This window comes from Camarhynchus parvulus, chromosome 4 (genome assembly GCF_901933205.1).
Source record: "Camarhynchus parvulus chromosome 4, STF_HiC, whole genome shotgun sequence".
NCBI lineage: Eukaryota > Metazoa > Chordata > Aves > Passeriformes > Thraupidae > Camarhynchus > Camarhynchus parvulus.
The window spans coordinates 67,935,804-68,007,892 of record NC_044574.1 but is presented as its reverse complement, the minus strand read 5'-3'; the positions used below and the strand labels follow the sequence as shown (position 1 = coordinate 68,007,892).

The following is a 72,089-nucleotide window of genomic DNA, read 5'->3' as shown; positions in this document are numbered from 1 at the left end:
GACAGAACAAGTGACTTAATGTGAATTTCTGGATTAGACACACAGATGAGTTATAAGGATTAAGGTCAAAGGATAGATAAAGGGCATAAATCTGCTCAACATTCATTAAGATGCAGATGTTTTATTTAAAGACACTCCTAATTCAGACTAACATTAATAGAAAAAAAATCTGTTAAGATCAGCACTGCCAGATATCTACTAAAAAAAGTTATTTCTAAATCTTTGCATGTGACTTAAGCTAGTGACTCTAAAATGCAATTAGATAATTAGATAGACTTTCTTTTTGATGAAGTGCTTAAATCCCATTTCAAGGTAGTATGGAAGTGTGGAAAACACAGTGTACTACTACAAGTACCATGTCAATCCTTTGTAGTTAAAATTGCTTTTTTTCCAAGAAAATCCTCTTACCTCACATAGGCTATCAGCTAATTATGAAATATCCACATATCCAGTTAAAGGTCTATGAGCACACTGCACCAGCACAAGAAAGAACAAATTGTGAGGTTGAGTGTATTTGGAAAACAACAGCAACACATGGAACTCAACCACTTGTTCCAGCAGTGTCCTGCTTATGCCAGGAGGCCTTTGTGGCCATTAGATATTAGAAGGTTTTTATTTTAATCTTACACAAAACACTCTGCTTGCATTTCTGCTGGTTTAAGCGCTGCACATATCTCTACAAGCCACAAAGTACAGAGTATTTGATTTTATAAAACCTTTTCAACATGTTGACTTATGCAGGGTTTTAATATGCAATGATCAGCATGCATTCCTTTGGAGGGTTTTTTTTTTTTTGGTTCTGTTTATTTCATTTAATCTTCTATGTCAGCACTTTAGAATGCACCCCATATTATTTTTGCTGCCATTCCAGAAAAAGTCACCATTGACTTTCTTACATAACTTTTTGTGCTGGACTTCCAGTTAGGAGAGGTCAATCTCATTTTATGGGCTAGCTGTTTGGCAATGTTTTAGTTTTACTAAAAACACTGTGTCATCAAATAAATACAGATAATACAAAGCAGAAAATTAAGAAAGTATAAAGACTGCCAAAGGCAGGAACTGGGACAAAATTATGAGAGATATTTTCACATCCTATTCTTGTTCAAACAAGAAACACTTAAAGATAAAACAATACGTATGAGTGGCACCTCAAAAACCTGCTATAGATTTAAATGTCTGTTCAAATTTCCATGGTAAGTCCTGCTTTGTGCAACTAAAGACATGTCAAAGTTAATTTCCATCAATATGAAGTCTGGCACAACAGTCTGTAATTTATGTGCATCTCCTCTCTTCTAATTTTGTGAAGAAGAGTTGATGCAAATTGTTCCAGACCTTTCCAATATTATGAGAAATTCATAACTTTATTGCTTTTCTAACCAAGGAAAAAAAGCCAAGTAACAAAGAACTGATGTAATCAGTTGAATGGTTCTTATATTTTTGGTTTTTAGGAGTAAAAGGAGTCTCTTTGAACTACATTAGAAAAGCTTCTTAACAAAGCCTACACACACTATATTCCAAAATTGCAGTGTCAAATATGCAGAATCAAAAGGGCACACCATTTAAATAAAAACATATAAATGTCCACTATAGCATCTCTTACTTGGGTAAATCTGCTTTTAATTTCAGCCTAGACAGTTTCAATATGAAGCCCCTGGTCACTCCATGTCAATAGAAGCTTTGTAATGGACAATTCCTCTTACAGTGAGCCAGTTTTCATTGATCTTTAGGTAAGGTGTGTAGTAGGACTTCAGTGTCAGGTTTGTGAAAAAAATCCTCACCCCACTTTGGGTGCAGAGAGTCTGAGTCATGCTTTTGCACACACCAGAAGAAGAGATCCATGAGGAAACAGAGTTATTGAAAAATTCCTCAAAGCTCCTCCACAGTCACAGAACACGCTGAGCTGGAAAGGACCCAGAAGGCTCCTCTAACTCTGAAGTTAGACAAGGATCAACCCCACAATTTTGGCATTATTAGCACCATTCTCTGATTAGAGCTAATCCCAGTGTCAATCTGTCCTGCCTTGCCAAAGACTGAAGCAGACCTTTAACAATATCCATCAGAACCCCAGGCATTTCAACATTTAGGGACCAGCAGATTGGAAACCCTCTTTAAAAAGCTTTCAAACACATATTTTTACTGTACTTCAGTTTGGGCTCCTTTTGGGGCAAGCTAAATCAAAGCACCCCTTTTATACTCCTGTCAAGCAGATAGCCAGCCCATGGAATCAGATTAAAATGAAACCAAAAATAAACAAGAAAGGACAAAAAGCACATTGATATGCTTCAAGCATGCACATGAGGTCCTCAGCTCCTCCCAGTTTGTTCTGTACATCCCTCCCTGTTGGTTCACATCGCTTCACACAGTCAGAGCAGCCAAGAGGAGAAAACCCTGCCCTGTGTAGGAAACCTCATTCATTTTCTGGACAGTGGCAGTGCCCATTTAAATCTAGCCAAAGCTTTACAAGATGTACAAGATCTCTTCCTGTCTGTATTTTAATATCCACACAGGAAGAGATTATGTTAACCACAGCAACCAGGCTATGGGAGCAGAGCCCTCAGAGCCATTCACTCACACTCTCACTGCCTTGCCAACATTGCTATTTCACAGCTGAATCTGAACACCTGACCCAGTTATCAGCAGAAAACATCTTAGAGCAAATCCACAAAATGTACATAAAGGACAAATGACAGACAGCCACTCAGCTGTTCATCCAAATGGTCCTAAGGGAATCTGAGTACAGCGATGCTGAACAACTGCATCCTGTAACTTGTCACCTGCACAGCACATACAGAAGAGGAGTTGTGTCTGTTTGCCATGTAACAATCTTTAAAACTGGTTTCAGGAGAGCAGTAAATTTTAATCCATCCCTTGTGTGCAAAGTAAAAAGGAAAACCCACTTATTAAAAAAAAACATAATTATGAGCAGACATGAACACAAACCAAGGAAAGAGGACTGATGAGTTTGGGATAAGAAATCACTTCTCAGTTCGAGCTGAAGCCCTTCAAAGGGGTCATGGAACACAGGGATAATCTTGTCAATAAAGTACACTCATGTTTCCTAGAGGCTTTTGTCACAAATCCTCATTAAAGGCTCCTAAAGAAACCGAGTTGTAATTAGACGAGAGAAGATCCCACCCTTCATTTCCTATCTTTTGATCACTTATTAATGAAAAAAGTAAATTGCCCTTTCAAAGCAGTTGCTAAGTCAGTCCTTGAAATATATATGGTTCTTCACTGCTCAGTGCACTCAAGTGATCAAGATGGGGCAGAGAGAAGATGATGCACAAGGAGAAAGGACAAGAGGCTATAGAGTTCATAGTTTAAGAGCTGAGGATTACTGTGACAGGTGGAGAGTACCTTAAACAGATGAACAAAGATGGAGATGAATGCAAAAATGTACATTAAGGGGGAAAAAATATTTCTGCCTCACAAAAAAAAAAATAAGGAGAGAGTTATCACTTTAAAAAATACCGGAATTAGCTCATTATTCAAAAGCAGGCAAATAAAAAGGTTTGAGATTGTTAGGAAAGGAACAGTAAACCAAAAAACAGCAAGCCATTCTGTCACAGACATCTTTTATGAAAAATCCTTTCCTTAGGATTTTTCCTCCTGAGAGGCCTCAGCAACAAAATGTAAACATTGATTATCTGCTGCTGTGGAATGCAACAGGTGCATCTGTGATTGGCCCATGTTGGTTGTTTCTAATTAATGGCCAGTCACAGTCAGCTGGCTCAGACATAGAGCTGAGCCACAAACCTTTGTTATCATTCTTTCCTATTCTATTCTTAGCTAGCCTTCTGATGAAATCCTTTCTTTTAGTATAGTTTTAATGTAATATATATCATAAAATAATAAATCAAGCCTTCTGAAACATGGAGTCAGATCCTCATCTCTTCCCTCAACCTGAGACCCCCGTGAACACCATCATACCATTCCTCCTACAGACCACACAGACATTTATGAACCCATAGTGCAGACAATCCTATTAATCCCATTTCAGAAAGATCGAAAAAAGTAGAAAATATGCAAAATGTCATTGTGAGGATAATCAAAGATACGGGAAAATCTTCTTTGGAAGAGGATTAAGTAGATTAGTTTGCTATCTGAAAACTAGTGGGGAGAGAGAGAGAGAGTAGCAACCTGCAAAATTGCACACAACATAAAGAAGCTGAAGAGATGTACCCATGGCAAAGGGGAAGAAATAGGTACCCCCCAGCAGAATCATCATGAGCCAGGTGCGCCCAGGTGGCCATGAAGGCCAGTGGTGATCTGGCTGGGATCAAAAATGGTCTGGCCAGCAGAAGCAAGGCCCTCACTGGAAGAAAGAAATTGAGGTGCTGGAGCCTGTCCAGAGAGAGTAACGGAGCTGGTGAAGGGCATAGAGGGAAAGTGCCGTGAGGAGCAGCTGAGCTTAATGAGTGGTTTAACCTGGAGAAAAGGAGGCTCAGGGGAGACCTTATTGCTCCCTACAACCCCCTGAGAGGGGGTTGTTGTAACGTGGGGGTCAGTCTCTTCTCCCTGGTAACAAACAACAGGACAAGAGGAAACGGCCTCAAGCTGCACCAGGGGAGGTTCAGGTTGGATATCAGGAGGAATTTCTTCATGGCAAGGGTGGTTAAGCATTGGAATGGGCTGCTCAGAAAGTAAAATCGCCACCCCTGGAAGTGCTCAAGAAACAGCTGGATGTTGCACTCAGTGCTGTGGTGTAGCTGACAAGGGGGTGTTTGATCAAAGGTTGGGCTCCATGATCTTGGAGGTCTTTTCCAACCCCAATGGTTCTAAAAGCTGGCCTAGAAGCACTTCCACTTGGCCAGTTCTTGTGCAACACAGAATTCCACAGCCTACACAATGTTCCAGGAGGGTTGGTGGAAGAGTTTTTTTTTTCCTATTCCATTCCAACTTTCCATAAAACATTCATTAAAACTAACGTTAGCATAAGACTTATTTGATTACTGTAAACGTTAAAGTTTCAGGAAAAAAAAAACCCAACAACTGGTCATTGCCAGATATTTCATTATTTGCACCTAGAGAACAGTTCTTTATTTTCTACACATTTTAGTCTTTGTGTTCACAACTACTGTCAGTCTCTGCTGCTCTCATGAGAGGCACAAGGAAAAGCAGAAGTGTCAACTTCAGTATCTCTCACCCACAGACCCCATTCCCTGTGCATCAAGTCCACCCTCCAGGGAACAACTCAACTTCCATAGAAACCACCAAGACAAATACTTGGATACCTAGATATATATATATGTGCATCTGTTTTCCTGTGTGACACAAAATTTCACCTCATTTTGATCCTATGCCAGCTAAAAAAGGGTAGATGCAAATAGCCTAAAAAAATTCAGAATGTGTTCTGCCCACCTCAGAACCTAAATGCTGAAACTAATCAAACATCTGTCTGAAGAAAGCCTGCAATTTTACATAAATGCTGGACTATGGAAATAATAAAAAATTTAATAATAGAATCAACTAAGAAAAAAACCACCAGAAAAAACACCCAAAAGAAAACCACCCCCCCAAAAAAACCAAAACAACCAACCAAAAAAAAAACCACCAACCAACCAAAAAAAAAACCACCAACCAACCAAAAAAAAAACCACCAACCAACCAAAAAAAAAACCACCAACCAACAAAAAAAAACAACCAACCAACCAAAAAAAAAACAAAAAAAACAACCAACCAAAAACCAATCAGAAAAAAAAAAAACCCAACCAAAAAACTACCAGCAACTGTTAGACAGATTTTTTAGAAAAGGCCTAGCCATGGACTTACTTGGAGTAGTTATAAATCAGTGTGCCATGTTCACAAACAGCTGGCCAGTCAGGAGTCTGTACACCCATTAATCCATAAGTTATTGTAATAAAATTGCTGAGGTTTATTCTGGAATTCATGAGCCCAGTAGTCTGGTCTTTCTTTCCATCCAAAGATTGGTTGGTGCCATTTTGAGCAATTATTTTGGAAGTAATGCATCAATTTATTTAAAACATTGATCTCTTTCACAATTTTTTTCCTTTTTTACACTAACAGGAAGGTACTGAAAAGATTAAAGATCAAGGAACATCCATTTAGTACTAAAGGATTCCCTCTTCAAAAATCAATTTGACAAGGATTAAGAAAATATAAAAACATTCCACACACTGTTCTGGTTAAACTGAACCCCTCCTACAGCTCCCTAAGAAAGCAGAACAGAGAGGCATAACTTTCATCCCAGGAAAAAAAATAGTATATGAAGACCAAGCTCCAGCTTGACCTTTATCTTCCTAAGTGATAACTCTCCAAAGTGACCAAAAGGTTAACTAAACTCTAAAAAGGTCATCTGTCTTTAATCTGGCTATATAGATCCCTTTCTGATGTTCAATAGTACACAGCTACTGTTCATTAAATATCACCCGTCCATTCTGTGCTTTCACCTCCTCTTTCCAGCAGCAGCAGCTAGATTTTTGTTCTGTCATATTAAATAGCTTGCAGCTTCTCCCAGTCCAGCACATTTTCCGGGATAGGAAGTGTTTTATGATTATGTAAATAAATTCCCAGCAGTTCCCCTCCTATAACAATTCTGTAATGCCAGATATATACATATTTGCTGAGTACATTAGTGCCTCCTTTGCTCCACTATGTGTCCCTCATACTTTCCAGAGATAACAGTCACCTCTTTTGCTCCTCACAAGTGATGCAGCTCAAACCATTTTCAGCTAAGTCTTATTTCAAAGCAATTATATAATCCAAAGTTATACCAGAAATTAATGACTGAACTTCAAATTCAATATACAAAGTAATGTTATACAGGATCAGGTTCTTCAGATGTCCACAGAGTTCAGAATGAACCGTGGATAAGAATTGTTTTTTTCTTAAAAAATTGTATTGTTATATGTGTAAACACATTCTGAAAGTTTAGATGATCCTTTTGAATAGTACAGGTTATTCTTGTTGCTTTCTTCTCTTTCCTGTTTGCTATTTTGCAAGTACTCTAGTTAGTAACTGCTAGAGTTACTAACTACTACTAAATACTCTAGTTATTCTAGTAAGGGTCAAAAGTGCAAGGAAATGAAGCTTACCACTTTTTTTAATTCTTTAAAGAACAGCAGCAGGTCTACTTCCCTCCACTCCTCACTAACTATAATCCAGTTGATAAAGTATCAGAAAAAGTAGTTATCTTCTAATTTTTCATCAGGTATGTAATGAAAGCCATGAAAAAGACTCTAGCACTCCTCTGCTCTGCTTTTATGCTTTCTGTACATCTCCCTTCAAGTCAGTCTGGAATACTCACAGTGAAGAACTTTTTGTTTAAAAAAAATTATATATTTTATCATTGTAAACAGAATCTTACAAGAGTATGTAGCATTAAAAAAATAATTTAAAATTAACTCTTCAAACTACCACCATCCACCTAAGCAGAAGCAATGTATCAGGTCACTCAGAAACATCTTGTTGCTGGATGGGCTTCTGCAGTCCTTCTTGCTCCTGGAATTAAAGAATATAAGTGACACACAGGCAGGTGGGTCACTTATATTCTTTATATAATATATATTCTCTAAATGCTAATTATTACATATAAGTATATATATTATATATATACTTATATAAATACAGTATAAATAATATATATAATATAAATAATATATAATATAAATTATATATATACTTAAGTATATAAAATTTATATTCTCTAAATGCTACTTATTCTCTTCACTAAGAGCAATACAGGAAGAAACAGAATACACTTCCCCATCTAGACTAACAATCTTCTCCCTGTAACTCTCACCTGCAAAGGGATGTAAATTCTTTCACGTGATTATTTCCCAGGCTCTGAATCCCTAATTGTCACAGCTTGTCTCCTGAGACAGCAAAATCAACAGAACTGATTGATCCCAATATAGAAGAAGGTGCAGCTAAGCAAGCTGCAGGCATCCCCAAAATATAAATACAAAGTAGTCTCAAAATGTAAATGTAAAGTAGTCTCAGCAATGAAAAGGGTGGATAAGGCCTGCAACAATTAAATCACTTTTTGAATCTTCCAATGGCAGGCTTGTTTACCTACACCTGAGCTCCCAGGTGTAGTGAAAGAAGACAGATATTAAGCAAGAAGTGGGCACTAAGGAAAATAGCTTTCTGCCCAGCAATATTTAAGGCATTTTCACAGAAAAAGACTTGTAAGAAGTAGTTTTATTGTGTGCAACAACAATAACGAGATGCCTTATAGACAGCAGTATGAAATGCAATTTCTTTCAAATTAAGTGAGGTTATTTCCATCAGAAAAGTTCAGATACCTTACCCTTCATGAATAAAAAAAGAAATCTGTAAGCAATTTAGAAGTAGTCTTTTTCTTAAATAAAGAAAACCAAGATTTTTATGCATCAAAAGACACAGAACAGCCTACATAACAAAAATTTAAATGGTTATGTATCTGTAACTTAAATTTCCAAGAAAGCATCTTTGCTATTGAAAGAGATAATCTCCAACTCCTTGAATCAAATTTCTTCTCCATGTTAAAAGAAAAAGACCAGGTTGAAATAAAATCCATGATCATACTGAGATTTGAGCTCAACAAAACTTGGAAGGGTGGCTGCCTAATCCTTTTGTGCCTCTTCCAAGAGAACAGGCTCACAGACTCCAACAGCATTGTCTCAAAATGCACCCAGATACCCTTTTGCAAAGCAACACATAAGCAGAAAAAAATTAACCAGAATAAAAAAGTGAAACATTTCTCTCCCTCAGATCTCTGAAATAAGGCTAGGGGTCCCTCAGAGTCCTGATTAGTAACCCTACAGCTTTCAGCACGTTCTCAAGTTGAGCAGCCATCAGACAAACCTCTCTTAGGTCTTTAAAGTCTGTGTCCCCCTGGGCTTGGCCAGCAGCTCCCTGCTGAAAGCAGAATCTCCATTTTCTTCCTTTCTCATTAACTCACCACTTCACTCTGTCCTCCAGAGCCTTCCTCAGCCTGAGAACACCAGGAAGGAGCAATTTCCCCTCCTTCTTTGCCACGGAAAGTAAAATACATCCAAGAGTGCAGCAGCTCCTAGGATATCAAACAAAATTTCCCTTCCCTGTGCAGCCATGACTTAATATTACATACATTTAACATTACATTCAGCTTGCCTGATCAGCAATAGATTTGTCATGCACCCTGATTGCACTACTCCAGATGCTAAGCAACAAACCTATTCCTTGAAATTCCACCTGAACTCGCTGCTAGTTTGCATGGTAATTGTCTAAATCATAACCTTGCTTTCCTGTGTAATGAATAAATTAAAAAAAAAAAAAAACACCAAAACAATAAGCACTGGTATCCTCTTTTCAGTCAGCATTCCCTGCCAGTTGAGTGGAGAGGTCTGCTGTTCAGGAATTCTACTCTGGAATCCAGTTTTTAACAAGCTCTACGTACTACAAAAAGGCTGTGCAGTGAATAAGACTTTTGCTTATTGCACTAAGCAGAAGCTGCCAGGAGCCACACAGTCTGCAGGCATCAGTCTGTACAAATCAGCTGAAAGGTCTCAAGGAGGGCCATAAAAGAGTCAGCACAGTGCACTGCCCTGCAAAAACACCAGTTCAGGTCCCAGAAGTAAAACAGCACTGGTTTGCATCTATTTTGGGGAGCAAGGAAGGAAACTGCTCACTGAGGGAAGGATTTCATGCCGGAGACAGCTGAGCTGGGCTCAAGGATCCCTGCACTGTGTTAGAGGGGACATGCAGTGTTTTCCCTTCTCATTTCAGCCCCCTAAAGCCCACCCTGACCACACCAGCTGGGTTTTGTGAGGTTATAGAACCAATGAGCTGCTGGACGTGGAAATACTCCTTTTTAATTACTCATCTCTCATTGGATAGAGTGAGTGAAGCTACTACACACCTGCTGGGAGCAAGGATTCACTTCCATAATGAAAACACACAACCTATTTCCTTCTTATTTCCATGAGGATTTTCTAAAGTGTTAATCCAAGGAAAACTTAAAAAAAAAATTAAATTCCTTGACTAAAAGCAAGAAGACAAACCAAGTAATTCCAAAAAACAAGATCTTACCAGAAAAATCATACTTCTCACTAAGCTCCCTCTCTCTTTCCCAGTGCCAGAAATGTGTTGGTTACAGGGAAGAAGATGTATTGTTCATACTGGTCTTCTTGTAACTTTTTTCACTGCAAAAGAACAGCTAGAAGCAGGGAAAAGAAATAGCATCTAAAAACGAAAGCAGAACCTATGCCTGAACTTCAGTACACCAACTTGTGTCCAGTTTCCCTGAAATTAATGGGTCTTGATCTCAAGATCCCTTCAAAAAACTTCAAATATGCAAGGTTTCAGCTATGGCTGCAATCTAAAAACTTCATTAAAACTCGTCTTGCCTTTCAGAATTCTAGAAGCAGTTGCAAGATCATAGCAAAGGGCGGAACTAGGTTCATTGAGTAATTCCAAGAAAAATTCCCTTCTCACTGCCAGTGAATTTGAATTAAGATATTTACGACCACACAAAGATGATAATCTAGTGAAGAATTTGAATACAGAGAAAGAGGGGAAGGACATGAGCATGTTAGAAATAGGACCATGAACTGCACAGTCATAAAAGCAATTCAAACTGTGCCATTGCTTGTTTCTACCACACTGAGAGTTAGTTGTTTTACTTGCTCAACTATAAAGATGCTCTAAGTCAGTGGCCCCCAAAGTGGGGTGTATGCACCCCAGGGACTGTGCAAGACAATCTGCTGATGTCCAGAAAAATACTTTTGTACACCTAATTAAAAAAAAATCTTTTTAAACAAGATTGTTTCTTCTTTGCCTCATATTTTGCCCTTTCTATTTTTGTGTATGTTTTATGATGTCCATAACAGCGCAGTAGTGCATTTGTATAATTTACAATACACACATTTTTCCCTTTTACAGACATGTAGTCAAAACATTTGGAGAGCTGCTCTAAATGGTTCATCCACCCAAGAGTAACATTCTTAATACCTTTAGGCTATTTACACTATTCTCAAACATCCAGAACTACCACAATTTTCTATTCCATCTCCAAGCCATTGCAAACCACAAACAATTCAATATTAGTACCATTTAAACACATATAGCTATAGCACAACTCAATCCTAGCTCATGTTCAGTCTTCTCACTGTTTCTTTATAACCTCTGAACTGAGATAATCCATTTTCAAGTACTTGAGGAAAATGAAGCTTTCTGTTACAGTCTTCAAACTGGCTAGATCAAGGCAGTGGCTTTCTGTGGATATTGAGTGAAAAAAGGGGGATATTTCTAAAGCTTCTGCACAACCACCACCACTCAACCACGGCAGAGAAAGTTTCTTAAATTCTTAGACTTCAGCCTAAGTCTTCAGTCTTTAGCTGAAGCAAATCTCCTACTCCTTCACCCTCAAAAAAAAAAAAAGGTTTTATCAATGTGCATAGAGAACTTAAAGATTCTGAAAATATTACCTCTAGAGCAGTTGTTTCCTGCTCAGCTTCATTTCATCATTTATTATGCCTTGATTTCTTTAGCATTTTTATAATACTAAAAATAAGCAGAGAACAGAGGCTGGCTTTTGTCAACCAAAAAAATAACAGTATCCCAGTTTTGAGGTTCAATGTTTGGTGCTGATTTGAAGGGAAATGCATCCACAGTAATGCTCCAAAATACCATCCTACAGTGCTCCAAGCCTACACCAGCACCCTTGAGGCATCTTGGTAGGGTTTTGGTAGGGTTTTGGGGGTTTTAAGGCTTGTGTAAGGACAGGAAGCCTTTGCAGTGCATGAGCACGATGCCCTGGTAACAAAAGAATTCACTAGACAAAGTTGCTCTAAGCCCCATCCAGCTTGAGGCTGAAACTTCCAGGGATGGGACATCCACAGCTTCTCTGGGCAACCTGATCCAGTGTCTCATCATCCTCACAGTGAAAAATTACTTCCTAATAGTTAGTCTAAATCTTCCCTCTTTCAGTGTAAAGCCGTTCCCCCTTGTCCTGTCACATAGATTTTTTTACAAGGCTATCTCCCCTTCACTCCTTTAGGTACTGGAAGGTCTCCCCAGAGCCTTCCCTTCTCCAGGTGGAAAAGTTCCATCTGTCTCAGCCTGTCATGAATAGAAGGAAAAAAAAAAAAAACAACTTCTACCTTAACGAGAGCTTATAGGGCAAGAGGAAACTACCTGCAGTTGCTCCAGGAGAGGTTTAGATTGGATATTAGGACAAAGTTCTTCACTGAAATGGTGGTCAGGTATTTGAACAGTCTGCCCAGGTAAGTGGTGGAAGCACCATCCGTAGAAGTGATCAAAAAATATATGTGTGCATATGTGGTGCTTTGGGACACGTGAATTAGTGGTGGATTGCAGATTCCCTGGAGCTCTCCTTCTCCGGCCTTACTCAGCCCCTGCTCACCTTTTGATATTAAAAAAGGAAAATATAAGTTGATAAGCTGTCCCCAGGCAGTGTTCCTGTGCCACCCAAGTTTTCCCCTGTGGCTGCAGAGATCCTTCTGTAAGTTTCCAAGAGGTGGTGTGGCTGTGTAAATAGCTACTCATCCCTGCATCTTATTTAAGTTGGACATACATGCCACTTTCATTTCCTTCAGCTCAACTTACCATTTGTCCTTTCATGTTCTCCTTTAAGCCACTGGGAATTCAAAGCTATTTCAAAGCATAATTATAGCAATCCGCATATAAAAGGCTGTATGTCCTACAGAGGGTTCAGTTGCATTAAAAAAAAAACAACCTCTTCGATTGAAGAAAAAAACCAGGAGTTAATCCCACAAGTAAGATTCAGGAAAGTTACTATATTTTTCACCTGATGTGAACAGCCTGTGGAATCATAAAGCCACCAGAAAATTGTCTAAGCCTCTGCATTAAGTCAGTCTGAGTGCATAAAGGAATTGTAGCTGCTACAAGGGAGCCATGGCTGTCGCAGACATCTTTTATGAAAAATCCTTTCCTTAGGATTTTTCCTCCTGAGAAGCTGAGAGGCCTCAGGAACAAAATGTAAACATTGATTATCTGCTGCTGTGGAATGCAACAGGTGCATCTGTGATTGGCTCATGTTGGTTGCTTCTAATTAATGGCAAATCGCAGCCCAGCTGGCTCAGAGTCTGAGATGAAACCTTTATTATCATTCTTTCCCATTCTATTCTTCACTAGCCTTCTGATGAAATCCTTTCTTCTATTCTTCCAGTATAGCTTTAATGTAATATATATCATAAAATAATAAATCAAGCCTTCTGAAACATGGAGTCAGATCCTCATCTCTTCCCTCATCCTTGGACCCCTGTGAACATGGTCACACATGGCTGTAAAGCTTGCTGCAGGCTTGGGTGCTCAGGCAGGGTCCCAGGTAAAACCCAGTAATGAATGGCCTGACTGTATCGTATCACATTATTAATTTAACAAAATTGAGATACAGGAATTATAGCCACATGCTGCATCACAGAAATCACTTTTTTCATAATATTCCTTACACTGAAGATGCAGAGTTAACCTCAAAAACACTGAAAGTCATTCAGGTGTTTTTTATTCACCTTACTCCATTTGCCAACTCATCTTAAAATCTCTTTGACAGTTAAAATATTTATTATTTTAAGTTTAAAGTTGAGCTGCAAAGGGTCATAGGACATGAGGAACATGATCACCAATTAAAAGTGAAATATTTTCCACATGAGTGCTGGTAGTACCAATTTTCTGGGGTTATTTTCTAGAGGCGGCTTACCTACCACATAGCTTACCCTTCTAACTTTCGCTAACTTTTCTGGGGTTATGCTTTTTGGGAATTATGTCTCTGGGATTATGTTTCTGAGGTGTTTTCCTACCACATAGCTTTTTCTTCTGACTAATTTTCCAGTCTCCTTCCCCACCACTGAACTGCCATCAAGCTCTCCTTCATGCCAGTCACTTTTCAGCTCTCCTTAGGATCACACTCCATCACCTTCTCTCTTCTTCGTAAGTTTGGACAGTCCGTAGAGACGTTTGCAGAAGAGAGTAAAGGCAGTGGGAAGGTGTTACCATATATATTGTAAGAGTTCTATTGTAATGACATTGCAAGGGTTCCATATTGCCAGAGTTTCATACCTCCTTGATGGTTCTTGTAGGCAGCTCCTCTAGGGACTGACTCTTCCTCATCCCCACAGCAGCCAACTGACTCCAGGTACCACCAATCCACTCTTTTATAACACTCTTCTGATTGGCTACAGGTGTGGCCTGTTAACATCAGGCCTGCTCCTAATCTTTAGTAATTGCTCCAGCTGCAACTCGTTAGGGGATAAAATTACATTCTACACCACCTTCATTTACCCATACTGTATCCCCCTACGGGAAGGCAGCTCCAGCAGAGCTGCTTTTTGTCTCTCCCACTGCTTTCTGCCAAAGCAGCCAGCCAGGCCACCCTCCCCAAGGGACACACTGCAGGCAAAGCCTTTCTCTTTTTCTAGGAAGAGCCTGGGAATCAATGTTTGGCTGAGGAAAGCATCACAAGTTAAAACCAGTATTATGAATTATACCAGAGATTCAAGGACTTGTGTCCTGGATATGTAGAAGTGTGGAGATTTATGACTTTTCTATAAAGTTTTGCTGTGAAGAGACTGGAACACAAGATTTCATTTTAAAAATGGAGAAGATATCATAACAACTTAGGGAAATCAGTAAAAAAACCCCAAAACAAATAGGAACAGTAAAACCAACATTTCTGTATTTATAGCTTCTTAGAAATAAAAGGCATGCCCATTCATCAATTCTCATTTTTCTGTTCTTTGAGAAAGATATTGCATTGATTTCTCAAATTTAAGTAAGACTTTTTCAGTACAGTTTCAGCTCTGATTAATTTTTTTCTAGGCCAAACAGCAGTAGTGAAATTAATAACAGTGCTGCTTTACTTACAAACAAACTTTAAAACATGCCTCTGATCTTAGGCAGTTCCAATGTGAGCATGTATTGATAAATTTGTGTAGTGGGCTGACCCTGCCTCAATGCCAGGAACCCTCCAGAGCTACTCCACCATTCCTCTCTGCAAATGGACAGAGGAGAAAAAGTGTATGAGTGTTCATGGCTTGAGACAGACTGGGAGAGATCACACACCAAATATTGTCCCAGGGAAAACAGACTCACATTTGGAATATTAATTGAATTTATTAAAAAAACAAAATCAGAGCAGCATAAGGAAAAAGTAAAATATTAAAAACACTTTCCCATTATCCCTCCCTCCTTCTCCACCCTACCTCCTCCCCAGGGTGCTGTCCTTCAGGCATGGCCTTCTCCAGAGTGGATTCCCCACAGGGTCTCAAGTCCTACCAAGAAACCTGCTCCATCATGGGTCATCAGGGGTCTCCAGAGGCTGCAGGTGGATCTCTGCATCCCTATGGATCTCCATGGGCTGCAGGGGCACAGCTTCCTCACCATGGTCACCATCATGGGCTGCAGGGGAACCCCAGCTCTGGTGCCTGCAGCACCTCCTGCACTGACCATGGTGTCTGCAGAGCTGCTCCTCTCATATCTTTTCACCCTTCTCTTTTCTGCCACAATTACAACTGCACAATAACTTTTTCTTTCTTTTCCCTTTCTTCTCAAATCTATTATCACAGAGGTATTACCACCATTTTAATTGGCCCAGCTCTGACTAGAGGCACGTCCATATTGGAGCCACCTGGCAACATCTTTCTCAAAGAACAGAAAAATGAGAATTGATGAATGGACATGCCTTTTATTTGTAAGAAGCTATAAATACAGAAATGTTCGTTTTACTGTTCCTATTTGTTTTGGGGTTTTTTTACTGGTTTCCCTAAGTTGTTATGATATCTTCTCCATTTTTAAAATGAAATCTTGCGTTCCAGTCTCTTCACAGCAAAGCTTTATAGAAAAGTCATAAATTGGCTCTGCTGGTCGTGGAGGAAGCTTCCAGCAGCTTCTCACAGAAGCCACCCCTGTAGTGTCCCCTCTTCCCCCTACCCCTCTACCAAAACCTGGCCACAGTAACCCAATACAACCCAATACAACCCAATACAACATGTACTACAAAAAATGAAATGCTGGTAAAGTGATTACAAGTAGGAGGAGAGGATTTCTCAGAAGATTATGACAGGCAGCATGCAGTCCTGATTAAAACTGTTTTCTTGCTTTTTATTTGCAAATGCCATAATTTCCCTTTATTTTAGAATCCCATATAGTAAAAAAAAAAAAAAAAAAAAACGTCAGGCTTTTAGCACAGAGACATTGAAGCATATGGTAATCCCAGTCCCAAACACTAAAATGTGCCTGTCTGTGCCAAGTCTTAATTACCAGCTCATTAACACTCAGGTGTCAATTGCTGATGGCAAAGGCAGTACTCAGTTGGCCTGGTTTCTGTCATGCACAATGTAATTAAATTGACCTCGGCAAAAGGAGCCCTGTAGTTGCCTGATACCACTTGGACACCCATTGCCTCACTAATCACAATCGTGTAATTTAGTGAATCACAGAGTGTAATGAGGGAAAGGCTCTGGAGAGTACCAAATTGTACTTGCATATGTAATAATGACTTTAAGGACAATTAGGGAAATAGTGGCTGCTCTGTTTTCTTCCAAGCTAATAATGAACTGCAGTAACTCCTTGAGTTTCTATCGTTGATTTAAAACTTTAGCTGCTATTTTCTGTTTTAAAATAATGTTTAGAAGTAACTAAAATGTTAAAAAAAAAAGAAATTAAATTTTCTGCTGATTTTGGTGAAGGTAGAGGTAATTTTCTTCATTGTAGTTGTGTTTTTGGATTTCTGCTGTGAACAGTGTTGATAATTCAGTGATGCTTTTGTTATTGCTGAGCAATGCTTACAGAGATGGACATGTAAATTCTGCTGGCAAGGGCTCCAACTGTGGCACCAGCATCTGCACGTGACTTCACCTTGAAGTCCAGTTTTGGGCACCACAACATAAGAAATATAAAAGGCTTTGTCCTTAATTTTTTGCAGAGTCCGGGAGGGGCCATGGCTAGGACCCTGAGTTTATTTATTCTGTTATTTCATTCTGCACAGGGGGTGGGGAGGAGGAGGAAAAGGGTCCCTTTCAGTTGTGCCAGTGGTGAAAAAAGCGGCAAGGGAAGCCCTGGGTTCTGCATGGTGAAAAATCACATGTGAGTATTCACCTCTCTTCTACCCTCTGGTATCATTATTGTTTTTTTATGTTTGGTTTTATTTCATTGCAGTTTCCAGCAATTGCTCTCATTTCAACCATGATCTTTGCCTTTTCTGTCTCCACTTATTATCCCCATCCCTCCACATGCATCTTCTTGGGACACTCTGGAAGTCTGGTGGCATCAAGGGGAATGGGGGCTTGTGTCCATGTCTGTGTGTCCAGATGTGCCTGGAAAAAGCTTCTGTACTGTCACTGTCATATTTTCTGGAAAATTCCCTTCGCCAGGATTCTTCTCCTGGGAAGCTGAGAAGCCTCAGAGAAAAAGAAAACCAATATTATCTCATTTGCTTCTCCTGTGTTTTGCTGCTTTGGAATGTGGTTTGGAGATTGTTTATCCAACAGGTGAATTGTTTTTACTTAATGACCAATCACCATCCAGCTTTGTCGAGACTCTGGAGAGAGTCATGAGTTTTTCATTATCTTTTAGTCTTCTGTCTGTATCCTTTCTCTATTCTTTAGTATAGTTTAGTATAGCATTCTTTTAGTGTAATATAATACTATAAAATAATAAATTAGCCTTCTAAGAACATGGAGTCAGATTCATCATTTCCTTCCTGCCATGAGGGACCCTGAAAATACAACACTGAACAAAGGTCCTGAGTAAACTTTCTGAGTTTTGAGGCTGCACAGTGCTGGCTCAAGGTGTGGGAAAGAGACAGACATGTAAACACCGCTACTCTTCGGGATCTATTTCTTAATGACAGTTTCAAAACCAGCTTGTTCAAAGCCAAGTTTAGCCATAATGTCCAACAAGGACATGAGGGAACAGCATGAAGCTGTCAGGGGAGGTTTAAGCTGTTTCTTCATCCAGAGGTGGTGGGACCCTGGAAGAGACTTCCTAGGGCAATCCATGATCACAGCACCAAGCCTGACACGGTTCAAGAAGCATTTGGACAATACTCTCAGGCACATGGTGTGACTCATGGGTGTCCTGAGCAGGGCCATGAGTTGGATTTTGATAATCCTTGTACGTCACTCCCAGCTCAGGATATTCTGTGATTCTGTGACCTGATTGATTTGTAGGAACGCAATTACTCAGTTTAGCCAATATTTAAATAATGAAGCTTTCTCTGGACAACACAGAGCTTCTGAACTCTTCAGAGAACTTTCTGCCTTAGGAAGATGAGGCTTTTAAAGACTGAGTTTATTGTATTGAAGTTTTTGTGCCTAAATGAAGCCATCAGCATTTGAAGTCTATGTAATCTTGACCTGCTTCTTGGCCAGGAGCCAGGCAGCACTACCACTCATTCCAGTGCTTCTTCAATTTTAACTTTGCCTGATACAATTTTCTCTTTCCCTGTATTATTTAGCAGCTTACTGCCATATCCTAATGGGGTCATCTCATGTTGATGTCTAAACTTAAATGGGATCAATCTAGGCTACGACATGCAACAATTCAAACTTGCAAAGTTCCAAAAGGTCAGGCACACCTAAACTTGAGTATTTTGTCTTCATTAGTTCTGAAGGCTAAGGGTCCCCAGATGGATCTCTGTTCTTACACAGGTAGTGGAATGGCAGAATTTATATTTTGGTGAAGAAAAGCTCAAATTTTCTGGCTTTCTCCATCCCTGCTTACCCTCTGTCACTGGGCCATATTTCTTACACATCTTTTATGAAGTACAGCTGAACATCAGTACCACATAGACTGGGTTCCTACTTCTCATTGTTGAGTATTTTCCCTTGTGGTCCTTTTTTTTTGGTTGTCTAACTCCTGCTACTGCCTTTAATAATTAAACTGTTACAACTGGGTATCCTATGTGCTTTTTTTTTTAAATATTGGTAAACAGAAATCTGATTTTTGTTTATCCACACCCAGTATGGGTAAGAAAGGATATTTTGTGTTTGTTCATTACATGCATTTGATTAATCAGCAAATCACACAATATGAAGCAGAATTTTTATTATACGTGTGAATTTTTATTATACCTTTTTGTATCTACTACAAAATGCCAAATGTATTTTTATGGGGAAATTGAAAGGGGTCAATTTGTAACACATGCTGAAATGTAAAAATTCAAGACTCTGCTGCAAGCATTTTGCATATAATAAAATCTGCATCTTAGATCTTTCTTTTACACTGACATGAGCGGGATATCTGAGCCCTGGGCTTGTGTATGATTGATTCAGTTGTCACAGTGAGTGGTTAAAAAGCCACCACCAAAGAGTGCAAGCCATCTAATGCAGAGTTACTGAACTGGGAGAACAAAGGGAAAGTAAAAACTTTAACTCTCCAAGAGCGAAGTAAATAGATTTGCTGACAACTTCATGCAAAACACGTAGAAGGAACAAAATAATTTCTAGAGATGTTACAAAATCTAAAGAATAGATGAAAGCATTTTGTGTGATGACGTGTTTATTAAAGATTGTGAATTCTGGAGAAGTGATCCATCTAACAAAGAGAAAGCAATGCTGTGCAGAGATTAGGAACAAAAGGGAAGGATCCTTCTTGAAGAGTGGCAGGCCATCAAGGAAAGCGACTTCCCAGTGAAGTGCTAACAGATGTAACACATGAGACTCTATCAGTTGAAAGTTACACAATCTACAAACAAGTGGAATTCAACACTGTTTCATGCATAAGTTCCTACCTGCAAAAGAGTGCTCAGCATGGATTGCATAAATATGCAGCTAAGGGAGACAGAAAAATTCACCGTACCCTCCCAGCAGACATCTGTAAATGTGTCTTCTGTTTCTTGAACAAAGAAAGCTTGATGTTGAAATAAAGATGATGGAAGTGCTGCATCCTTAATTGTGGGAGAAAGGAAGTCAGGCTCTTAATGTAGCAACTTGCTTTTGAGAAACATTGGATATTCCCAGCACCCTTTGACCTGTGATTACTCAGAACTTTTTTAAATCATTGGAGACAATGTCCTGGTTCCAGCCAGGACAGGGTTAATTTCTGCAGTACCCAGGAGTGGGATATGGCCAGGACCTAGAGGATATTCTATGCCACCTGGTATCATTTTTAGGGGGAGCAGAGGAAGAGCTGCCTTACAGTTTGGGGTAGAGGGCTGTGGCTGGGTGTTGTCAGGCTCTGCATGCTACAGTGGTGAGCGTTTGCATGTGATTCTCACCCCCTCCCCTCACACTTTTGTTATTAATATTGTTGCTGTTGCTGTTTATTTCCTTATTTCGTTGCTGCTTCCAGTAAGCTGGTCTTATCTCAACACATGATCTTTTCCTTTTGTGCCTCCAGTTCTGTCCATCCTGCTGCAGGGGAACAGAGAGAGGGAGCAGAGTGAGCAGCCCATGGCTCGGAGCGGTTTCAGTGGGAAAACTAAATTGGAGGACACCACCCACAAACTGCCACAGCCATGAAGCACTTTTTGATAAAAATTCCTTCCCACAGCTGATTTCTTCTTGGCTGTGAGTTGTGAAGGATCCACTCTTCAGCCTTAGTGCAGACCAAGGGATAGTTTTGTCAGATTAAACCCTTTTCCTGACCTAGAGATGGGGCAACTGAGAGGCGTTCTAAAAACTTTCATTCCATTTTCAGTCTCATGAGAAGGGTGAGGCAATACAGATGTTATAATTCACACCATCACAATCAGAAGCCAACTATTTCCTAATTACAACACACTGTAAGTGTTTCTTGGCCTATCAGATTGAGCCACACCATGCTGTAAATGCTTTAAAGCCAATCATCAAAAATTACCCCTCGTGGGTCTTACTCCAATGCATCTTTCATAGTTCTATTTTTCCAAAGTATCTAGTCTCATTTGCAAGGCCATCCTTTGAAACTTGTTTCTAGCTCCATTTCTCTCTCAGCAATGCCTGTCCTATTCCATGGCATTTCCAAGTCAGCATTTCTTATCTCAAGGTTTGCATACAGGTGCACACTATGTGAGCCTTCTGTTGGGCTTTGAGAATTTTCTACAAATCCATTTCCCACACAGTTCCACAGCAGGGATGGCCTGCTCCCCAGTTCATTCAAAGAAAGGTAACCAAAGGCAGGCTCCATGCTGAAGTCCCAGCAAAGTGAGCTCACTGTGCAAAGAAGGGGACGGTGTTATCCCCCAAACAGGAGAGTTGGCTGCAACCTTCTGAAACTCCAAACTTCTCTTTATTGTTGTAGCTATTGCATGACATAAGCACACACAAACAAACCTAATAAGAATGCCTAATAAAATGACATTTAAAAGTGTCCTCCATTCAGTTTTTGAGAGGCAATACACTATAGTGATGCAGAGAGAAGTACTGAGATATGAACGCAGAATTTGCCCCCTATTCCTCAAACAACATTGTTAGTTACTCATTCACCACCTGTGCTGTCTACACCACTGCATTTCTACTTTGTTTTGCCTTCCCTTAAGGAAGTAAGCCCTAATTTTTTTCTGTGTATGTTTATCCCCTCCAACCCAGACTCCCACACTTTCTGATCATGACAGCTGCTGGTGATTTAACATACAAATGGCAGCCAGAGATGAGCAGGCCACAGGGTGTCATTTCTTATGCTATTTTATCTTTGATTCTGCCCATTCTCAGGGCAATAAAGAGAAAGATGGTACTGATATAATTCAGGGTGATAAGCAGATCCTCCTGACTTGAACAGGCTTCTTCTGATCTTCCATATTATTTAAGGGTTCAAAGCCTACTACGGTTTTGATCTTTTAAGAAAGACATTTTCTCCCAATTTAGCTCCTGTGTGTTCAAAAAGTGCAGGGGGAATACAACAGGGTGTTAAAACACAAGATCAGTCCAGAGAGATATTCTCACCAGCATCAGGACAGAACAGTGTCTGTTGCTCTCCTCTTTCTTCTCTGAAAGCCCTAAGGGAGCAAAAATCCTGGGAATAGGATGGGAGCAAAAAGAGATCTCTACTTCTAATACTACAATCTGGAATGATATAATCTAATGCAGTCTGGATGGCTGATGACAAAGTGACAAACTTCTAGTATAATCAGCCTATCTCAAGAATGCAGAGTGATTCATTCAGATGCTTTTTCATATTAGTAAAAATAATTCTTCTTCCCTAGATTGCGAGCTCTGTGCTACGCCTTTGAGAGGGACAACCCCATATCTCACTGTTTAATTCAGTTTGCATTCATTGATTAGTTATTATATATAAATATCAATTATAATATAATATATATTATAATACATATTATAATAATATAATATAATATAATATAATATAATATAATATAATATAATATAATATAATATAATATAATATAATATAATATAATATAATATAATATAATATAATATAATATAATATAATATAATACCATATAATATATAATATTTTAATGTTCATATATAAAATATAATATATAGAAATATACTTACATATTATATATAAATATATAATATAATATATATTATGGTGTATTATGGTATATTATAATTTTATAATTAAACTATATAAATATTCATATTTTATATAGAATATAGAATATAAAATACAACTTATAAGTTATATTTTTAATATATATATATATATAGTTATAAAATAGAAATATACCATTGTAGTTCTGCATAGATATTTAGTATTTTGATTAATGAATCAATTTGCCCTGTTTACAATGGACCTGTCAGAGCAAGATGTTGACCTGTATTGGGCTAAGAATGTACTTTTATGCTCCTTTGTTTATTTGGATAAAACAGGAATTGAAGTAGGATTTTACCTGCACAACAAGTGCACAAAATTCTTTAAATGAAATCCTTTCCATATGTCTCCCATTGTCTTATTTTTTCAAAGTACTTGGTCAGGCCAATTTAATGTCTCAGAAAGGGGGGAAATTGGGTAAAGAGGAAGACAGAGCTCTGTTACATGTCTGCAAGATTTTCCTTTGTAAGAGCAAGCCAGGACCAAGTATGTAAAGTGAAGACCTCGAGTAATATTAGTGACAACATATGCACAGGAAACATTCTTGTTTGATTTATTTGAAACAACTAGTATTTTGCAATCTAAATACTCTAGTATTTCATAATAATACAACATCAAATAAATAAAATTATCAAAACAAAGCTGCATCTTAAAATGAAATATTCTTTTTCCACCACGTTTGGGATCTCCCTTTCACAATGGAGCCGTATCATGCCTGCTTTATCACAGTCTCTAGGAATAGGTTAGGTCAACCTGTATTGGTAATGGCTTCAAAGTGCTGATCCTGCTGCAAGGAAAGAGATTTGGGAGCAATGACTGCCTCATGTCAGGGTGCTTTGGGGATGGGGCTCCCCAAGGGTGGCAGGACAAGGTAAATCCCACTGTCCCAAGCAGAGAGCAGGTGGAGACAGCCCCAACCCTGGGCCCTGAGGGGTGGGCAAATCCTCTTTTCTACCAGCAGTTCTGTGAGCCACATTCTTACTTTGTGTCTTGTCTGTGCCTTTGCAGTTTATGATGCTGGAGTGCAGGCACTTGTTCCAGGGAAACAACTCAACAGGTATGGCAATTTTGTTGTCATCAACAGGGTGACTCAGGACAGACCTTGCAGAAAATGCATTCAATTGTCCAGAATCTCTGAACTTTTCAACGCTTACTGAGTAAATACCGAGTAAGTCCCTTCCCAGCAATGCACGCTCTCAGTGTAGCATTTTTAGACTGCCCTTTGTCACAGACATCTTTTATGAAAAATCCTTTCCTTTAGGATTTTTTCCCCCTGAGAAGCTGAGAGGCCTCAGGAACAAAATGTAAACATTGGTTATCTGCTGCTGTGGAATGCAACAGGTGCATCTGTGATTGGCTCATGTTGGTTGTTTGTAATTAATGGCCAATCACAGTCAGCTGGCTCAGACAGAGAGTCTGAGACAGAGCCTTTGTTATCATTCTTTCCTATTCTATTCTTTGCTAGCCTTCTGATGAAATCCTTTCTTCTATTCTTCTAGTATAGTTTTAATGTAATATATATCATAAAATAATAAATCAAGCCTTCCGAAACATGGAGTCAGATCCTCATCTCTTCCCTCATCCTCAGACCCCTGTGAACACGGTCACAGCCCTTGCCACTGCTATGTCCAAATATTTTCTGGTAAGACATTCATCTACATGACCAGCATTTCAGGGGTGGTTTATTCTTGATCTCTCCCTTTGGAAGAACAGAAAGCTCTCTGTTATACACCTACTGCCACTCTCTGTGTCATCTACAAACAGCTACTGAGTAAAACTTCTTGCACAGTATCACACACTCACTGGAGAGCAAGAAAATGAGTCTGTGTTTAATCAGTGGTAAGCCATGGGAGGTGGCAAATGTGCAAGAGGTGTTGAAATGCTCTTGCAGACTGCAGCAGTAGAGAAGGAGAGAATCCTCTAACTTGCTGTTTAGAAATTATCCTAGGCTGGGTGTGGATGCAGAAATCACATGAGGTGGAAAGAACTGAATGCAGATTTCTCACATCCTGGTAAAATATTCCAGAAGTCAGACCATCTGCCCAGGAAACCTTAGGTGTCTAGTCTTTAACACCTTAACAAACATCTTAACAGAAACAGGATCCTGTTTATAGGTGTTTGCAGAAACAAAAGTATTGAGCAGAAAACTACCAGACAAAGAAATGCTGCCAGAGGCCCTTTTTATGCCATATGATCATAGTATTTGCTCATAATCTTGGCTGCTGAGGACAAATGCTTCTTTAATATGATGGGCTCTAAACCCAATTTCCTTTTCCCAACCCTCCCTAATCATCAAATCCAAAAGGATTTAGGCTCCGAGTGGAAAGATGAAGAGCTCTTCATTTTTCTCTTTGAAGCTGTCCCATTTTGAAAAGAATAATTATATATTCTTTTGACAGAGAGACCAAGGGCACCAAATTGCAGATTGCTCTCCAGACTGCTAGTTAGCTCATTAACCTGGATGTGGGGAGAGCTCAGCATGGTAGCACCCATGTGATTTTACATTATTTTCTTGCATAATGACTGTTGTGGTGTTTTTTTTTATCTTATTATTTTGATTTAGGAATTAGGTTTTGCTCCCACCTCTGCAGTATGAAGTTTCTCAGTTGTGCCTCAGGAAAATAAGGATAGTGATGCAGGCATCTGTCATAACACTGGGCTATATTTTGGTTACTAATAAAGGATATGAAACCAAACAGAACAGCAGCAAATAAATCTATTTTCAAAAATCTATCTTAAAAAATCTATCAATAAAAATATCCATCTTTAAAATATTTTTTTTCAATTTCCATATATTTTCCAGGGCTGAAAGTTATATTTGGGATGAGAACATAAGATGTTTTGAGTTTGTTTATTTTTTTTCCCCCTGCAGCTATAAATCTGTGAATATTAGCAACGTGTTCGGTAAAGCAGTAGATTTAAATCTGTGAATGAAGAATTAAACACCTAAAAAGTTTGCATGCAAACAGTGGTTTCCAGTTTACTCCAGATAGAAAGGAAACAGGAAAGCAATTTCCCTAGTCCAGTGAATCAAAGTGCAGACTTCAAATATTTTCTGTTACTGCATTTTATGTTCTTCTTGAACAGTGGTAGGTCTGGAAATTATTTATACAAGAAAAAAACAGCTAGCTACTTGATTTTGCCTCAATCTTTTCCTAATTAAGGGGTACTTCTTAGATCAGCCGTACTAAATAGAACAAAACTGTATTTCTTTAATAATAAAATTAAATGAATTCCCTGTGTTGTAACACAGGGAGTGACAACAGGAATCAAAGTAGCAAAATTAAACCTGGGGGCCTTCATCACAGTTTCTATATGATAAGGGCTGCTTGAACTCCATCTATAATTATAAAGGAAAATTTAAGTTAGACTGGTAAGCCTATTACTTAACTATTCCTAATGACAGGGACCCCTCAAAAATAGCTGACACAAATGGTCAAAAGCACGGTGAAGTATCATCCTTGAAAAAGTTTTATTTGAAGAAGAATATATGTTAATACATCTGGAAGTAAAGCTGTAAATTCTTGAATTTTCACCATAGGATGAGGAATGTTCCAGAATGTTCCTGTCCCCAAGGAGGTGCTGGATGCCAGGATTGCCCCCCTTCCCATCCCCTGGAAACAGGTGTAAGGAAAATATGATCCCTCCCATATATACCTCAGCCATTTTAATTCAGTTTAGCTGTGATCTAATGTAAATGTGTACCTGCAGTGCCAAGAAAGAGATTTATTTTTTGTTTTGGGGGTTTTGTTTGCTTGTTTGTTTAATTTTCAACAGATCGTTTCAGGCAGCTCAGTGAGGTTTAATGATGTTATTACAAGGTATATTGCATTTTCCCCTCAGATTATATTAATTACCTATCTTTAACTTCCAGCACAGTCTCTCTTTTCTTTCTTTGTTGACAGCCAGAATATAAATTAAACACAGCCTCTCTCAAAAACTGAATGGCTGTGAGCTCCAAGGGCATCATTTAGCCTCATCTTCAGGGGGTTGAGAATGAGAATGTTTGCTTGCACCATTCCTTTTTTTTTTTTTAATATAGCACAAGCCACAACAAATATGTTGCTTTCATGGTGAAATCCTTCTCCTTTTGTGATATTTATGTTCCTGAACAAAACACTATTTAAGTATCAATTAATGATGTCTGTGAGACTAGGAAGAGCAGAGAATGTTCTCTCTCTTTCTCTCTTTTTTTTTCCACATAGGAACAGTGCCACACCACTGCTTTTCCATCAGCATCCCAAAACATTTCAGCCTTAAATTATTCTGATACCTGGCTAGAAAAGCTGTAGTGATGGGCATGGAATTACTAGGCAATTTTGACATCAGGCTTCATCTAGGTCATTTTTCCAGATTATTCTCAACAAATGAGAATTCTCCACTGAGGTGAACGTGCAAACCATTCAGAGGGCTGCTTTTACACTCCAAGTATGTTAGACCAGCAAAGATGATAGAAAACATCCTTCAGCCAAGTCTGAAAGGAGATAATGTTCTTAGGATCTGTTACCCTCCAGAGCAAAACCTTCTGAAACATCCATGAGGTTGAGGTTGATTTTTTTTGCTTGTTTTGCTCACATTTTCAACCAACAACTAGGACAGTGTAAGAATACTCTGTTCCAATGAATTTTTAGTTGTCTGAACTTCTGCAAATTAAAAACATGAATAAGTCTTTTCAGGACTGCATTTCTGTCTTTATCTTAATAGAAAACCTAAACATTTATATCACTTCATTTATATTCTGTGTTATTTTGCTTTGAGACAAAATTATGAGAAATACCTGTTTTACATTGACACATAGCCACATCCAAAGTTTCAAATTTCCAAACTGGATTGTGCAGCTTTTTTAAAAGCAAAGCCAGTGAAGTTTCCCTTTTTCTGATGTCAAATAATTTTATTGCAGGCTGCTCTTGCTTAAAAAATGCATAAAGAAAGAAACTAAAACTTCCTTTTGCTCTCCTTCATATCACTGCAACTTGGGCCACTGCCTTTAATGGAATTAGGCTCTGATGCATATAAAATACAGCTCAGTTTTGCAGCCTGAATGTTTGGATCCAAGATTTCTGTAAATTAAGGTTGGTTTGGTTACATTCCCTTTATCACACAGTGGTAAGGCTTTGTCATACAATACATCGCTCTCCAGGGTTAGTGCAAATCAGAGTTACCCAAAATATGCTTCTATGTTGAGCATCAGATGAACTTTAGTCTTTGAAGTGCATGTATTTGAAAGCATTCACTTTTCTTAAATGTTTGATTTAACTGTTTTTTTCCATACTGTATGATATAGATCAGCATTTCAATATATATTCACCGATTTGTCTGTGTCTCTCTTCCACAGGGATGGTAAACATTATCTCAATCCTGCTTGCAATTTTTGATATCTTCTGCTTGCCTAAAGTGGTTACCATCCAGAGGACACTTTAATCAGTGCTGACACAGTGAACAAGAAAGCTTTAGCACAGCATCTTTCATCTTGACTCAGCAAGATTTCCAGCAGTTGCATTTATACAGTTTTTTGACAGGATGCTTCCTAAGTGAAGCGTTTGCCTTCTGGAGAGCTACACCCACAGAGATTTCATTTTTCTTGATGTCTGTCAATATCATGAACTTTATTAACAAATTCAAATTCAAAAACAATTTCAGTTCAAGAAATCTGTCCAAGTTAGTTCTTGCTTATTTCTTACATATGAGGATATCTACAAAAACACAGATGCTCAACAATGGATTGTAATGGCTGTGTATATTCGTTTATATATATATATATGTATCCATTTCTTAGAGACAAAATAAAATGAAGGAGCTCTTTAAGAAGAACTTGATCAATGATTGTAGGGATCAGTGCAAAGGATTTGACTCACAGTTTCAGAATTTGTCATAGCACAATATTATATTAAAGTCCTACTGGCTGTCTTTTACATTACTGCAAACAGAACAGAATAAACAACTTTCTACCCTTTATAGACATCTGATGCCAATTTTTTGCAATCAAATTGCAATACCTAAATGTACATCAAAGATGCTTATTTTGGCCCCTACACCTTTGTACAGGTTTTAATTCACAAGTCCAAATGCCATAAAACTTGAGACTAGAAGAACATGGAACAGTGGCAGGTTACGATCGGCTTTCTCCAGGTAAGACATACAAATATTTAACAGCCTTGCAAAATTGCAATTGCAATTTATCAGCCTAGGAAGACTATCTATTTATCCACCCTTTACCCTGAGGAATGATATTACTTTAAAAAAGAATGAAAAAAAAAAAACCCTTCTATGAGCAGGTAACATTTTGGAAGTAAAGAGAAAATGAGTTGTGTGCTTGATTGGGGGTATAACACATGAAGAATTTAATTCTTGAATGCAAAACTCCAGTCTACACTAAGGAACAAGTCTTGTTTTGTAGTACCCTAACATGTGTTTCTACCCTTTTGTTTACATTTACTGATAGGAGATGTAAGAAAAAAATCCCATGGTAACTTCCCAGAATTTGAACTATAGTTACACACACACACACACACACACGTATCTCCCCCACAACTATATAGAGTCTATAATGCAGGAATCTTTACAAATTGTATTTATCTGTGCATTTAATTTCACCTAATTTTGTAACAACACTAATGAAAAAAAAAACCTACTTAAATTACTACACCTTCTTCCAGTAATTTAAGGATATGTTCATGGAAATACCTTCCCTCAATAAGCATGTTAGCAAAAACTTGCTTTAAAAAATTGGAATTCAATTTCAAGTAGTGAAACGTTTTAGTATTTCTAAGTTTTGGAAGAAACTGAAGCTTGATTTTGAAGAATTTGAATAGGCAAGCTGCTTAGAAATCTATTGCTACATATCTAAATCAGGAGTTTAAAAAAGAAAAAAAAAGGATTCACAGACCTGATTCCATATTGTCATCTTTTATAAGACCCTGTCTTCTCTGCTTGAACTCTAATTTACTCCAAAGACAGCTATTCTCACAGGCAGCTTGCTCTATTATGCTCATAAATGGTAAATGGAGACATTAAATATTGCTTCCAATACCTAATTGAAGGATAGAACATTCTCATCCCTACAGCTGTGCACAGATTAACCAAAGCTCAGCATGCCCCACCAGGAACATTACAGAACAACAGGACTGAGAGCCTTCTCTGTGCTTTTTCTCTGAGGCAACTTTAAGTACACTTATATCATCCCTTACATTACAGGTGGTTTTTTTTTTTTTGTTTTTTTGCACTGTCCTTGAAAACCTACAATGAAGGAGATCCCAAAACCTTCCTCATGTCAGTTTTATGGGCATCAATCTTTCCCCTTAACACCCAACCTAAACGTTTCCTGATCACTTTCAGTTCACTCTTGGGTCCGATGTACAGATGAGAGTCCCTCAATATTTGCATCACCTGTGCTCAGAGGAGGAGGCACACACACACACACTGAGAAGAGGTCTGAAGGCATTTACAGACCTGTCCCTGCTCCCAGCAGTGTCATGGGATATTTGGGAGATGCTGAACAAGGTAATTTCAAAGGGAGGTGGCCAGCTGCCCACCAAAACAAAGGAACAGCACAAACTGAGCCTCTGCACTGCCCAGTTTGCCCTCCTCTTGGGACAGCAGCTACGTACTGGGATTTAATGTGTCCCAAGGAATGTGCCAGCAAATGTCAGTGCACCCAAACTCACAGTGAGCAAGGGGAACCAGCAGGAGCTACAGCTTCATCCCAAAAGCTCAGGCTGTACTACTTCAGTTCTTCCTTTTCCTTGTACTACTTCTTCCTTCCTTTTCCTGAGTTCATCCCAGTGAACTCAGAAAGGATTTATTTCCGTATATATGGACCAATGCCAATGGTATTTAACATTAAATTAGAATAATAAAAAAAAAAGATGAATAAATCTGTATGTATATCATACTTGATGGAAAGAGTTCAGTTTTGGAAATGAATGACAGGACATGATATGGGTAATAATTTTTGAGAAAAATGAAAAAAATTGCATGCAAGATGTGAAGAGAGTTTCATTAAATAGAAACACTTTGGCTGTCCATGAAATAGAAAGTAAAACAATTTCCTTTTCCTCCCAGAGACCAAAAAACAACCATAAATTACAATATATGTCTGTATTAAAAACTTAATTAGAAACAGGTTTCAGAATGGCAAGGGATTGCTTGCTCTAAAAGCAGAAACAAGAATCTAGCAATCTCCTTTAAATGAAATATTTGTCACAAGTTCCATTGCTTTTCTTCATAAAATAAATGAAGCCTGTAGGCAACTAAAGGGTCTGCTACCTAGAGCAGGAGGAACATTGCAGTGTTGTATGTGCTCAAATCAATAGCTATTGAAGCTGTTTGGGGGATTTTTGAATTAGGTTTTTTATAAAACACATTTTTAAAAGGATCTCACGAAACAATTTGTCGTTATACAAACGTGCTAGGTGTGCACATTAAAGTGTTTAACGAGCCTGTTATTTTGTTTGGAATATTAAATTAACAACGGCAGGGCCCAGTCCACTAGTTGTACAAAGAACTCGTGGAATTTGATCAGGAATGTTGGATTCCCTGTGTATATTTGGATCCACAGCAAGATGACTTTCATACAGGTGATTTATATATTCCTATCTAATAGAAACTGTCATTACAGAGAACAAAAAAACCCCAGAACCAGCAAACAAAGATAAGAAACCCAAATTCTGTTATGACATAGCAGTGACCTCTCACACATTCATCCCATGGCAGCATTGGTGGGGACAACAGAATTCCAAAATAATGGCATGACCCAAATCCCACTGCAACCAATGAAACATTTGCTCTCGTTTTACTTAATATTGAATCATCAGAAGGAATTGGTTTGAATTTGGCTAGGCATTGGCTGACAACAAGGTGTGCTCTCATTCGCTTTCATTATTTGATGCATTAAGGTACAGTAAGGGAAAAAAAATCACAGCACAAAAAAAAAAAAAAAGAAAAAAATTTTACTAGATTTTTACATTTAGTAAATGGTACTTAAACTCCATGGACATGAAAGTAGTTTTAAACTTTACCTTCGAAATTTTACTTTTTTCAATATTTCATAGAAAAGAATCGCTCTAAGATACTGTTTCAGACCACAGAATTATTACAGAACATAAAGATTATATGCAAGGGCTTAATCCTTTTCCCAACAAAGATGGTGGCCAACACCATTTGAACTCCCATGGGACAGGGGTCAGCTGAGAATGTGCCATGTTCCTAATTGGAAATCTCCTTTGTGATAAAAGAGTCTGGCATACGCTTTGCCTTTGTAATTTGAATTCTATCAACAACTATTCCTAGCCACAAGAGAAATATTTTTAGGCAATATATTTGTATAGTTTCACAAAACTATGTTAAAGAGAGATGTGTGGGTGTTTGTGTGTGTGTGTGTATGTATTTATGTATGTATGTATACATATTTATGAGCTTGGGATGATTTTCTTAAAATACTTCACTTACATTATATCTTACATTGCAAAATGTACAGACACCCAGTGTTCTTTTTAACAACATATACAGGTGAATTTATAGAGCCTTAGAAAAGATTTTTTGTGATTCCAAATTAAAAACCATAGAAACATAACCAAAATAATGGAGAGTGGTTTATACCTCTGATAGTACATAGCGCTCATTGGGGTAATATTGACAGCTGCATCTTTGGCATTGAAAATTCCTCACAACTTTTTAGACAAAATGTTGTTGCTTACAGCTTTGCTTTTTTTTTTTTTCTTTTTTTAAAACAAGAAAAACAGGATCGACCAAAATACGAATTTTGGGGAAGTACTATTAAAGGTTTATTTTTATTTTTGCTTTTAGCAAGGATAGCTTAGGAACCCTGAATTATCTTCTCGCTTTAGTGTATGGTGTAGACTGTATGAATCCATTTAAAAATCAACTAAGTTGTACCACGTTTTTCGGAAAATTATATATAATATAATATATATATATTTTATATTTATTTAGAAGCTTTGAAATAGTACAGTAAACACTTTGCAACACGGTGTATAAACTACAGAAATGTCTTTGATAATTTTGTGGGTCTTCAGATTAACAACATTTTTATGACCCACAGGTGAAAAGAACATGATCACAATCTCTCTTGTAAAGTTGGAATAGTTTGGGGAACACTTGATCACACAAAAATAATATAAAACAGTCAAGTTTAAAACAGTGATATTGCATTTATAATGCACATCTCTTTTATCTGTACGATTGGCTTTTTGTGGTGAATATAAACATCTAAAGGGCTCAGTGACATTTTGGAGAGAGAAAGATATATAGTGCTGTAAACAGGCACACACTGATCAGAGAGGCAAGATCAGTTGCCTCTGAAGTTTCTACAGTTCTACACATTTCAACTCATTTCTCAGGCCTGCTGAGAGCAATTAGGTCCTATAGTTGGCCAGGATGTCTCCAACAGCACACAAATCCTTCAGTTACACAGAACTGGATGGCCAAGATAATGAAGTTGAAAGCTGATGCTTTTTTGTTGGTCGACTTTCTTTTGTGCAAATCATGCTGCTTCAGGTAAGTCCTGTAGAAGTGACTAGCATATCCTTTTCCGTGCTGCAGGAGAGAAAGAAAGACACTTCTGAGAGGAACAAAAATAAAAAATTCAGTCTCCAACAGTTGTTAGGTTTAGGGTTTCTTAGGGTGCAGAGAAACAATCAAAACTTGTCACAAACTGAGGCTGGAAATTCCCATTACAGCAAACAGTTTAATGTTGATTCACTTTTCAGAGAAAGCCTCTTTTTGAGGCTTGATAGCCTGAATACCAAACTTCATAGGCTGTTTTATTATTCTGTCTAACTTGTCATGGCAAATATTCCAATGTGCCTGTACAGAATCAGTATAAGGATAAGGCAAATATTCAGACTTACAGGTGAAGTATTACTTGAATGTCACAGGCTAATTTTCCCCTAGTTCAGCTTGTTTTTTGAAGCAAGATCTAGAATGCCCCCTAAAATTCAGAAGCTAGTTTTCCTTCTCTTTCAAAGTGAACCATTATCCTCATCACTAAATGACCCTTCAGTCTGGTTTGACAGATTAAAAAAATGGTGCATTAGTGCTACAATTCAAATTTCAGCATTTACTGTCAGGCTGAAAATTAACTCATGTAACACAGATGAAGAAGGTCAATGCATTAGCAAAGCCATATCCTAATCCACCAGCTGCAGTAGCTGCATTACCTCAAGACACTGGTTAATTTAACTGTAATTGGGAGCAAAAGTAACAAGTGATTTGTACCAGCTTTCAGGAAGACCCCAGGTTAAATTCTGATCTCAGTCACACATTAAACTAACTCACTTACTCAAGTATTATAATTAGCATCAGCACCACTCTTATCTGGTAAAACTTAAGAGTGATAAAATCAGGTGTTACCTTAGCTCCAAATCAACTAAATCCCTACCTGCAATTCAGTCTGCTTCTCTGTGTGAAGTTCAACAGCTGAAACAAAAAGGAATCTTAACTTTCAAATGGATCTTTGAATCGTGCACAGGTTGATGCCACATAAACACATCCAGTCTCCGTTCCATTTAACATGAATATATACTTTAGCCATACTTATCTCCTAGATATATATTCACCAGTAAAGGTATGAAATCTGGGTGCTGTATCACAAGGAAGATTACTTACAGGAAAATGCTACTGTGCGTGTTGGATGTTTGTCTAATCTAACCTGCCTATGCTACAGGGTGCACACAGGAAAATGTGAAAAACATTTCTGCACAAGCTGTCTGTTCAACATACAGAAATTTGCCAGATGTGCTGTTAAAAATAAAGCATCTAATAGATGAGGTTTTCAATGTTTCAGTTCTGTAGCAAATTAGTTGCAGAATTAGAAAGGATTTTTAAAAGCTTCTGCAAGATGTTTTTTAAACAATGCTTTTAAGAATAATGAGATCAAAACCTTCATGATGCAGTGAATGATCAGATTAATCCAGTATCCAAATATCTTTTAAAGTATATTTTTTTAATATTACAGGAAACAATCATTCCAATAACGGTAGACAAAAATAACAAGGCTTATATTGGGTCTTTAAAACTTTTTTCCCCAAAGTTCAGTCGTAATTTCAGTTCTCTCGTGAATATTTAGGCATAGTTGTCTAGATTGGTGTCTGCCACTGGGGAACTCGTGCTGCACTACAGACACAGGAGGACTTTGCTGGGAGGAAGATAAGCACAGATGCAGCTGGGGCAATCACTGATTTTGTGCAGCACCACTGCCCCACTGCTGCCTGACACAGTGTACTGATGTGGCACCATCTTCCAGATAATGCAGAGACTGAGTTACTGGCTGTGTCTGGCCTCCTGCCAGGTAAATTGATGCATTTGGAAATTTTTAATCTCCAGTTAACATGCTTATGTTACAAAACAATCAAACCCTTTTATAGCAATAACTAAATATTATGCATTTAAGTTGCAGAACTACTGCAACTCTCCCCACCTACAAAAATTGTTGTACCAAATCTTAAAATATCCTCTGGCAACACATAAAAAGCATTGGATTTTGAAGGCAACTTTTGGCTTTTTTTCTGGTTCTGCACAGAAATTTATGTGCAAGCAAATCTCTGCATGTCTATACCAGTTTCCGTCTTTTTACAGATGGGGAATATAAATCAGAGAGGTTAAATGGAAAGGAGGGTGGACTCAACTTAAAAAAGAGAGCAATGAAAGTTCTGACATCTGTTTCCAGTTCTCTGTGTGTGCATGCATGTGTGTTCATAAATAAGCTTTTAAATAACAAACACTAAGCCTCTCTGTATCACAATTTCTCCATCTGTAAAATGGGAATAATATTGCTTACCTATCTCCTAGAGGTGCAGGAAGGTTTAAATCACTATTCTTTATAATCCACTTTGAGATCCAGAGATGGCAAGTGCTATAGAAATGGAAGTATCACAGTCAGTGTAAGAGCTGGAACAAGAACACCATCATTTCTGGTGCCTAATATCTCCTCTGAGATCACAGCTCTCTCTTGCATCCCTATTTTATCACCTGTTCCAAACTCTCAAACTAGTACACAGGGAACCTTCAAGTCTGTGTGAGTATGGGTAGTCAGAAAAAAGGCTTTAGTCACAAAAGCAGTTCTATAATTCTGATAATGTAATTTATACTAATTGTACGTATATTCTAATATTATTTGAGGTGAGCAAGATGATTAAAGTTTCACAAGCATTACAATTAAAATTCTTGGGGTACAGGATTGGTGCTGTATCGATCCTTCCCGGAACAACAAAGATTTTTGAGTGTTATAGTAAGAGTACTTAATGCATACAATTTATATGGAATAAAATAAATAAAATAAAAGAATAAAAAATAAAATAATAAATAAAATAAAATAAAATAAAATATAATAAAATAAAATAAAATAAAATAAAATAAAATAAGAACTGGCAAAAATATATTAAGACTCATTTGTTGCTCAAGACACTCTAATAAGACTTCCATCCACAGCGAGCTAATTCTGTGTAGACTGATAAGGGAAGACATGCAAAGACATCAGTGGTAGCTGAACAAAAAAAAAGAAATTAAAACTATTAACACAATAAACAGGAAAGGGAAAGTAAAGTATGCAGTAATTATTCCTAGCTTATGGATCAGCAATGAACAGAAAATAGTGTAAAGCCCTTGTCTCTTTAATAAATCTTCCTTTCACCCTGTTGCAAATCATCCAAACTCGATGTTGGATTACTACTTTGTAACTGTGAGTTCAGGCAGGAGTATTTCCTCTTATGGAAAAGCCTAGAAGGGATTGCCTGTGCTGGGAACACCTTCAAACTCTCCAAATCAAATTTTGCTGCTGCTTAGCAGCGCTAGCCAATCTAAAGGGGACAGGGAAAGGGCTCAGTGCTTCCCTCCACAGCTGGCAACCCAAGCAGCAAAAGAAAACCCATACTATAAACCCATCCTATACCTTTTATAACCATTGTCCCTTTCCCTCTGGACTGTGTTTAAGAGCTCCATAAGCTCCCACAGCATTACTCCTGCTCTCAACAGGACAACTGCTGAGTCCCCCTAGAAGTGCCAACAGCCTAAAGATCCAAAGGAACTGCTAGACAATAAAATTGTCAAAGAATAAAAAATACTATTTATTAGAAAGAATAAAACATTCTTTCTAACAAGCGTGCTGTTGCTGTTACAGATATACTCCTGATCCCCCTTCACTTAGGAGAAAGATGACATAACTCAACTCACTGTCTTCTCCTGTGGGTGCCCTGCACGAGCTGTGTGCCTCACCATGCCACACACAGATCAAGCCTTCCCCACAGAACAGAGCAAATGATGGAGGAGCACAGGATGCTGTAACTCCCTGCATTTCACTCAGGAACAGCCCACTTGCAGTGAGCGATAATTTCAAAAAGGAGTTAATCACCTCATACGCATTACGGCAAGGTGGGGTTTAAATCTGCATTGCTAATTTTAATTGTCCTTCATATTTTGATGGTTTCCCTTACAGTCTACATCTTAACTGTAGCATATGAAGCATGGCTCTTCACTAAGTCCCATCAGCTTCACCAGAACTAGAAAATGTAATTCTGGTGACCAACCAACCAACCAGACTGCAAGTTCAGCACTCCTGCTCTAAATCCACCCAAGCAAAATCCACCAAAACCTAAGCACAGTGGTAGAATGCACTCTGTCAGAAATAACCTGGCTGTCCCTGTTAGCTTGGAGCTCAGATATCAGCAAGGATGGTTTTATTTTTATTTTTTTTTGGAAAGAGATCAACAAGTGAATGGGAATGCAGAGCAAACTGCCATAGCTCCCTCACCCTTCGTAGTGGTGCATCCAGGTAAAGGGTGAGACACGCGGCTGGGGCTGGGGCTGGGGGATGGAGGATGGGGATTACTCTGCTGCCACCCATGTTCTGTGGATAAAAAAGCATTCCAGTCACTGCAAGTGTCAATTCAGTATATTTTGCAATCCATAAAGTCTTTTTTTTTCTCCTTTTAAAAGTGATCTATTACTTAAAGAAGTTTGCTAAAGCATTGCTAATAATATTTTATGAATATCCCATTAATGGCATTATAAAAAAGAGTGTCTCATCCAGGCCAATAAATTTTGGTACACAAATATAAAAATAACATTTTACTCATATATCTTTTCCTCACGAATAAGTTTAAGGGGAACTTTTTTCCTTTTCTTTCAAGGCTTTAGCGCAGAGATTTTGTTCTTCAAATCTATGTTTTCTCTAGAGAAATCTTGGATAAAACAACTCGCATTTCAGATGCCCATGTTTAATTTTACACAATTAATGTGGGTTTACTTTTTTACACAGTTATTGTGGGTTTAAGTTTTTTACACAATTCATGTGATACTTTTGAACTCTGCATGATATCAAATAGTTCGGGGGGGGGGGGAAGAAAAGAGGGAAGATGGAACATACTTATTTTTGCATTTGAAAATATAGATAAATATTTAAATAAGATCAAATCTCCCCTACTGTCAATGAGTCTGCTGGCTTTGGTGATCACTGTCTGTGTGCTTTAGGATGTGACAACACAGGCAAGGCAGGAGAAGCTCCTGCACGTGAACCTGTCATTTGCCCCAAGGTAGAATTTCCCCCCCTGATAACAATGTGGCATTCAGTATGGCTGAAACGCTCCTTCTGGCATCTGCAAAATCCTAGATATAAATATTTTTTTCTCAAATAAACCCACAGCATTGGGACTGATGGGTGCAATTACCCAGATTTCATGTGAAACAAGAAAACCAGTTGTGAGCACCGGGTCTTCAGGCTGTGAATCAATGAGAGTAGGCCAAAATGCCAAAGTTTTTATTGCTGCACTGAAAGTTTTCTGGAAACAGGCTTGATTTTAGCTAAATAAATAATCTCCACAGGCCATTAAAATCTTTCCTTCGTTTGAGAGTATCTATTTATTCTTGGAACAAATATGATTATGCAAAAAAAAACCCAAAAAAAACCAACTGTCTTTTGTTTAAAGAAAACTATGTAATCTGCTTTTCTTTCTCCTTTCATTGAGTGCATAACATTTCCATGTCTATAGTCATTTAAATCAGTTCAAGGAAGAAGGATTCTCAACCATGCCAAAATTTGACAGTGCTGGATATACTGCACTGACCACGATGCATTAAACCTGACAAGCAGTGTTACCCACTCCAGGAAAAGGGGAGAGAGGTTTGTCCTTTGCACTTCAGTACAAAACTGCCACTTTTCAAATTTGAACATCATGTTCCAGACCAACAACAGATTTTCAGTATTTTTAGAAAAAGCATTTTTGACCAAACTGCTGATTTACACATATTGCCACATCTTTTAGCTTTCAGATTGGAAAATACACAGTTAAAAAGTATTTAGGTATTTTCAATGTTTAGAACATGCAACTATTTTGTTATGGGAAGTGAGATGCCTGATACAAATGCTGACACATCATGACAGCCACTGAAATAATGTTTCTCTGCTGCTAATGGGTGATCTGAGATTTATTTGCTACCTGGACTTCGCCAATCCTCCGAAAAAGGAAAAAAAGGGGAAAAAAAAGCAAAAAAAACAAAGCTTTTCAGTTCTTAAGAACAACTACCCAATTCCCAGTTCATGTAAGCAGTGACCTTAATCAACATGTGCTTTACATCAAGCACATGACTAAGAGGGATTGACTTTTGAATCAAGCCCTGGATTTTGTCATCAATGTTCTGCTGCACACAGGATCCCTTCGTGTGCATTTGATTTTCTGTTCTAAATGCAGAGAATTTTTCTTTTCCACCCCCAGCAACAGCCAGAGGCACAGTAGATGTCAGATTTGATTTATCTCTGGCTCTGATTATTTGCTACCCAAACAATGCTTTTTTAGTTACTACAACTCAGCAGAGAAAAGCACTACACTGTATTCTATAATGCACCATAAAAACACAAAAGACCATTTTTTTTTCCACAAGATACAGTGGGACTAAAGCTTCCTTGTATTTCTCTACTATTGTAACCATACTATCGACCTGAAAACACTAAAGAGAATGCATGACATCACCACTGAAGTCAGAAAACCACGGAATACTTAAATTTGCAAGAGTTCTTATAATTATGTTCTGTGTTAAGGCCTATTAAATAACTCCCAAATGTATGTATGTCAAACTTAAAGCACAGAGCATATTCCCTAAGAGTATTTCCAAATTCTCTGTCAACAACTTATTCTACTTGCATACATGCTGTAGTACCAATTCACATTCTTTGCAACTCACTATAAGCTAACAACTTTGGTATCGTGCTTAATAAAACTCCTATTTGATTCCTTTCTTATTTTTTTAACAAAAATTGCTTATATGTATGCACGCAACATTAATTTCTTCTCCTCAACCTTCTTTTCTTTTTCTCCATTTGTTTCTCTTCCTTGTTTTAAAAATTCACCATTTTTATTGCATCCTTACAAAAATCTGCAGTACACATTTCTTTCAAGCTGGCAAGCCTGGAAATGAGCATTTCAGTCTGAGGGTTAACCAATGCAGAACACATTAAAGGCCAGCTACAATGTGACTTAAAATTTTCAGAGCCCTGGGGAGAAGAAGAGGGATAGGAACCATTCCTCCTAAATTGCTCCTAAGTGCCTCAGTTCCCTATAGATTCCAGGGAGAAGCAGACATGTAGATCACCATTTGGTGGCCTTCAGAGGTGTCTAAATTATTCATGCAGGGTTTGGCCTGAAATAATTAAATTTACTTGTTCCTACATGAGGTAACATGCATTACAGCATTACATCAGCATCACACTATGAATTCCTATCCAATTTTTATCTTTGCCATGATGGTTTTTTTTCAACATTCCTCTTTCCTAGCAGGGATTAGCTGGCATTAGGACCTGCCAAGCATGTTCCCACTCCTTTTTCTGAATGTTTTATTCTCTGTTTCTAAAGCACACTGCTTGTCATGAGCAGCACACACACTCTGATTTCAGGGAGTCTTTCCCAGCTCACCAAGATAACACACTTAAGTGCAAAAAAGCCTTCTCACAAGCCTTTCAAAGCTTCTCTTTTCCAAAATCACATATTGGCTTGTTCCTATCCATAAATGAAGTTTGCCCATCGCCATTCTTTAGAGTTAAGACTACCAGAATGGAATGATTTGTACCCACATCATTAAAATTCCTCAGCCACATCAAGCAATCTACAGCATGTGGACATATTCAATCTGCTTCCAGGAGAGGTCCCTGGCACCATGTCCCAGACTTCTTAGGGAAAAAAAAAAGCTGCTTGACACAGGTTAAAGACAGGCCAGAGAGTGTGAGAGTACAGACCATGACCTTCCAGTGGTGGAAAGGATCCTGTTTAATTCATCAGAGTGGCCATAAAGAAGCGTGCAAGTACAAAGCACACAGTCCTTTATCTCAAGTGGAGCAGAAAAAAAAAAAAAAAAGGTTATTACTGCATCTCATTTGTAAGGTAGAACTTTTTCAGATCTCAGTTCCTATCAATACCCACAGCTGTGTGCAGCTCTGTTCAATTGTCATCTGAATTCCAATTGAGCATAGATGGATGTTAAATTAAAGCCCAAACAGTCAACTAAAAAAGTCACAAAGTGACAGAATTTTACCCTGACAAAAGATGAATTCACACTATCAGCATCTATAAAGTCCCTTATGAATAAAGAAAGGTTGTGTTCAAGCAGTTTCATAATGGATCTTTTTCCAGGCCTGAATGCAGCTGTGATGCTGAAGGTGAAAAGGATAAAGTCAGAAGATTCAGCTCACTTGCCAAACCAGGAATCTGTCATGCCTGGACTTCTTTGGGGGATCTACTCTGCATCCTTTCTTTTTCCTTTCTAAGCCACATTACTTCTGATGACCTGTAAAAATCTCATGTAGAATAACACCCTTTACACATATGAGATAGGTTCGTGTGTATGCAAAAAATGCAGATTTATTCCTGCAAGTACTCATACAGGCATGTGATTTGCAGGCAGAATCTAGGAAATAAATTCTGAAAATTTGCTTCTCCATGTCCATTGCGTTTTCTTCCACCAATAAAGACCATTATCCTAACAAATAAAGAATTCAAATTACCTCAGAAGAGTTTGGATTCAGTGAATCCACATCATATTTAGTTTTTCCAACAGGTATTGAACTTAAAAATAATATTCTTATTGCATCTCCTACCTCCTCTCCAAAAAGGTACCCAATACCTAATTTTTCACTTTTCTGACCCCGCCATGCTGTGTTTTCTAAAACAAATATATTCACAGCTACTTCCCAGCAGCAGCCATCAGACTACTAGCATGGAAATGTGGGTTCTCAGTGGTTAATGCACAAATAAAGCTGTTTACAGGCTTGCCAGACAAACAGCAACACCGATCCCTACAGCGTGCTTGTCCAAACGTGATCAACAGATGCGCTTCCCCACCTCACTGCTTGCTTGTTGCTCTCCTTAAATGGCTTTCCCTATGTTTTCCCACTTTGGTCAAGGCAAGAAAAAGTAAGAAAAAGGAAAGGAAAACCCTCTAAAAATTAAAGCAGTGGAAATGACCGTGGAAAATCACAGTTATTTGTGTACAGGAAAAGACCCAAAGCAAGCATAATTGCCTCTGCTCTGCAGGCCAAGGAGTTCCTTGGGCAGAGGCACGCAGAGAGGAAAAGATTTGCTGTGCACAGACCCAGGATCAGGCACACACACAATTCTGCAGCTCCTGACTGTCACAGCAAGGAGGTTTTGTACATTGGAGAACGGCATCTATTTATAATGAATAGGATTTTGCCTATCAAAAATAAATAACTTCAGTGCCTTTGAAAATCTTAACTGCAAACATCTCCACGCTTCCCAGAGGGATTCGTGTCCCTAAGTGGCTAAATTGCTTTTGGCATAGGATTCAAACTGATGGGACAAAAGGCATTTTGGAATTTTAAACCAGCACAGCACACTAATCTTAAGAATTACTCTAAAGTTTCAAGGAAGCTTTCTGCTAGGCTTTTCGGACTTCTTCATACTCCACTGGTGGGAACACAGAAAATGGTATCTCATCATTTAAAAAGAAAAATCTCCACAGATGGTATATGCACAGCACACATAAGCACTGCCAAAATTGACCTAAATGAATAAATATAGCAGCAGTCTGAGATAGCTAAGATACACGAGACTTCTATGCATTCCAGTCAGAAGTGGCAAATACAGATTTTTACAGCCATTAGAGGAAAAGAAGCAGTTGAATTTCTGTATTTTTAAGACTAATTAAAAGTATAATTTTCTTTCAAATAAAACTCACTAATTTTTTCTAACTTTTTCCAATTACTTTCCTGCACTGTAGCTGGAAAGAGCTCTAGAGTTATTTAAGATAAAGGATATTATGTAAACTCAAGGATGGGCACAATTTTTAATCAGTATTTTGTACAGTGGCAGACACTTAATTTTTTTCCAAGACCACAGTTACACAAACAGATTGAAGCAAATAGTATTTAATAGCTATCACCTGTGCTTTAAAAGCAAAAGAAGAACACATATTTCACTTTTTTATATTCATTACTTCCATAAAAAATGATTAAAATAATGTAATTTATAGGCTTTATTTGGGCTACAGCCAAGTTTTCTTTGCACATTTATACATTCCTTTCTAATCCGGCTTTCTGAACTATCCATTTCCTTTCCATTGCTGCAATAATGCTCTGCAAGTGTCCTTCCCCTTGAGCAGGAGCTGCAAGAGGAATATATTCAGAAGAAGAACGTGAACCAGTCGTGAGTGTAAGATAAAAATACCTTTCAGAAGTTATGCAATAAACCCTGAACAGTTGAATCATCAAAAATGGCTTACTCAAGATCATAAAGAACCTACTATCATGAGTAAAAGTACATCAAGAGTCTTGCTCACCCTCAATTATATTGTAATTAGCACACGCGTTTATTTCAGGTGCAGGAAGTTTCTTGTAAGATTTGTTTACCTAACTGGGGTGATGTATGGCAAACTTGAGGTATGAGGAAATAAACCTCAGCATTTCAAATACAGCAAATATGGGAATAATGCTCTACTGGACTTTTTAGAAAAGGTAAAAAAAACAAAATCCCATTAGATTTCTTAGCATTATTAGATGGTGGCCCTTCAACTCATCCTCCGTTCCTGCTGAGCAATTTTGCATGTTCAAAGCCATTCCCATCTGTGCAGAAATCAGAGCTGTGGCCTGTCCCAGGGATAAACCCCTGAGTATGAGTCAGGAGCTTCACTGTGGCAGGATATCCACATAGTTTTAACTCTTTTTGACCACAAAACTGCATTATTCACAAAGGAACAACTTTTTACTGTGCACACGTAACTTGTTTATTCATGCCAATAAAAAAAAAAAAAAATTGTTTCAAAAATTTTGCTTTGTACAACTTTTTTTGATCCAGCATGATGATGTTTTCTTCTTAGACCAAGAACTCCAATTTACTGGAGCTAATTTCTTGGGTTTTGCTTCTGTGCCTTTTTACTTCAAGTGGGTGCGAAAATCACAAACTGAATTAAAAAACCTATTAATGAAGGGATCAGGAAGCTCACAAATTTATACCTGATCTGTATTAGAAATCACGTTGGCTAATTTTAAAAGGAAAAATGCAGGCAGGCCTCATTTTTTAAAATTAAGCAAGTGTCCCATTCAAAAAAAGCTCTTATTGATGTTTATGTAAATGGAAAACTATTATGTCCATCACAGCTGTGATAAAACTACCCAAATAATTCCCAGAAATGAGATGTGACTAAACAAATAAAAAATGAAAGAAACATTGTCTTCCATCATATTGACTGTACTAAAGTGTAATTTCTCTCTCTCCCTTTTTTTTTGGAAAGTTGTTTCAAGACAGTGAAGACTTCTTGCTTAAAACATCTTTTTAAATATTTATGTTAGACATCAGCAGAAAATGTTGTGTTACAAATCCTGGCATACAGAATTGGGCCTTTATGATCCCAACTAGATCAAAATACACAATAAATATTTACATGCACTTTTTTTATTCCTTTGAAAAATAATCAAAGGATTGTGAGGCACTTCTTGTCCTGGTATAAACACACGAACATTTTTCTTCTCTAGGTCATTTATTCTAATCTAATTCAGGTGTGTGGATAATAACTATAAGTTAAACTGTGCTTTGTGTCAGCTCTGTGGCAGTTTATTTTAAATAAATTAATGGTTTATTTTAAATAAATTAAATTCATAAACATTGAACAACTGTTCAAGAAGAAAGGGTTTCTTTCCCCCTTTCCAATTCACCTTGCTTAGACACCAGCTCTTTGGGTAAGAGACCAGATTTTTTTTATCCTCTGCGTCCTACCTAACATGATAAAATCCTGATTCATCCAGGAAATAAGTATGTTGATGGTGGTGGCAATACTTTCTATGATAATGATACCTTTTCATCAGTGAGGATGAAAATGCCTGAGTGCATGTAGAAAATGTTGCAGAGCTAACGAGGGGGCCGCTTTAGAACACGATCATTACTCCAGAATGTCTACCTGCATAAACACTGTTATTTCAGGCAGGAAATTGTGCCCTTATGTAGTTTATTTTAACCTGCTTTCAAAGGAGATTAAGTTTTGCCAAAGTAATTTTTTTTTTGAGCAAAATAAGCATTTCTACATAAAAAGTTCAGGTGTTATGGCAATCTTTGACTGGTTTTGTATATTGAAAAAAATCCAAACCCTTTAATAGGAAGAAAGATTATTCTGTCGCTAATGTCAGTGTGAAACTTCAGGAAAGCTCTAAAGCATTACAAAATTATTGCCCATCTAGAGTGAACCAGAAATTGTATTTTTAAAAAAATGAAAGTTATTTCTTATTAATTATAGACCAAAATACTCCTGAGGTAGATTTAATGGTGCTGTTTCCACTGCTATCATCTCAGGACCTTGTTCAAAGTATTATAAATAGAGCAGAATCAGACTGATCAGGTAGTCAGTGTGGAGACAGTCTCTGTTATATATCCTACAGAATCTGGTCCAACAGACTTTGAATCTTGGATTGGGGGTTTTGGGAACTACAGCAATATTATTTATAAAAATAATGGCTAATATAACCACCACTGGAAGAAAAAATTGCTATAAATGGTTAGAACTGAATAGGAATTCAAGGAGTTCTTTAAAATATAGGAATTCTTTAAAAGCTCTATTTTATTTTCCTCACCAGTGTAATTTCCCTTATTTTATTTTCTCCAGTGAAGTTCAGAATTTCTTTCATGTTTTATGACCTTTCAAGTCCTTATGAAAATTTCTTAACTGTCTGCAGAAATGCACTGTTCAAACCACGTGGATGAACAACAAGTAGTAAGTGTTAGTTGCACAGTAAGATAAATATGTAAGTTAGGAGAATCCTGGAGTCACTCTCTGAGGAAACTATTTTCAAAAACCCTACAATTTACTGATCCAATCATAACTTTGTAATTTTTACTCACAGCAATCCCATAAAACTTACAGAAATAAATATATTCTTCAAAATATATTATTTAAGTACGTAGAAATCTACTTACATTACATTGCATTCATAATAATACATAGAATATTAATGTTTATGTGGAAATTGGTGTATAAGTCCAATGGCTTAAGTGAAAATTCAATGATGGAACAAAAAGAAAAGATGAGATTTGTATCCTTTTCTACATAATTTGTAAAATAGCTGCTGTTTTCACTTAACCAAGACATGGCCTAAACCTCCAACCACAAAGAGCCAAATACCCAAATTCCCACTATATGGAGCCTTGCTGCACAAGTTCAACAGGTTGCTGCAATTCATGTCAAATTGGTATCATTTTATCAAATGTGTGTGATTTATGTGTATTTTATCAAATGTGGATGATCAGTTCACGATCCTGTTGCCCTGCAGCTGTTTCTCTGCCTTGCTGCTCTCTTGTTGTTAGCCCAGCAAACAAAAGCACATGGCTTTACTTCCTCAGCTCCCATGCAGCCTCCTTCACTTCCCATCCCTGTCACAGCTTGCCTACATTAATTAGTAGCAAGCTTTTGGTGTGACTTTGCACAGAGTTATTTTCAGTGTTGTTGCTGCTGTGCCGTGTGTTTCTATGGGATGAACAGACTGTCTAGAGGAACACAGTGACACGATCTGTGTAGGGGTTTTGTAGCGCTCTTTTTTTTTTTTTACAGTGCATTTTTCAATTCAATTCCTCCTTTTTACAACCTGGTATTTTAGTTCCTTCTTGCTGGCTTTGTGCATTGTGGGAAACTTCTCAGGGAGCTATTCCACGGTCTTTTTTTTTTTTTTTCCTTAAGGATGAATTCAAATTTCTCGTGCTAACATGCACCACCTTGATCTTTCTGAAGGTTCTGCACTGAATGGAGGGATCCCAGAGCAGACACACTCCTGTGGCACCATGAAAGCTCCACCTAGAGCTACCAGCTAACCTCTGGAGCCACTGACTAAGGGCACATCTCCAAGGATTGAGCTCCTCAGCATTCCCAAGGTGCTGGCAGGGCTCTGCAGCTTTCCATTCCAGAGCGAGGTACCTGGGAGGGACATGAGGTTTGCCCACATTTCACTGCACATCAGGGGTATGTGCCACTTGAGAGCCAGTGCTCCCAAGCCCCTTCATGACATCTGCAGACACTTCCCCCCTTTTTCTGATTGCTGTTTCTAGATAATTAATTTTTTTTTCAAACTCCATGGATTTCTGCATAAACGCTTGGGGGACTCTGCTTCTGCTGAAATGTTCCATTTATCCTCATGATTTTTTCCTCTTAGGCACAGAGTCTGGTAAGGCTTTGACCTATGACAACAATTGATTATTTTAGGAGCTTCTTCTACTACACAGAAGCTGTGCTAAAGGGTTGGGTTTTTTTGACAGTTCAAATGCACTCTATTAATTCTCACTCTATCAAAATTCTAATAGATTGACAATCTTCCTGCATTACTTTCCTGGTCAGATGCCAGCTACCTTGTTCCTAAAACCCCTAAATTACAAATGTATGTCCTATGCTGAGGCTTCTCATTGGTCTCTAATTTACCATGTTTTCTAATAAATTTTTAAGTGACAAACACAACTCCTGACATTTTTTGGTTACTAGCTCTTATTAAAAGCTGAAAATTAACAAAACACATAATCCACTGACTCTTTTCTATTTGTTTCAGTCAATTTTTTCAACAACATCCTCTCCCATTTTTCACACATTTGTTTAAAATGGTTACCTGGGATGGGTGCCTGACTTTCTCTGTCCCTCCTCAGGTAACTACAAATGCAAAGACAGTTTAGAATCTCTGCCACATCCTTGTCCTCACTAACTGCAGCTCAAGAAACTCACCAATTCTTTCCTACCTTACTGCACCTGGTATTTTGAAGTTATCTATATTGTTTGCATCCCTCTGGCTATTTTGCTCTAAGGTGTCCCTTTTATTTTCACTAATTACTATCCTCAAAGTCACTAGCTAGAATTTCTGCTCTTTTCTGATCATTTGTTTAGAATATTTTTTTTTTTAAGACACCTTTTAAATTCAAATAGTTTTTGCATTCTGCAATACACTTTTTATTCTTTGCTGCTCATTTTTCATGTGGCCATTTTCAAACATGCTTCAACTTTTTATAGTGTTTTTGCCTAATATGAGGGTTCTGTTCCATACATTTTTATTATTTCTTTTTAAAAGTCATTCTGCAGACAAACTGATCTTGACATGGCCTTCTGTGTTAAGAAGTTGAATTTAATTTTATTTTTAATTGCAAATACCGGATGAATCAACTAAGGTTCCTTCCTAAATCAACTTCCTCTTATATAATTTTCTTACCTTATTCATTTAATACATTATTAATAATAAATTATTTACTCATTTCTACAACTAGTGCTCACTTTCTTTTTGTTGTTCTTGTTCTTTGCTATAAAATTACAATGTAAAATACAAAAAAAAGGAAAAAAATCCCAAAACAAAAACCAAAAAAACCTCACCAAATAAGGGAAAATAAATGAGAGAAGCATTACACTTGTTTTGTAGAAATTTTAGTTTTGAGGTTCAAGGAAAAAAAGCAAAACTAAATCTGGATTCTCAAGTGTGGATTATGTAATAACACTCATTTATATTGGTTACTTCTGATATTTTACTTCCAATTGTTTATGCCCTTGTGCCAGGAAAGTGCAAGATGTAGATCCATGTCTCTATGTAAAGACACTGTTCAACAAAACTACTTATGTTAATGTTACAAAATTTAAAATCTCTAAACTATCAATAAAACAAGTATGCCATTGCTATTTGAAATTAAACTCCCAGGCCTAGAACAAAATCAGAGCAGAACTACCATTGTGGTGTCACCAGAGAACAATCTGCACTGCAACACCCATTCTGCACCAGGACCCGGTTGTGGTTAGACCATCTAAAGATGCTACCAAACTTGTTAAATTAAAATTAACTGAGGTGACAGTGATGAAATCAGCGCTGCTAGATTGTGCCTTAGTGCTGAAGAATGTTTTGTAGAAATAAATGATGAAAGATCAGTTCAGCAAAGACTGGAATTTGTTAGGCCGTACTGAAATTTCACACCGGTCTTTAGAATATGACTGGATGATTGGCACATGACATTTTAGCCCAAAATAAGTGATTCAGCCACAAAATAAGCTGATTGTCTCAGGACAGGTTTTTAGAAAGGGCTTTCACAGATCAGAACTGATAGCCAAATTTAAAGTTGTCAGTAAATTGAATCTAAAGAGTAGAGTGGTAAAAAGACCTCTCCTAAATGAATGAAAATACCAGGACAGCCAATTTAGAAGGGAGAACTGAGCTGTCTGTGCTGAGAATGATCTGTACCAAAGATCTTCACATATCAGGACTGCCAGCTCACCACCCCTCAGAACAACTAAATGCTTTAGGAAAATAAATAAATTAATACCATTCAGACAGATTCTTTTCTCTTTTACCCCCAATCTGCTGTCCTAAAAGACCTCTGTTGCTTTAAAACAGGGTCGATATTGCACTCTTAATGTCTTTGGCTTATTTGGATGAGATAAACATCATAAATTCTCGAAGTAAAGGGAAATTACAGTCTCTAATAAAATACAGAATGCATCAAATAGAATGAAAAAGACATATTAGATCAAAGTGCTATTCAAGGGTTCTACAGCTGGCTCAGACTCCAAAAGGAATTACGAAGGTCTCCGAGATCTATCACACTCCTTCATGCCACATAACCATAGTCAAAAGGTGGTGAAAGAAAGAGGCAAGATTTTGGAATGAGACAGAAGGCACAGAAGAGCACTGACAAGAGTCAATACTATGTAGGCTGAGACATGATCACACCAAAGGCTCTTCCTCCTTCCAAACTATGTAAACAGCTACTTCAAAATAATATACATACTGTTTATTCACAAGATACTTCTCAATTACAGAAAGAAGCTCCTAGAAGCTCTCTCAATTTAACTCTAGTCATAGAAAACACTAGCCTGGCAACACCAACGTTTAAACCGTCTACTGAAGAAAATTTTGGAAATAATCCAGCATCAGAAAACAAAACTGAGCGACTCCCCTGTGGCATTCACATTCTCTGAAAAAATCCCTTGGCCCAGGATTTTTCTCCTGGGAAGCTGAAAGGACTCAGAGAAAAGGAAAGCAATTCTTATCTCATTTGCTTCTCCTGTGTTGCGCTCATGTGGAATGTGTTTGGAGATTGTTTACCCGCAGGTGATTGTTTCATTGGATTCTGGTGTGAGTTGTTTTCACTCTTTGGCCAGTTGGGGCCAAGCTGTGTTGGGACTCTAGCAAAAGTCACGAGTTTTCGTTATTATCTTTTTAGCATTCAGAAAGTATCCTTTCTGTATTCTTTAGTATCATAAAGTATTCTTTAATTTAATATAGTAATAAATTAGCCTTCTGAGAACATGGAGTCAGATACATCATTCCTGCCTTTGTTGGGGCAACCCTGCAAACACAATAACTCCCCCACTAATATTAGCTGGCACTTTTGTTGCTGACAAAGATGTCACACTAAAAACAAGCATGATTTTGTCTTTTTTAAAAAAAGCACCGAACAACGCCTTCTTCACTGGTGCCTGAATCCAAGAGAAGCCATCCCCCCACCATTCCTAAGATTGTGCCTGTATTAATCCTAGCGTGAAAAGCAGAAAGAGCTAATTTTTCTTCCTGCAAAGGGAACACTTCCATAGAGCTTTTTGAGCAGTACTTACTCAAATATGGTGGTTTGTAAGGCGCTCGTGTATTAGACAGCAGTCCATCGAACTCCTTCCTCTCCAGACTGTTGTGAAGGGCCTTCTCTTTGCCAAAGGTGGAGAAGGACCTTTCTGCCCCGGGCTGGGCTTCTGGCGTTTCAAACACTTCAGTGTCTGGAACGGAGTCCATGCCAGGTACGTGCAGATTGCTGCGGTAATCTGCAGCCTGGCGTCCATCGGATGGAACAAAGGAAGGCATCCAGCACCGATCCGAGTGGCCCAGTGCTTTACACTCCTCCGTGCAGTTGGAGAAGAGATCCATGCCTGCAAGCATGAAAGGAAAAGAAACTACAGATATAAGCTTCAGCATCATGAGCAGCTGCTGACAGACAAGAAAGATTGTGCCAAGGAAAGAGAAGCCGAAAGAGAAATGCCATAAGAGCTTCTTCCGCTAGTTTCATCTCCTCAACAACAACAACATGAAAAAAATCTAGTTGTCCAGTCTTCAGAAGTCAAAGACAGCCTGTAACAAGCATAAATAAATGCCAGAATGTCACACACACACACACAAAAATACCACAAGAAAAGTATCAGTGGTTCTCATAAAATCCCTTGCAGATCTCACTATTTAGAACCCATTCACACAAGGTTCAATTCTGCTTGTAGGCTGACGTCTGTGGTTCACTGGTTGAAAATACCTGCTTAAGAACATGCAGGAATTGTTTCTACATAAATGTGTCTCTGACCAAAGAAATTGAAAGTCTGGATTTGGAAATCACAGATTTCATTTATGAAATGAAACATTAATGAGTCCTATAAAAGAACTATCTGTGCATACATCGGTATACAGATGGAGCCTATTGATATTAAAAGCAGATGTTACAAAGTAGGAATTGAGCTTTCAAGCGATCAGGAGAGCTTATTCAATCATTACATCACTCTTTCAGAGGCAGTTTACATTGCTGCTGCAGTAGTCCTTGCTATTATCAAGTCATCCAAGAAATGGGACAGAACCATGTAATAAAATACTGCAATTAGCAGTACAAAGGCAACTGCAGTCCAGTGTGATGTGGCTGTGGATACCATTGAAAAAATTGTTAATGCTTCCCCTATATAAGCAAACAATCATCCATGCCAACACCAAACTGTTTGCTTACAAATCCTTTAATGCTATTAAGATCTCAAATGACAAGCTATGCTGCTTTTGACCACTTTCAGAGCAGCCTTCCAAAGGAGTATTTCCTGGCTAAGAGTCACGAAGTCATTGGATTATACTTGAGAGGAATGGTGTATGAAATCACGGGGACAGAGTTAAAATAAACACCAGCATCTGCAAGTTGGTTTGTCCTGCTTTTGGGTGGGATAGAGTTCATTTTCTTCCTAGTAGTTGGTACAGTGCTGTGTTTTGGATTTAATATGATAATAATGTTGGTAACACATTAATATTTTGGTAGTTGCTCAGTAGATCAGGGACATTTCAGTGTCCCATGCTCTGCCAGTGAGGAAATGCACAAGAAGCTGAGAGGGAGCATGGCCAGGACAGCTGATGTGAGCTATTCCATACCAGAGAGCATCACGCCCACCACACAAACTGGGAGGTGCAGGGAGGGGCCAATCCCTGCTCAGGGCTGGGCTGAGCATCAATCAGTGCCTGGTGAGCAAGTGCAGTGTGCATCATTTCTCTGTCTTCAATTTCATCCCTCTCTCTTTCTCAATTTTGTTACTATTATCTTTATTTCAATTATTAAGGTATTCTTATCTCAGCCCACAGCTTCACTTTTTTCTGATTCTCCTTCCCATCATAGGAGAATGAGCAAGCAACTGTGTGGTGCTTAGCTGCTGTTTGGGTTAAACCAATACAATCTTCAACATCATACTAAAAGCAGAACAGTAAAAAAAGCTCCTCTTCTTGTATTTATAAAGAGAACTGAGCATCTTAGCTGTGCACCAAAACTGAACTAAATCTGTTACAAACATTGCATTTACAAGCGCTTCATTAGAATTACAAAAAAAAAAAATAACACTACTTGTAACAGAAAGAGGGAAGAAATTTTGAACAGCTGTAATATGGAAAAGAACACAGCCTTAAGCTGTGCCAGGGGAGGTTTGGGTGGGACATTAGGAGGAATTTCCACTCAGGAATGGAACAGGGAGGTGTTTAAGGAAAGACTCAAGGATGCGACTTGAACTTGAAGGATGTGGCACTCAGCGCCATGGTCTGGTTGACAAGGTGGTGTTAGGGCACAGGCTGGATTTCAATGATTTCAAAGATTTTCCAACCTAGCTGATTCTTGCAATAAGATTCATGTAACGCATCTCATTTACCAGGGAACATTGTAAAGAACTGGATTAGCTCGATCTCCAGTGCGAGGATTAGTATTAAGAATTCTACCACAGTTTTGAACTCTAATTTGAATTATATTAATAATATTTATGTAATATCTCCTACTACAAAAAAAACAATCTCTTCAGAAAGGAACAATGATTACGAGCTATCAACAAGTGCTTGAGTAAGAAAGGCAATCATTTAGACAGGAAAAGAAATCATGAGGAAATGAGAAATAAAAGGTTTTTGTCTCAGATTAATCTCACTTTATAATGACTTTTTAATTTTAAATTAAGCAATATACAATGTCAGGTCCAGTTTCGATTAGAAGCTTGCCTTGATAATTGGCATGCAGAAGCCTGAAAATAAATTTCTGATCAGTGAACTGTTGAAGAATGCAAATGTGAACTGCAGAACTGCTTAAAGAATCAGATGAACATCATCAGGCAAAGAGAAAAATAGTGCAAATATAAATTCTGTACTGGTAGTAGCTATCAAAGACTGAAAAGGAATATTTAGATGCAGGCTTCCCAGAAAGAAATTAGTATCTAACAATGTTTATAAAACCATGTATGTGTGTGTATCTCATGTATTGAAATATCTGAAGAAAAATATTTTTTTGCCTTTCCAAAGATTTAAGCGACAATAAACACAAAATAGTTATTTCAATTTGCAGACTTCTTGGCAAACTTACATGTAAATAACAAATTGCCCTACATTTAATAAGAAAATAATTACAGTTCCATTTTGCTGATAATGTATCAGTGACCATATTAAGTAAACACTTCCTGAAAGACAGGAGGAGAAAGAAAAACTTAAAGGTAAATATTAAATTATATTCTTTAGTCTATGGGAAGGTAAAGATTAGGAAAAAATTGTTTTAAGTACACAGATTCAAATATATACCTTTTTCTTCCCTTCATGGATCTTTATTTCACCTGGAAAATTACCTTCCATTTCACCATTTTGTTCTCACATCAGCTGCTAAACTGCAAAATGTCTCTATACAAATATTTTTTTTGTTCCCTTTTGAATACTGCTTGTCTACTGCAGTGCACTGAATAGTATTATATAACAGCTTATTATAAAAGAGATGTTATAGCCACTATAACTCAGGATTCTTAATAAACAAAGTAATGAATGTAGGGGATAGAAAATGTGAGCCTGTACTGCAAACTTTTTCTCTCTTTGAGAGGAGAACTTGTAAAAAGAAAAAAAAAACCCCGAAATTATATACATTGGAATTTAAATATACCCTGCTGGAGCATATAGCTAAATGTAAATGCTTGTTTAGAATGGGAACAAAATGTTCAGAGAGGCAAGGGTTAGGAATTGTTCCAGCCTGAAGCAGTCACAACAGCCCCTAAGAGTTTAACAGGTGCAGAACCAAGCCCTCGGGTTTAGTATTTTGACAGAAAAGAAATTCAAATTAGCAGCTTATTTTCAAAATCCCTGGGCAGCCATGCAATTTACACTGCCTGTGGTATGAATGCTGGCTATTCTTCCCCACCTTTTTCCTGTGGGTCATAGTATAGAATTTTCTGGCTCTAATTGAAAAAACATTTAACACACGGTTGGGGAAAAGCAAGGGCTATTTGTGGCTTTCCAAGAAGGAAGGACATATCATGGTGAAGAAGCGAGACACTCAGCACAGAACTCCTTCATACCCCAGGAATCATGTTCTTGATTTATAACAAAATGTGCAGTAGTTGAAGTTTAACACTTCCATCTCATCTCTCTCATAAATCTAGTTTTTTATATATATATATATATATAAAGATCCTCCTGAACTAAACTATCCATCATAATTACACATCCACATTAAAGAAAAACGCTTTGTATTTTTATTTTTTCCCTTAGTTATGCTGTTCGACCTCGCACATCCAGACAACCTGAGATTCAAAAGGTGGCTCTGAATTAGGAATTTCAAATGTCCTTTGCGGATACAAACAGACAGGACAGTGCACTGAAACTCTGACAGGCATCAGCACTGCACTATTCCAAATGCAGCATACACAGGACAACTCATGGCAAAGGCCACCAGCTCACTCCTAGTTTATTACCAGAGGGGCCAGGGGACAATATGAGCCCTCTCACAACCTTGACTTTGCAGATTTTAAAGGAAAACAAACCCCTGTCCCTCCCTCAAAAGCTGCCAAAAACTAGGAAAGGCGTTCATTAGGTTTGGTGTCTGAAGTACCTGAACTCAGGTGCTTTGAACCACATACTTGGCAGCACTGCATTTTGGAAGCGTGTTCCCAATTTGCTTCCTTTTCACATTTCAAAAGGAGAAAATCAAAATTTATCTGTGAGTTTTAATTGGTTTGAAAGGCTGTTTTGTCAAGGCAAAAAATTAGGCCTAAACTCATTTTTAAATAATGTGTCCTTTCTCAAATTAACTAAGGGAGAAGAACCATACACCAAGAGCAACAAGTGAACACTCTCATATACGTTACTCAGTAAAAGATGTAACAAAAAATAAAAAATACAAATTAAATGCTGACAAAGTATTTATTGCAATACCATTATTGAGAGGGGTTTTTCTCCAATGTGTGGATTATTTATTTTTTCAGAACCTGGCCTTTTATTTGGAAATAAATGACATTTCTGCTTCTCCTGTGCTAGTTAAGATATGAGATAGGTGTGATGTAGGAAACCAGATCTTCTCAGAGCTCCCATTCCCAGAACAACTATCCATTTGGTTACATTATCAACGAGCAAGTATCTCATTTCCCCATGATTCATGTTTTGTATTGGTAAATAAGCATAATGATGTTAACCTACTCGGTAGTTATCTACTTTAGAATTGGACTTTAAGAAACAAAGTTATTATCACTCTTTCTTGCTAAGTAATTGGTGTGCTGCCTTGGATAAAACTGACTTCATCTGCATCAGAACATGAATAAAGACTCAAGTATCTTGAATATTCAGCTCTTCCAAATCTCAGCTTCAAAGGTCTATCTGGACCACTGAGATGTGAACATTATTAAGTATGCAGGCCAAGGAAGAAGAGGGAAAAAAACCCCCCAAAAAAACCCAAAAAATAGAAGTAGCACTTAGCTTCAGTCAAAGCACTTTTCTAAGCCATTTTCATGTACACTCTCACTTTATCTGAGATAGACTTTTTGCCCAAGTGATCTTCACAACAGGATTTAGCTGTCAGTCTGCATAGGCTCAGAGGAAATACTGGCTTTCTCTGTCCCTTTATCACTGAAATGCTTCTTCTGACCTCTCTTACTCTTCTCCTTATGGACACTGAAATATTGCAGCTCTTCTGCCATAATGAACCCTCTTGGCATTCAGCTAATCTGTACTGAAAAGGTGTGAGCCACTGTTTCACCCTGTGCCTTTGCATTAAACCCTTACCAGTTCCCTTCATAAAATCCAACAGGAAAAGCCTAATTTCAGGTTTCAGCCCATCACCAATGTAAACTGTCCAAAAAGCAGATTAAAAAAATGCATTTTAGAGGATAGGATATAAAAGGCAGGATATTTTAATGCATTTTACAGGATATACAAGGCAGTGCATCTACTTGGCTCCTCATCTTGGGCACTCCTCCCTGAAGTGCCTCTGAGATTCTGTGCCAATTCCATGAAAAAAACCAAAAAAAAGGGTAATACTGTGAAGGACTCTGCTTGGGAAAGCCAAGTAGCTAGTGAGCAACCATACGAAATAAATCGATGGCACGAGTCCAAATCTTACAGGACAGGTGTCTAATCATACAATTTAAATGTACACACATGCAGAGCATTAATTGGCACCCAAGCTGGCAGTTTCACAGGGGAGGCCAAGAAATTAATCAGCCATGGGAAATAAACTAACCTCATGCTTGAGCATCGCTCCTACAGAACACGGCTGAAATGCAGCGTGTTAGTAAGAGGTACAAGTGTTGTGTGAGTTGTGTTTGCTCTATAACAAGTAGCAGCCTTTGTCTCAAACACTTTCAAAGGAGAGCACAGGTCATTAGAACCTAGGGTTTGAGAAACCTCTCGTCTGTTTGCCAAAATCCTCCAGCACTTCTTCACCTTTGTGAAGTTATTTTTTTCCAAAAACTCAGATTACTAACCCAGTCAACGAAATAACTATTCAATCCACAAAAAATTAGGATCTTGAGCATCTCACTCCTTGCCATTCCCTGCCAAAAGCAGATGACAGTCCTTTAGTACTTTGTCAGTGTTAAGGTAGGTAGGAATGTGGCTAATTATGAGGCATTTATGTGTTACTTTAATAGGAAAAATATAAAACCCTTACATGCATTTCAGCACATTTAAACCACGATTAAATCACTTTTAAGAAAACATATTTTGTGAAAAGGTGAACTGTGATCTAACTTCAAAACCCAAGAAAACATTTTATGATACACAGAGCAGCACAGTTCAGATTTTTCACTAAATTCTCCAAGATAAAGCTGTGGCAGCGTGATGGATTTTCATCCCACATGTTTTCCTTCCCAATTAACAACTGACCATGACACCACAGTTTGGATTGCAATGGACTACTACAGAATAGCTACTTGTGTGCCACAGGACTGCTCACCAGTGACAGAGGTCCTGAGCTGAACAGTAAAAAGATGTTTTGCCAGCAGAACATGCTGCCGACTAAAACTGGTGGGGAATGAGTTTTGTCTGCCACTGTGATGCTTTTGAAACCAAATATGATGCTGCATAGTATCAGGTAACATCTTGGGGAAAAAAAAAAACCAGCCCAAAGTGCTGCCACGCTATCAATCAATGTGTTTTCCTTCAGTAATTTAGAAATAATTGATTATGGAGCATCAGAATGACCAATGCAACTGAGAAGGCATTCCCTCTATACTTCCTGTAGCTGTTTGAGATCAAACAAGATTTATGCTCCTTTTTCCCCCCATAAAATTCATCCCCAAAAGCTCATAGCAAGAGTGAAGATTTATGTCAAAATATCTTGTCATCGCTGAGGTAAAAGGGCACATTCTTTGCATTTAGGCAGCATGATTCAGCCCAAAACTTACAGGAAAAGTAGATAATATGTGTGAAGAAGATTAAAGCAGTTTCTACAGAGATCTGTACTGAAATGTTTATCTGGGACTAGCATTAAAAAAATGGTGCATGCAAATTATTCTCAAATCTCAGTAGCAACATATGAAATTGGTGTATCCTGAGTTTTCAGTTCAAACTACTCAATGTGAGTAGACCAAGCCTAATTGTCAGCTTTCATCACTGACTGTGTGATCACCACTGAAGATACAGAAGTTCACAGATCACATCAGATTCCTGAATGATTTGAAATGATTTAAAAGTACAGAATAGTTTTTCTCCACCATTTGATAAAATAGAAATGAAGAAGAATTTACCCCACTAAGGATCAATGCCAAATGTGACAAGCATTCATAGTCTACTTTTAAAATGGAAAGCATAAAGAACAGAGGCACAACAATAACAGCACAGAATGCATCTAAAAGAAAATAGCTTTCAGTTGATGTGCAACTACATGATTATATTCCCACCATCAGTCAAACCCAGCCCCTTCTGCAGATGTTTATTCTTTTCTCTCCTGTTTGGTTATTATGGTTCATTATGTTGAGGGACTAAGCTGATTGAAATGTTCATGGAGATGACTGCTGCAGTAAAATGCGTAAAAGAGGAGGGAAAAAAAAAACCAACCAGGAATGCAGGGAGGGCAGGAGGAGAGAGAGCTTTTTATAACTCAGTAGCCCTGACTGCTGCATCAGAAACAGTGCAAAAGAAAGGGTGGGGGGAGGCTAAATACATGGCTTTTTCGAACAATAATAAATCATACGCCATATATAGGCCAAAAATGAAAGAGGCTCTGTGTTCAGATGTAAACTTCTGGCAAGACCTGGTTTGTTGTCAGGTTCCCAGACACAAAATAGACACTCTGTTCACTTAGCATGAAGCCCTGCAAGAAGCAGGGAGCTCCAGAGACTCTTGGCTCTCCTCAAGTCTCATTAGGTCTGCATATTAATGACTTGCAGCAATAGAAAGAGGCCCTGTGGCTGCCTCCTCTTCCCCTGGTGCCTGGGTTTCCCATCGTTAAGGGCACAGTGACTAGAGCAGCAAGAAAAGAGGGGACATTAACAGAGCAGGAGGGTGAGGCAGCACTGCTGTGACAGCACTGGGTCCCCTGCCCTGGTGCCTCCTAAGGTGGGGGAATGAAAAAAAAAGCAGAACTGGCAGTATTTTGTATTACATGGTTGTAGCAAACCTTTATACGCGACAGAGCGCAAAGGAAACAAGGGGAAAGGCAGCACAAAGATGTAGCAGACCTGGGGAGGCTGTGGTAGGAAAGAAAGCCCAGCATTTGTAGCTAAAATGCAGCGAGAGGGTGAGCGTGAATTCTAATGCACAGGCTCTGAACAAATGCTCCTTTCAGAAGCAAAGTGACAGTATGAGAACTAAGACAGCAAGCCCTACATATGGGCATAACACTGCAATGTGTGTATTTCCTAAGTGATTCATAGTCTCTTAAAGCCTTTCCCTCCTCTGTCAGGAAAATGTATTTAATAACATCTTATTAACATGGAGACCACTTGCTCTATATGGTGCCTCAATTTGAATTAACAGACAATCCTCCAAAAATTTGAAGGTATTACACATTCAGAGCACCCAAAAAAAAAAAAACCACAACCCTCACAGTCTGGCTGTCATTCAATCACTGGGTTCATTCTTTCCCTTGGGAACTCCTCCTTCACTTCGCATTGCTGTGCCAGCTGAAGTGCCTACTAAACAGAACTGCTTAATGCTTTGACATTCTCTAAATCTGCCATAGGAGAAAATGTTCTACAAAATGCACCAAGAACTTTGTTTTAATGTGCAGGAAGTTTTGCTACAGTGAATGATGGAGTATAACACACCAATTCCCATCCCCAACCAAACGAATAAAATGAATTCTGCCCCGTGACCAAAAGAGGTTCAAAATTGCCTCCTTGTCCAGGCAACTGTAGCAGCAAGCTGATGTAAACCCAGCCTCCCAAAAAACAAATACGCTCACCTTATTTATGCCTCTCTTGTATTATATATCCTATAAGTAACTGTTCCTTCTAGTCTCCCTACTTAAAGATCCAATATTTCCATTCCCTTATCAGACTTACCAGAGGATTGACCTCGATTAGTGGCATCATGATCACTGTCTCCTTGCTCACTGTCTCCATGACCACTGTCCTTAGAGCTTACTATGTCTGCTTCCTGGAACGCAGAACTGGACACAGAAACATCTTTACATTAGAACGAACACGGAAAGAGGAGCTCGTAAAACATTCTTCCGCCATCACATGGCCAAACACGGCGCTGCATTTCCCCCCTACCCCCTCACTCCTGCACGGTTTCCACGCAGGTGCCCTGCACACCCTGAACAAAACCAGCAACTTTCAGACCTTGCAAGGGTTATTGCCCCTCCTGACTTCCGTGTGGTCTGCAAAAGTCATTTGGTAGCATTTCTTAAAGCTGAACTTCAGCTCAGCGAGACAATGCTTTCTGGGAGACCCTACAGAAGCATGTGATTAAGTATTTGAAGCACGTTTTGGACTCGTACAAACCGAGATTTTGTTCTCTTTTCAGCTAGTTTGGAAACCAGTTTAGAAAAGCCGTAATTCGAACTCATTTGGTGCATCTACATCCATTCGACTTTCAACTGCTTTACTACCCAGTTACATCTGCAGTAAATACATTTCTGCACAGCACTCAGACTTGCTAAAGCATGCATGAGGAAACCAAGGCTGCAGAGCTCCTACCTGTTTACTCGTCGGGGTCTGTCAACTAGATAACTGAGCTCAGCACGCTGATGCTTCGTCTAGGAGAAAACAAATTATTGGGAGATGTTTTAACTCCTGATATTTCTGTAACCAGCAGCAGAAAATATACGAGGGAGCAGCTCACCACAGTCACTATAAATGGCAATGCTTAGCTGCAAGTAGGCCTGCAAAATCTGTTTCTAGAATGTAAGGGGGGAAGGAATCAGCTCTTAGTCACACAGATGGGAAGGCACAAGGGATTTTTTTTCTGGAGTTTTTTGAGACAGGACTCTGACGTTTACTCACAGTGCACACTGTTGAGCATCACAAGGACTCCCACCAAAAAATTAGCATAACTATTTCTAGAGTTGTGGACTGCTTTGATGGTGCTGGTATTGCACCATAAGGAAAAAAAAATATATATTGAGATACCCTCAAGTCATTAAAAAGGCAGCAGAAGTTAAGAGTTTTGTAGACATTTTGAGGCAAGGGCAGTACTACAAATCAGTATTAGAAATTTCACTGCAGAACTTAATGCCTTAGAATATACCATCCAAACCACCTTTGTGAGACTGGAAAACACTCAGGTTTCATTCAGGGTAGGAGAGAAGGGGAGGTTTTCACTAGTGCACAGGCAGAGAGGTGCTGACAATATGTATCAGCTAACCCAGCACAAAATGATTAATGGGGGAGTGGTGTGGCATGGTAAATGCTTTAGTAAAAATTCTCTACACACCAGGTAACACAACATTGGCGAGATTGCAGGGGACATTAAGTCTCAGCACACAATTTTACAGAAACTCCTTCTTGCTGCTTTTCTTTGCAAACTTTGGGGTTATAAAGAGCTGTGCAGACAGAGTCAAGAAAAGCCAAAAACCCTAATTCACAGATTAATTAAAGCTCCTGCTAACTACAGCGATTGTCAGAGTCCCAAAGGGGGTTTCCCCCAAAGCTTTACTTGCACATGAAAAGATTTCAGGACTGAAAAACACGCGAGGTGTTTAAAGCCTTCCTTCAGAGCATCCTGTGATTACACCCCGCGTCACTTCAGCCTTGTCAAGCGGAGAGATGCTGCAAAGAGCTGTAACCCCCCCCATCTCTCAACCCACAGGCAATCCACTGACAGCTCCCGCAGCCTCGGGGGCATCTTTGCGCCCCGATGCTGCCCAGATTCCTTCGGAGGCACCGCAGGGGGGTGCGAGGGGGACTCAGGGGGAACACGCTTGGCTGCAACAGCTGCTCAGCCCGAGCGGGAGGGAGCCAGCGGTGTGCGTGTGTGTTTCTACCCCGCAATTGCCTCTGAGACCCCCGCCTGTCCCTAAAACCCTCCAAAGATGACAGGGCAGAGCAGGGAGAGGCAGCGGACGGATTAAAGGAGAAACGAGCAGGATTGGGAATGCAGAACGCCTTTCGCGACGGGAGAGGAGGAGGAGCGGGAGCTTGGGGAAGGATGCTCGGGGATGAAGTCTGCGCGGGCTGGCGGGGTGCGGGATGCCGGGGGGTGCCGCTCCTTACCTCGCTGGACAAAATGCTGCCGTTGGAGATGATGTCGGGCTGCTGGTCGGCGTAGCCGGTGACGATGGCCCCGCAGGGGTTGTGCTCGGCGTCGGTGCTGCGAGAGGGGCTGCAGGGCTTGAGGAACATCAGGTCGGTCTTGGCGGACTCGGGGGTGAGGCAGACTTGGTAGCAGTAGTTCTGGTTGTGGTGGTGGGAGCCGAAGCTGCCCGACTCCTCCACCGGCACCTGCGCGGGGTTGCTGGGCACGTTGGAGCTCTGCACCAGCATGATGTCCGACTTGCTGAGCTTCTTCTTGCGGGCCCGCGCCTGCCGGCTGCAGCAGGGGCAGCAGCAGCAGCAGCCCAGGCAGCAGTCGCTGGCCAGGCAGGTGTAGATATTGAGCTTCTTCTCCTTCTGGCAGCGCACCGCCAGGACGATCATGGCCAGCAGGAAGATGAAGGAGACGGAGCCCAGGGCGATGATGAGGATGAGCGTGAGGTCCAGCGAGTTATCCCCGCCGGAGCGGCTGGGGCGATGCTCGCCGGAGCCTCCGCCGCCTCCCCCCGCCCCGGTGCCCGCGGCCGGACCGCCGCCGCCCCCGGAGCGCTCTCCCGCGCCGTCCACCAGCACCACCTGCACGGCGGCCGTGGAGGAGAGCGGCGGCTGCCCGTGGTCGCGCACCTCGATCACCAGCTCGTAGGGGCGCTGCGGGTCGCGCTTGGCCGGCACCCTGCGGGCCGTCCGCAGCTCCCCGGAGCGCCAGTCCATGCGGAAGAGCCCGGCCTCGTTGCCCCGCGCGATGCTGTAGGTGAGGCGGGCGTTCTCGCCGTCGTCGGCGTCCACGGCCGCCACCCGGCTGACCAGGTATCCCGGCTCGGCGCCGCGGGGCAGCGCCTCCCGCGCCGGGGTCCCGTTGCGGCCGGGCACGGGGCTGACGATGGCGGGGGCGTTGTCGTTCTGGTCCACCACGATGATGTGCACGGTGGCGTTGCCGGCCAGCGGCTGCGGCTCCTCGCCCGCGTCGCGGGCCTCCACCTGGAAGCTGAACTCTTTGAGCTGCTCGTAGTCGAAGGAGCGGAGGGCGTAGAGGAAGCCGTTCTCGGAGTTGATGGAGACGTAGGTGAAGACGGACATGCCCTGGATCTGGCTCTCCAGGATGGAGTAGGCGAGGCGGGCGTTGGCGCCCTGGTCGCGGTCGGTGGCGCTGACGGCGTAGATGTAGGCGCCGGGCACGTTGTTCTCGCTCACGTACACCTGGTACACGGGCTGGCTGAAGCGCGGCGCGTTGTCGTTCACGTCGCTCACCCGCACCTGGATGGACTTGCTGGTGCTGAGCGGCGGCTCGCCGCGGTCCCGGGCCACCACGGTCAGCGTGTAGGCGTCGCCGCCCGGCTGCTCGCGGTCCAGCGGCCCCTCGGTGACGATGGTGTAGTAGTTCTTGAAGGAGCTCTTGAGGCGGAAGGGCGCGTCGCCCTGCAGCAGCTCGCACTGCACCTGCCCGTTCTCCTCCGAGTCGCGGTCCGAGACGCTGAACAGGGCCACCACGGTGCCCGGCGCCGCCGCCTCGCTCACCGCCTCCTTGACGGTGGAGAAGCTGATCTCGGGCGCGTTGTCGTTGGCGTCCAGCACCCGCACCAGCACCTTGCAGTGCGCGGGCACGGCGTTGGGCCCCAGGTCCTTGGCTTGCACGTACACCTGGTACACGCTGCTCTCCTCGTAGTCCAGCTCGCCGCTCACCTCCAGGCGCCCGGTGCGCGGCGCGATGCCGAAGAGCTCCCGGGCGCGGGCCGAGATGTGGCTGCTGAAGGAGTAGATGATCTCGCCGTTCTGCCCCTCGTCGGGGTCCGTGGCGTTCAGCTGCAGCACCAGCGTGCCCGGCGGCGAGTTCTCCGGCAGCGACACGGTGTACACGGGCTGCTCGAAGGCGGGCACGTTGTCGTTGGAGTCCAGCACCCTGACGGTGAGCAGGGCGGTGCCGGTGCGCTGCTGGGGCTGCCCGCCGTCCACGGCCGTCAGCACGTAGCGGTGCACCGCCTGCTGCTCCCGGTCCAGCGGCTGGTCCAGCACCAGCTCGGCGAAGCGGTTCCCGTCGCCCTGAGTCTGCACGTCGAGGGAGAAGTAGCTGTTGGGGGTGATCTCGTAGGTGCGCAGGGAGTTGGTGCCCACGTCGGGGTCGAAGGCGCTCTCCAGCGGGAAGCGGGTGCCCGGCGTGGCGCTCTCCGAGATCTCCACGGTCAGGTCGGGCTCCGGGAAGGAGGGCGGGTTGTCGTTGATGTCCAGCACCTCGATCTCCACGCGGAACAGCTCCAGGGGGTTCTCCAGGAAGACCTCCAGGTGCAGCAGGCAGGAGGGGCTCTGCTTGCAGATCTGCTCCCGGTCGATCTTCTCGTTCACGTAGAGCACCCCGGTCTCTAGGTTAAGCTCCAGGTAAGGGCTGCGGGAGTTGGGCGCCGTCTGGAAGCGCCGAGCCGAAAGTTTTGTAATGTCCAAGCCCAGGTCCTCGGCGATATTCCCCACGAACGTGCCATGCTCCTGCTCTTCCTGCACCGTGTAATGGAGCTGGCAAAAAGCCCCCTCCACCATCCAGAGCAAGGCAAAGAGGAATAGCACAACCATCTCCAGACGGGGAAAGAGATTCCCCCCTCCCCGACACCACCGCTGCCTCCTCTTCCAAAAGCCACCTCCTCCTCCTCCGAAAATACACAGTGCAGCGTGTGTGCGTGTGTGCGTGTCTGTGTGTGCGCGTCTGTGTGTCCGTGTGCGCGCGGGCGCGTGCCCGCGCCTGCAAGCGTGCGGAGAGAGGGAGAGAGAGAGGGGTATCGGGGGAAAGGGAGGGGGAGAGGTTGGTTTGGGGGGCTGGGGGGGGGGGGGAGGGCTTGCTAGGTACTATTTCTTCTGATTCATGTTAGGGTTTTTTTTCTCCCCCATCTCCCCTCCTTTTTGTTACGGGGATTATTGTTTCACACGCTGAGCAAACGAAGAAGAAGACAGGCGTCCCCGCTTCATCTGTGATCTTCGAAATGTACGGCCAACTAAAATAGCGATTAGCCGGCTGTAGCTAGAGACACACACTGTAGCCCTCTTTTATTTATTCCGAGAGTCTTGGCACTGCACCGCGGCAGCAGCAGTGGCGGCGGAGACAGCAGCAGCAGCAGCAAATTCCAAGGAGGAAATTTTTGTATTTCAAGATTGTCCTCGGTTTGTCTTCCTGGTGGGAGTTGGAGGGTAGATGCTGCTGGAACAGCCGGTGGGCATGCCCTCTTTGGATGCAAGGAAAAGGCAGAAAACCGCGAAATTAAAAAAAAAAAAAAATTACCCGCAAAAAGACTTCATATATTAAAAAAAAAAAAAAAGGCAGAGAGCAGCTTAGCTACCCAAAACTTTCATTCCCCGATGTCCCTGGTATTTCCTTTTTTTTTTTTTTTTTAATTTAAAGATTTTAGATTTCTCTCTCCTCTGTCAAAGCTCTTTCCTTTTCTTCTCTTATTGCTACGAGCACGTTCATCATCATCACTCTGCTTTTACGGCGGTGCCGATCGCGGTGGGGATTTTTTTTTTTTCCCCTCTCTTGCTGCTTTTCTCGCTTAGCCCCTGTGTCTGTGTGTGCCGCCGCCGCTGCGCTCCCGCCGCTGCGCTCCCGCCGCCGCTGCGCTCCCGTCCCGGCTCCGCTCCCGTCCCGGCCGCCCCGAGCTCTGCCAGCAGTTTCTGAGCGGGCAGCGCTCCGCTCCGCTGTTTTTGCGCAGCGCCCGGCTCCTGCCAACCAATCGGCGCGCAGCACCGCCCCCGGGGGCGGCGTCCCATTGGCCGCGTCGCGCTTCGAGGGCGCTGCGTCACGGCTGGGCGGGGCCGAGCCGCGCACGGGCTGGGCGGGCAGAGCGCGCGCCGGCCGCCTCAGCGCCTCAGCGCTCCGTGCCTGCTGAGCGCCCGGGGATCCCTGCCCGCTTCCCTCCTTCCCTGCCCGCTTCCCTCCTTCTTTCCCTCCTTCCCCTCCTTCCCCGCTTCCTTCCCTTCTTCTCTCCCCTCCCCGAGCGATGTTTCCCCCGCCGCGGCCGCTGGATCTCCGCTCGTCCCTGGCACACACACACGCACCCGGGTAAAAGTCAACAAGCCCCGCTGCTTGGAGAGGGATTTTCCACCCAGCCGCCGCCACCAACTTTCCTTTCCAGTGGAGCTTTCTTTGGAAAAAAAAAAAAGCGTAAACAAAGGGAAACTTGCGGTTGTTGTTGTTGTTCCATTCCCCTTCCCCGCCCCTCGGTGTGTTCCACAGTGGAGAGAGCGCAACTTTCCGTCATTTATTTACCCGTGCGGCGTTTGCAGCTCCGGCCAATTTAAAGCACGGCAAGCCTGCGCCGGTATTTTCCTATTTCCATTTTGGAATTTCCGCTGGTGCAACAGGAGACAGTGAGGCGCGGTGGAAGAGGGAGAAGGAGGAATACTGCCTGTCATTGGGTGCTCAGGGTGGTGGGGCGGATATCCCTGGAGTGGGATATTCCCTCAGGGATAACCAGAGCAATCCAAGGGAAGCGCTCCGGTACCGGCTGTCGGTGCTGGCTGAGAGATCCACGTCCCTAAGGCTGCCGAATAAATAAATTAAGAGTAAAAGAATACAATACTTACAATTCTTGTGGAGGGTTTCCCCCCCAAATGTTACTTTATTTGAACAGCAGCACAAAGCAGGGACATGCACCTCTCTAACCCCATCACTAATCCATCACACAGCAACGGCTCCGTCCGCGCGTCTCAATGAACTACAGGCGCGTTTCTCCTGCGGAAACGCAGGAATCCACATTAGGATGGAGAGGCCCCGGCACGGCTCTCCCCGAGAAGCTGAGGATGCCCCATCCTAGGAAGTATTCAAGGCCAGGCTGGACGGGGCTCGCAGCACCCCGGTTTGCTGCAGGACGTCCCTGCCCGTGGCAGGAGTGGCTGGAACCAGCCGGCCGTGAAGCTCCCTAGCAATCCCCAGCAATTCCCAGCAATCCCAGCCGTTCCGCGATGTCCAGAGCAGGGCTCCAGCTCCCGGAGCCGCGGGCGCGCCCCCGCCCCGCCCCTCCCCCAGCGGCGCGGCCGCTGTGGCGGGCGGCGAGCGCCCCCCAGTGCCGCCAGCGCCGCACTGCGCCCGCCAGCACCGCCGCCGCCGCCCCGCGGGGCACTCAGCGCGCCCCGCTCCGCTCCGGGACCCGCTCCGGGAGCCGGCCCCGGCCCTGCCGCCGCTCTCCGCCCTGCCCCGCGCTCCCCTGGCCGGCTGTGAGGCCGCGGCAGGCAGGGAGATGCCCACTCTCCCCCAAACTGCATCCCGTTCTCCCCTTCTGCGTGGCTCCCTACCCACCCCCGGGCTCTGTGGCAGGGCGATTCCGGTGGGTGCTTTGCAGACAAATTGAATTTTTTGGGTTTGCTTTTTTTTTCAGAACGGCCCGGCTGCTCGCGCTGCCCGTGGGATGCGGATGGGGAGCTCGCTGCCTTGCCTGCCCGTGCAGAAGCGCCGCCGCTCCCCTGCCCGTCCGCTGCCGCCAGCTCCGGGCGCGGCCAGCGGAGATCCTGCCTGGGGGAGCGACCCGTGGCTGCCCGTAGGGAAGCGGCCGGGCTGCCCGGCACTGAACGCGACCTGGGGCAGTTCTAGCCCTTCTCTCCCCGGAGCGGCCACCTCTCCTGCCTTCGAGGAACGCGGGCGAAACCCGATAGACCGAGCCCGCCCGTGCCCGTGTCCGTGCCCGCCTCTGCGGGCCGGAGGAAGCCCCGGAGGTAGGGCTGGGAGGGAGGGACACATCCCCGGGCTCGGGGCGCTCCCGAGGCGCGACACCCACGCGAGGGGGGCAGCAGCAGCACACACACACACACATTTCTGTCCACACACGTGTATAGGCGCGGGGGGAGCCGCCTGCCGCCCTCCCGGGGGCCCCGCAGCCCGGGGATCCGATCTGCCCCCGCGATTCCAAGCGCAGCCGGGGCTCCATTTTGGGAAGCGGCGGGGATCCGCGGCCGCCCTCCCGCTAATGCCGAGTGACAAATCGCACTTAGGCGATACATGAACGAGAAAATGATTTATGGATTTTCGCGACGGTCTGAGCCGATGAAGGCGACATGAATTATCCATCCTAATGTGCAATATATCATTTTCTAATAACGCTGGGTTGGCCCTAACGCTGCGCGCTGCTCCCTTCGATAGCAGGTATCGATTCGGCACGGTCCGAGCGCCGGCTTCCCGCCGGACACGTACCTCCTGCAGCACCAGCTGAGAGCTGTGTATTTACTTCTTCCTAAAGCCCAGGGCTATGGACAGACCCCTGACACCGTGGCCTTTAGTTTTTCCATCTGGCATCGTTTAATTTGGCAATTACTATGCCGAATGAAGACTAATCTTTCGTATCGCTGCGTTTCACTCGGTGCTGTGATTTGGAGGTGGAGAGAGAGGATGCCAGGTTTGTAAATGCTCCGTGCTGATGGGGATGGCACCTGGGTGAGTCAAGCCTTTCTCTGCTGCCAAATCCTCCTTGGCACCCCGAGTACAACGGGGCACTTTCTAACAAGGAGAGCAGATGCTAAATCATACTTCTGCTCACACAGAGCTTCCCTGGCACCTCCATTTACCAAGTCTCAAAAGACAAAATTTTTGCTTTTAACTCACACACAGCAGGAAGGTGAGTCATCCGCACACAAAACCGAATTCATGTGCATAAGAGGGACAAGAGTTGCCAGATCTGGAGGGCGCTCAGCCCCAGGTCCAGCCTGTGCTGGTGCCCCAAGGCCAGGGCATCCCCCCTGCCCCAGCCAAGTTCTTTTGCCCTTCATCACAGAGCTGCAGTGAAGTCATGGTGACATAAACTATGAACAATCCCAATCATTTATCTAAATGGTTCCAAGTCTAAAATATCACTTTCACATTGAGAAGGACAAGAAAGTTCTGGCCTTCCATGAGACAAAAAAAACAAAGATGGGGAAGATGGAGATAAAGGATTATTGCATTCATTTGGAGTAGGGCATTAAATTAGTGATTACTGGGGAAAGGGTGAAGAAATGCTTCATTTCTCATTAGCCAAATACATTTTTCCATTGCTCAGATACAAAAGGAGTCACATGTATAAGAAAACATCCAAATGCTGTGTTCTGGAATAAACAATCTCTATCCTAACCTGCACAATCATATTTTAGGTTGTAGAAAGCTAAACCACATAGTTTAGTTGAGTCACCAAAATGGATGTTCGGGTTCTATTTTAGGTTCAGTCTTAGTTTCAGGCTGGGGAACACTGTGGCCTCTTTACTATCTGGATGTTAAAAACACATCAAGAATTGGCCTCCCCTGTCCCTTAAAGATCCTAGATTGTTATTCCTTGTTTTAATATGAATTATCTTAAAAAAAAAAAACAAAAAAAACAAACAAAACCCACCCAGGTTTTCCCTCAAGGAAATGACAGCTCATGGTGCAGCAAAGATTACTGGAATCAGTGATAGGATTTGGATTGTAAATAAGAAACAAAAGATGCTATGGTTAGAAAAAGCCTGCTTCCTAAGAGGAAGATGTATATGTACTACTGATGGGGCCATGGGATGAAATCCTGCTTCAAAGCAAGGTCGATACAGAACAATTTCTCAAATTAACTAAGAGGCCTGGTTAAAGTATCAGAGGGGAAGGTTCACTGCCACCACTCCCTCAATGGATTTCTCTCTTAATTGCCAATGAGGAGACAAAACAGGAAGGCTAGACAATCTGGCTAATCAATAAAAAAAGCCTGTCTTCATGTTTGCCTCAGGAGCACTCTGTATGTCAGATCGATGTGGAAGCCACCAAAGTTCTTGCAGGGGTCACCAGTGATTAAGACATTTTCTGATGGTTTTTAAACAACCCCAGAGACAAGCATCTGCCACAAGGTTGAAGATAGGAGCAGAACTAGAGATCCAGCGTTAATCATCCCCTTCACACTTCTGGGAGTGCCCCTGGTGATGAAAACAGTTCTTTGTATTTATGACCTCAGACAGCTGTTTTAATAAGTGATGATCAAATATGACTTCATTACGTGCTCTGTGCTCCACCAGTCATCAGATATGGATGATGGAGCCTCTCCAGGAGGTGCCAGGAGTCTAGAACAGAATGACAGTGGATGCATCCTACAGGAGCTTCTTAAAGCCAGCTTCTCCCTCCTTTCCTTTGCCTGCCCCCAAACATTCAATACACATTTCAGGGAGACTACTCAAGCACAAGAAGCTGTTCAGTGTGAAACAGTAGATTGGTACAGCCTGCTGCTATTATCCTGCCTTCTCCAGCTTTCAGAGTCTATCATAATGTTTATCACAAAGAGGAAAAAAAAATCCCAGCCTGTTTCAATGACTTGTGATTTTAGCTGATTCAAGTCTGCATTGAAATAAATAGAATAAAACTATTTTTTTTCCCCCACAGTTAAGCTCTGAATGTTTTCTATCAGTCAGGCCTTTTACAGTGTCCTGATCAGAGCAGCCAAGGTCCTGGTCACTTCAAAACAGTTGTTTCTGTATGCATGGCTTTACACTAACAATTGGCCTGATTCCTATAAGCCTGTCTCATGTCCCCTTACTATTAATGTAATATTCACAAATTTGGCAATTTTTAACTCCACTTTTATTGTCGTGCTGCAGATACACTATAAACAAATGAAAAGGACTTTATACAAGGTGATCAGTCAAAGAATACTGAATTTTATCTGTTTACTTGCAGAAAAGAGGTGACTTATCTCAGAAGATATTTCTTAACAAAAGATTTTCCAATAAGGCAAATTTCTTACCATCTAGCTAGAATTTTCAGCAAGATAGTTTAATCCATATATAGGAACCTGGTACTGAATTAGATGAAAAGCAAAATATGATTACATTGATCAGGACAGGCATAATATTTTTTTTCTCTATAATTTTTTTATGGTATTGCTCAATCAGCTGCACCCATTTCCTTGAACTTCATCAAAATACAGTTGACCTGTATCTGAATTCAACCAATGTTGCTAAGCTTGAATGATTACCAGAGCAAATGAGGACAAAAACTACAGTGGAAAACTCCAGTTATTTGACACTCTGTTAAGCTTCTTACAATACAGTTAAAGCCATAGGTAGATGTAGTTGCTCATGATAAGGAAAATTGCACTGTTAATTTTCTTTTCAGCAGCAAGTTCAAACCTTGAACTAAAGCACAATTTGTTTTGAGGTTCAGCTTAAAAGCAGTAGTTCAAATACAAAACTTCTATTCTTAGACATAACCCTCTAGTGCTCGACAGAATAAATACAAAAAAGCCCTAAACTCTCGATTGTTTGCCCAGAAGAATCTGCATTCTTGGGCCTCAGTGTTCCATGTATATATAATTTCCAGCATAATTCTGTCATCTGAGTCATCGTGCCAACTATGCAGCAGATAACAATAGCACCAACTAGGAAGGAAAAGGAACAAGATGACAAAAGTGATGTTATAATTATGTAGTCACTTAGGAAGAGTGTGCACATCTGTATTTTTGTACCTATTCTAGGTGGAGCCATTTGCACTACCAATATTCAAGACTGTATTTTTTGAGGCTTCCCTTGGTAAGATCATATGCTCAGGTGCTTGCTTTTTCTCCTAAAATTGCATCTGTCTAGGGAAAACTTTTCCATAGTCTTAGCCACCTCTATTTCAGAGGAAGTTCCACTTGGAAAGCAGTTTAGTCTCTTATGAGGCAATGATCACAATTTTTTTTTTTTTTTGGGTCTGTGCTAAAAATATTGCAATACTCAATTCAAAATCTTACCACCTCCACATTTTGGAATAGTGACTTTAGCAGATGGAGGTCTCAGGAGTACTTGTTGCCATTTTCAGGAAGAGACACCAAAGAGATAAGTCCTCAAAACTTCTTCCACAGAAGCTGTTCCTTGAAACACTTCCACACTCTCAGAAATGTATAGGTTGGTCTTTGAAAAATCAGTGCTAGACACCTCCTCTCAGAACTTCTTGGTGGCTGGACTGTGTGACAGAAACTGGGCAAGTTCATGTGTTCCACACAACTGCTGTGGAGGATGAACAGAGTTTTTCTCAGAGTCATTATTTCCAGGGTTCTGCAGAG

The 72,089-nt window shown here is 40.8% G+C and overlaps 1 protein-coding gene across 3 annotated transcripts; it reads right to left on the bottom strand.

Moving 5' to 3' along the window:
• Positions 1 to 29,654: 29,654 nt before the first annotated feature.
• PCDH10 (protocadherin 10) lies at positions 29,655 to 65,700 on the bottom strand. 3 transcript variants are annotated; one of them, XM_030947010.1, is made up of 7 exons: positions 62,056 to 65,700; positions 60,541 to 60,599; positions 59,902 to 60,008; positions 50,506 to 50,811; positions 37,205 to 37,300; positions 35,237 to 35,311; positions 29,655 to 32,994 (listed from the first exon to the last, which is right to left on the bottom strand). In XM_030947010.1, exons 1-6 carry the CDS (start codon positions 64,651 to 64,653, stop codon positions 35,277 to 35,279), a joined length of 3,201 nt encoding a protein of 1,066 aa, XP_030802870.1. In that variant the 5' UTR covers positions 64,654 to 65,700; the 3' UTR covers positions 29,655 to 32,994; positions 35,237 to 35,276. The 3 variants fall into 3 exon arrangements, with proteins under 3 accessions (XP_030802870.1, XP_030802871.1, XP_030802872.1); XM_030947011.1 differs by lacking the exon at positions 37,205 to 37,300; XM_030947012.1 differs by lacking the exons at positions 35,237 to 35,311; positions 37,205 to 37,300.
• Positions 65,701 to 72,089: the final 6,389 nt, after the last annotated feature.

What these genes read in the sequence shown, in the direction of transcription:
- PCDH10 (XM_030947010.1), bottom strand. Translation starts at nt 64,653, where the DNA reads ATGGTTGTGCTATTCCTCTTTGCCTTGCTCTGGATGGTGGAGGGGGCT. An exon ending in GCAGCATTTTGTCCAGCGAG is followed by an intron (nt 60,600 to 62,055) that starts GTAAGGAGCGGC and finishes GTTTTCTCCTAG; the next exon opens with ACGAAGCATCAGCGTGCTGA. An exon ending in TAATCGAGGTCAATCCTCTG is followed by an intron (nt 50,812 to 59,901) that starts GTAAGTCTGATA and finishes TCATGCTTGCAG; the next exon opens with GCATGGATCTCTTCTCCAAC.